The sequence below is a fragment of the Silurus aristotelis genome (genome assembly GCF_946808225.1).
Source record: "Silurus aristotelis genome assembly, chromosome: 21".
NCBI classification, from domain to species: Eukaryota; Metazoa; Chordata; class Actinopteri; order Siluriformes; family Siluridae; genus Silurus; species Silurus aristotelis.
The window spans coordinates 18468008-18534899 of record NC_139594.1 but is presented as its reverse complement, the minus strand read 5'-3'; the positions used below and the strand labels follow the sequence as shown (position 1 = coordinate 18534899).

General features: G+C 39.4%; 1 protein-coding gene across 1 annotated transcript; it reads left to right on the top strand.

The window, feature by feature from the left end:
* Positions 1-6180: 6180 nt before the first annotated feature.
* trpn1 (transient receptor potential cation channel, subfamily N, member 1) lies at positions 6181-59550 on the top strand. The gene is made up of 30 exons (XM_083523889.1): positions 6181-6662; positions 7629-7730; positions 18575-18670; positions 20317-20430; positions 22210-22314; positions 29703-29801; positions 30825-30926; positions 31101-31202; positions 32408-32506; positions 32593-32793; positions 36326-36427; positions 36653-36751; positions 40826-40954; positions 41050-41178; positions 41821-41937; positions 42466-42564; positions 45607-45819; positions 45962-46060; positions 48024-48230; positions 48679-48939; positions 48971-49045; positions 49301-49438; positions 49530-49568; positions 50005-50112; positions 50821-51018; positions 53072-53281; positions 53894-54360; positions 55203-56128; positions 57011-57148; positions 58330-59550. Exons 1-30 carry the CDS (start codon positions 6525-6527, stop codon positions 58443-58445), a joined length of 5028 nt encoding a protein of 1675 aa, XP_083380015.1. The 5' UTR covers positions 6181-6524; the 3' UTR covers positions 58446-59550.
* The last annotated feature ends 7342 nt before the right edge of the window (positions 59551-66892 follow it).

Here is a 66892-nt window from a genome sequence, read left to right as displayed (position 1 = left end):
GACTTGACTGTATTGCACTCCCCACTTATTTCCACAGTTTATTTAGCCTGATAAATATATTTTTTTGTATCACCCTGTTTTTAGCAGAAGGTAATGTTTTTGTGAGCCTTTATTTTCTACGTTGTACAGTTAGACAAAATGTAAGGTCCCTGGTGGTCTAGTGGTGAGGATGCGGCACTCTGCATTGGTTTGCTCATAAAATAGAAAGTGAAGGGATCACTTTTTGAGATGACTCGTTCTTTTGAGTCGCATTAAAGACTAGTTCAAAATGAAGAAATCATTCATGAAAGACCATCACTAGTTGAATCGGTTAATACCGATGCGAATCTGTGTGTGCTGTCTTTAAAGTTAAGTGAATGGGTTAAATAAGTTATTCGTTGGAAAAGTTAAAACATTAAATACATTAAGTTAAATTTCAGGAGTTTTAATAATTCAGTTAAGCACTCTCTTCGGTAGAAATCTTTCAGGCAAGAAAGTCAGTGCTGGATTCATGTTGCTGAATTTATTTCTGATACGCTTCTGCCTTGGAGACTATGTGCCTGTAAGTAATGTGTAAATCATTTCCAATTACTTGCATTGGTAAGGAATGTCATGTTAGAAACGCTTTTATGTTTTGTAAAACATGTGCTCTGTTAGCTAGCAGTACAGCTGTAGCTAGCTTTGTTTTTTAATTGCTTTGTGGCTTGTAGGTGAACTGTGTTTTCATACTGTAGGCTACATTGCTTGTATTCAGTAGGCTTCAGTGCTTGTTTTACACTTTGATAGGAATTTTGCAGTAACATAGTTATATGTAAGCATATATTCATGTTCTGTGTACTGATTTATATTCTTATTTTGTAATGTTTAGTTTTACAAAACAAAACAACAAGAGGAAACAGCTTCAGTAAAATACAAGAAAAGTCAAGCCTTGTGTGTTTATTGGAGGACTTTTGAATGTTCACTGGCTGTCTAGCTTTGCTCAAGAGATCGCATTGCAAGGGCAGCACACTGTGACTCTTATCATCCCTTACACGCGCACATACATACATACACCATCACCTGATCTCCAAAAACATTTTTTAAACGATATTGGCCTATTTTGTATACAAACAGTTGGAGACCCCTGCCTTGCCCAAGATTACTGTCGAATTCCAAAATAAGTGCTTCCTAAGCCTGCAGCTAATAATTTTAAAGTAGTTTCCACTCTTGTATGATAAGCTTTATATTTACTTTGCTTTTAATCATGCCATCACATCACAGAACAATAAACTTCAAATAGGAACATATTAAAAAACCATCAGAAAAACTTTGGCCGAAAGCCGACAACACGTTCAGGATTTTCTGCAGAATCAAAGGGGATTTTACAGGAAGGTCAGGCTACCAAACCTGTTCTTTTGAATTGGGTATGAAACACGAAAATAGCATTAATAGCAGAACTTTATAATAATATTATTGCACATCAGTCCTATCTGCAAAGTTCTCGTGTGTGTGCCGGTTTTCATTCCAGGAAAAAGCCACAACCCTGTTTACACTCCAACTTGTTTCCCACTTTGTCATGTTCATAGGAGAGCTCATTATGAAACAAAAGTTATACTCATATACAGAGTACATAATCGTCACATGTATGTTACAGCACTGTCAAATTCTTTCTTCACACGTCCCAGCGATGTTAGGAAGATGGGTCAGAGCTCAGGGTCAGCCATGATACAGCACAGAAGGGCCTTGCTCAAGGGCCCAAGAGTGGCAACTAAGCAAAAACCGGGCATTAAACTGCCCTTCTGATCAGTAACCCATTTACATTTATGGTATTTGGCAGATGCCCCTATCCAGAGCGACTTATATTTAAATAATTTATACAACTGAGCAGCTATGGTGTTAAGGGCCTTGCTAAAGGGCCCAGAAGTGGAAGCTTAGAGTGGCTGGAATTTGAACTCCAGCAACCTCAACCATATACAGTTGGTACAGGATACAGTGAAACAAAACCATGTAGTCTAAGAAGTTGTTATACAGTCTGGTCACAAGCGTCTGATAGCATCAGAACCTTTTTCCAGATGGCGGGAGAGTGAAGAGTGCTTATAAGAAAGGAATGTATGTGGTCCTTAACAATGCTGGTGGCTTATCCAATGCAGATACTTTCTTTCGGCTTCTCCCGTTAGCGATTTGGCACATGTTTTTACACTGGATGCCCTTCCTAACGCAACCCTCCCCATTTATCCGGGCTTGGGACCTAAGGCATGTGCAACCCTAATGGCTGGGGTTGGTTCCCTGACCAGGGATAGAACCCGGGCTGCAGCACTGAGAGCGCCGCATCCTAACCACTTGCAGATAATTTGCATAATCATCAACGTACAACCCCCAATTCCAAAAACGTTGCAAATGTAAATAATACCAGAATGCAATGATTTGTTAATCTCATAAACCCATATTTTATTCACAATAAAACAAAAATAAAAACATATCAAACAGTTAAAATGAGAATATATACCATTTAAAGGGAAAAAAAGATCATTAATGTCTGCAACAAATTACAAAAAAGTTGGTCATGTTTACTGCTGTGTAGCATCACATCACCACAAACTGAGGTGACCAGGAGAGGAATGTTGTCCCATACAGTATGTTTTTGATACAGGATTCTGGCTGCTCGACAGTTCTGGGTGTCCTTTTTTGTTGTTTTTTTTTGTTTCATGATGCGTCAAATGTTTTTAAATTGTGAAAGGTCTAGACTGCAGGCAGGTCAGTTTAGCACCCAAACTCTTCTACTACAAAGCAATGCTATTGTAACAGACTCAGTATGCAGTTAGCATTGTCTTGCTCAAATATTCAAGGCCTTTCCTAAAAAAACAAAAACAAATCGGTTTCTGGGTGCAACATTTGTTACTATAAAACCTGTATATACAGTTCATCATTGATGGAGCCTTTTCAAATGTGCAAACTGCCCATTCCACATATAATAACCTACTCCCATACCATCAGACATTGGGCTTTTTTAACTGAGCGCTGATAACAAGCCAGATGATCCATCTCCTCTTTAGTCTGAAGGGCATGATGTCCATGGTTTCAAAAAATATATTTAGATTCGTCTGACTACAGAACAATTTTCCACTTTGGCTCAGTACGTTTTGGCCAAGAGAGGATGGTGGCGTTTCTCGATCATGTTCACACATGCCTACTTCTGTGCATGATGGGGATTTAACCTGCATTCATGAATGACATGGAACATTTCTTTGAAGGTTTTCATGAACACATGCAGTTTTTTTTATATTACAGAATCATTGTTGTTTTAAATGCTGAGGGCCTGAAGATCACAGTCTTTCACAGATTCTATTAGATTTTTCCAGGAATATTTATTCCCAATCAAATGTTTCTCGAACTGTTTTATTTTAATAACACTTTTATAACACATGGGTTTGTTGCCTCATCCCAAAGTTTTTGTGACATGCTGCACCCATCAACTTAAAATTACCTTTTTTTTTAAATGGTTGGGTTTATAAGATTAAAAAATCATTGCATTCGGTTTTTTATTAATATTTTACACGGTGTCCCAACTCTCTTTTAATTGAGTTGTACTTATAGACAGTGTGAAAACATCTACTGTAGATGATAATGAATGAATGAAGTCACAGCCAGTGTGCAGTGCAGTAAATCAACAACTGTGAATGGAAAATCCTGACCTAAAAAAAATGCTCTTTTTTTGGGGGGGCCCATTTATTGTTAAATGTTTTATAAAGGAGTTCTAGACCCTCAGTGCTAACGTAAACCTGGCGAAAACCATAAAAGCAAATGTGCTGTAACTATATTTTATAAGACTTGATTTTCTGTGATTTCCCACTATTGGTGTTTGTTTCTTACAGACCAGCAGTTTGATTAAATGAGCTACTGCTTCCTGCTTCCTGTTTTTTTAAATTACATTTCAAATGGATGACGTTATTGAAATAAGAAATAACCTGTTCCATTTCCTCAGACATGAGCCTTAGAAGTGCTTCCTGTTTAGTAAGTGAATCTGACTCATACTTTTGGAATTTTGGTATCTATACGTAAACCTGCTGATTACATGCTACAAAGTTTGTAAAAAAGATTTTGTTGAAGTTTGTGAAGTCTACTGTACAATAAATGCAATTGTTTCTCATTGTTTACATTTCAGGAATTTGGCAGTCACCCTTATCCAGAGCGAGAAGTAGCCACTTTTTTATGAACTCATGAACATTGGAGACCTTTGGAGCAGAAGTCGAATGCCTTAACCACTAAGCTACCAACTCCTACAGCTAGCACCATTGTTCTATAAGTTCCACTAGAACTTTAAAAAAGAAAACTGCATGAGTTTTTCTATTTATTTATTTACTTTAACATTTTATGAATTCATAAATGAGAGGAACCATGCCAGCTTTAATTTTTATATCATGTTTGCTACAATCCAACATGTATTTTCAGGCCATGGCTCTTAGTCTTGCTTGATTTTCAGCCCTTCAATTGAAAATATTTGGGTTCCTCTGCAGTAGACTCTATGTCCGAACACTTCTTAAGTATTCCAGGAACATCCCAGCTTCTGTTTAACGTGTTTTTCCGTGTAGTGTGTAGACTCCTAGTGGTAAAACTCTATCCATTGACAACATAATTGGTATTATTTATTTTTATTAACAATGAACAAATTAACAATTTATTATTATATAATTATAGTCTATTGATTTCCAATTTTTTCGACAAAGTGCTGGTGTGGGTGCAGGTTTTTATTACAACCAAACATTGGACACACCTGATAGCCATTGAAAATGAAAATCATTTGATTCAAACAGGTAGAATTTGTTGTGGTTACAATGAAAACCCCTGGACACCCCTGATTCACTGCAATGAGAAAGTCTTTTTGTTTTATTCATTGTTGTTATGTTGCAGTCTGATACTAAAAGCATTCAGATTTTATATATACTGTATATATTTTAATAAACAAACCTGAAATATTACATGTCTGTGAATATCAAGACACTTTGCAGCAACACTTGATATCAATGAGCTCATTTGCCTCAGATTTCTCTTCATCGTTCCTGAGATGTTTCTACACCTTGACTTGAGTCTACTTGTGGAAAGGTTTCTTAATTGGACATGATCTGGAAATGCATCCAACTCTCTATAGAAGGCCACACAGCTGACAATGCATATCAGCAAAATCCAAACCATGAGGTCAAAGGAACATCTCAGATACAGGATTATTGCAAAGCACATATCTGGGGAAGGCTACAAAATGCTGTAAGAATAAGTTGAAATGCTTTCAAAAAATAAAACTTAATAGTTTTTTGTATCAATTAACAAAATTACAAGTAAATAAACAGAAGAGAAAACAGCATTAGCTCTTCTAGGCACACAATTTTTGAAGGAACTTGGCTTCAAACTGTATGTTTGTGGTCATTGTCCTTCTGCAGAATAGATTTGGGGTCAGTCAGACACCTTCCTGATGGCATTGTGCGCTCAGGAAGGTGTCTGATTGACCCTAAATCTATTCTGCAGAAACTGTGTTCAAGTGTATGTTTTGCCAGATGGTGGTGAATGATGTGTTTATAAAGCTTTTTTTTATGCACAATGGGTTTGTTGTGTTGGAACAGGTTTGGGCTGGGCCCTTTCACTTTAATAAAGTAACAGCATCAAAAGACACGAAGAACGAAAATGCCTTTTGGGGTATTCAAATACACTCATATCTAGGAACACCTATATAGTGAAGATAATATTAAGAATAACATATTTATAAAATGGCAGGGACTCATTCCCAAGGTAATATGCCACTGGTTAGTACATTTATTTTGAAACAGAAAAAGGAAATTGATTCAAATTTGCAATTGAATAGCTGATAAGGAAAAAAGCATTTCGCTTGTCATGATGGAAACTTGCTGTTACTTTTTGGATTTATTATTGTTTGAGCTGAGATAGTATACAGTATACTTTAAATCTGTTATCAATATCCCAAAGTAAAGATTATTATTTGTTTTATACTTTTATTTACATTAATGTTCTGTGTAATTGCAAATGTATAGCTTTCAGAACTACATAATATCAGGGAAAAATGTAAGGACTCTATATTTTGGTGGTATTTGTAATAAATGTAGTAAACTAATATAACACAATTTTAATGATAGTTGAGTTGAACACATTAAATTAATTAATTAATTAATTAAATAAAAGTAATAAATTGCATTTATAAACAAAAAAAAGTCAGAATAAAATAATCAGAAACAAATGCGGCGAATTAACTTTTGTAAAGGGGGGGTGGGGAACTGCACACCTAGCTGTCAATCATCTCAGATTCACCTGTTGATTGGCTATGCTCTTCAAACAAATTAATCAACATACTTTGTAGAAAAATTGAGTGTTTATTACTCCAAATAGTGCACACTTTTTATATTTGAGACTCAGCCTTAGCTCATAGAAAGCTCCTCCTCCTGGACTATCAAAGGCGGTGCATCACACAAATGATAGTACCTGGGGATAAATAGGATGTCTGCTGAGGCAACATCTGGGGAAAGTTTATTTTCAGATACTGTGCATTATTTCTTACTGCTGAAATGGAAGAAATACATGAAGATGTGTTGGTGGGAAGGACACAGCTGCTGCAGCTCATGCTCAAAGGAGACTGGACAGCACTGGAGAAAATCCTAAAGGGGATAGAGAAGGTCAAGGCTGAAGTGTCTTATGTGGATGAGGTGAGAGCTTTACAGGGTCGTTTCTGCACTGTGAACTGCAGTATATTTTAACTATTGTTTTTTATATTAACTTTATTTTGTAATATTGTGCTTGTGTGACTTTGTGCTTGCCCTGTACACTATGTAGCAAAAAGTTTGTGCATTAGATTGGAACAGCTCATTTCATATTTATTAGTCTCTATTTTTTCTTATAATAACCTCCACTCTTCTGGGAAGATGTTCCACTAGATTTTGTGGAGATTTGTGCTCATCCATCCACAAGGGTGAGGTGAGGAGGCCTCAGGTGCAGTCAGCGTTCACATTTATCCCAAAGGTGTTCAATAGTGTGGGAGCTCTAAAGCAGGAGATCCCCCACTCCAGCCCATGTAAAGTATATCTTCATGGAGCTGGCTTTGTGCACAGGGGGCATTGTCATGCTGGAACGGGTTTGGGTCTCCTAGTTCAGTTGAAGGGAAAAGTTTCATGGCACCACGTTCAGAGACGTCCTACATGATTTTGTGCCAAATTGTGGTAATAATTTTGGAAAGAATTACATATGCCTGGAAAAGGCAGGTGTTCCATCTTTTGTCCATTTGTCTATTTAAACATCCAATTTCGAAACACAGACTGATAAAGGACGAAGGATCACCAAGCATGTGTTAAATATATAAAACATATAATATATTTAATATAATAATATAATTATAGTAAATAGTAATATAATATGTAATAATATTAATATATATATATATATATATATATATATATATATATATATATATATATATATATATATATAAATTGTGAAGAAAAATTCTGTCGTTATTGTAACTTTAAAACATACATTGTATTTAATTTCTTCAAAACTTGAATTATGAAAAGAAAGGAAAAAAACATCTTATTTATTCCAAATTAAAGTGAATTGAAGTTATGAAGCATTATTAAATATAAACATTTTCTCTTTCTTTTTTTTTTTTTTTTTTTAAGGACTTTGGCCTAAGCGTTCTGATGGTTGCTGTGCAAAAAGACCGTCTATCTGTAGTAAAGAGACTGCTGGAGCTGGAAGTGAGTCCTGAAGAAAAGACTAAGGTAAGATCACTGAGCTGTTTCAGATACTCAGGCAGACACATGAGGGACATGGTTACATCCTAGCACACATGTACAGTTATACAGTAAATAATGAACTTTTGATGAAAAGGGACTCCTGTAAATAACTGTGTAAAATATCTGTTTTTGATTGAAAAATTGGCATCTAATTGTAGATTCGGAGATCTGCTAACCCCCGAAATTCTTCAAATCTATGATCATTGTAGCATTCATCCTCAATCTATCCATCTTCCTTATAATGCATTCTTTACAGCTCCAGTTGTTTTAAAAAATCCCAATTCCAAAAAATTTGAGACACCATGTAAAAATGTTTTTACTTATCGTTAATGCAATATTTTATGAATATATTAATTTAACATTATCTTTTCAAGTTTGGTAATAAAATGGGATGTTCATGATCGCATTGAGGCATTTAGTGTGTAATATATTTTTTATTTTCTGATATTTTAATTATTATAGTATTTATATAGGGCCTGTCACAAGTTTGGAATGTTTGGAGTCTTTTATGTTGGGGGGTGGGGTCTGATAACATCTTCTCTCCTGCTATCCCTGTATTCTGTTAGGGATAAAAATATCCCATTTGGACTCCACAGAACGTTTTTCTAATCTTATTTTAGGAGTACAATCTCATTTTAGGAGTATCCTCCTAGTTCCATTAGTGTAAAAACCCAGTTGGTCAGATTGTACTGTACAGTATGGAAAACATGCAAGACAATAAAAAATATATATAAATAGTAAAGTGCTATTAATTATGTATTTTATGAAAAGGTTTGACCAAAGTCCTTATTTTAAGACTAACATGGCGTTAGGACATCTAGGGGAAGTTCAGTCCATCATAAGAGCCATGATATTCTTCCTTGTGTCCTAAGAAATGGTAGGTCTATTTCGAGCATTGATAGAAGATTGGAAGGAATGTGATAAGTGCTTTAAGGAAGAAAGGGTGGTCAGTTTTTGGTAAATAGCAGTGTTTTAAATACTATTGGATTTAAGAATTCAACAGCACTGCGCTATCTCTAAAGATTTTCTTATTTTTTATCGTCCAACAGCGTAAAAGCAAAGCCAATCCGGCATGTCACTTTGATTGGGGCTCAGCTGCAGCCAATTGATTAGTAGAAAGCCACAGAAAGTAGCAAGTTGTGTGTGAATGCAGAAGAAGACGTAGCAGGAACTGTGTTCATTGTAAAGAGTAGAACTGTGTCTCCTTTTCTTTTTGTTAAAAAGAAAATAAGAGTTTTTTTGCTAGTTCAGATCATTATTAACATGTGACATAAATCAGGTTGGGTTTGTCTCGTAGCTGCTGAGTGTTTTTTTTACTGGAGCCTCAGTCTAGTAAACTATTGGATCCTGTCTTAAACTCTGCCAGCAGATTTTAAAGATTCCTTGATGACTAAAATAATCATGTGGGAACTTGGATGTAATTTACACCCTTTTTCTGGTGTGGTGATGAAATGTAGTGCCCATGCCCTGTCTGGGACGCTCTGAAGCAGACAGTCATGTCATTTTAGGGACTAAGAAAGATTAGAATTTCAAACTAATAGGAATTAGGATGCCATGTGTGGCCATGCCAGCAAGTTCTTTGGCTTTTCTGGCATGCCAGAGCCCACAAGATGAGAAAATCAGAGTGGGATTCCTTTACTGTTAAAGCATAGACAGATTACTTTTTCATTTAAAAAATGCAGTGAGACAATATCGACTGAAGTTCTGAAAATGGTCATGCTGGAGGAGAACAGAGCGCAAATGCCCAAGCAAGTGTTTAAAAGGTATGATTACTTATAATGTGTAATGTTATAATTGGTGTGCAACAGGCTTTCATTCCAGTCGAAGCAATGGCAGACACAAGATATTCAATTGAAGACCAGTCTGTGCATCTGGGGATAGTTCCACATGATCCATGAAATTACTGTGCAACTCAAGAACTTTCTTACTCTTGCCATCTTATTGAGCTTTATCTTGCCACGGTTGCCACTGGCTGCTCATTACTGATTTCTTACTGTTAGCTGCTTTAACTCAATGTGCATTGTTAAAAGTGCTATAGAAAAAAAAAAAACTGAAACAAATTGAATATAGTGGTTGACAACGCTGACTTTACAGCTTTCATGAAACAGGCAGATGGTAGTGAGTGAGTGGTGGGTCTTAATTCAGTCCTTGTATATCAAATCAAATCAAATCAAATCAAATTTTATTCATCACATACACATACATACAGGGTACGACATGTAGTGAAATGTTTTGTACGATGGTCCGGCATGAGGGAATAGGATGGGGGAAAGAAACGGAGGCAGATAAATAACTATAAGGTATGAGAAAAACTATTAAAATAAAATAAAATAAATAAATAAAATAAAGTAAAAGAATATAGGTATAAAGATATATAGATATATAGATATATATATATAAAAGGATAATGTATGAGCAGATATACATATAAACAGTAACAATGTGTAGTGAAAAATGTAAACAAAATAAAAATAAAAATGTAAACAATATGTAAACAATAGGCAATCTATGTCCATAAAGTGTCCGTGTGCGGTATGGTGTGGTGTAAAGAGGAGGGTCTATGGAGGGTCTTAAGAATAATTGTCTGAATGGATCAGTGTCAGTGTGCAGGAGACGTGGGTTTAGAGTTCCTGGCAGTAGAGCTTGTAAGTCAGCCATTGGCTGGGTATTGCAGCAGATCAGGGTCTTCCTCTGATTCTGAGTTACATTTTAATGGAAAGTGTAACATTAGTTTGTGCTCAATGATGCTGTCCAGTGACCATTATTGCAGCAGTAGTGTGAGAAACATGCATTTACTGGTACTGTAATTATAACCTTTAAATTAGATTAGACAGTGGATAGTAATGAATAACTTTTACTTACGTTACCGTAATTGAGTACTTATTTTTTTTGTCGTACTTCTTATTAAAAGTAGTTTTCAAAATCTGTCATTTGACTCTTACTTAAGTACGTTTTGTTCAAAGTATTGTACTTAACTACATTTTAAATCATATGTGTAAAAAGGTAAATAAATAAAAAATAATTTAAGGAGGGAAAAAGAAATCGTGCCCCGGATATTACTGCACTAATTGGTTAATAGGCAAAAAATAAACGTTAAAATTACAAGAACGAAAGATGGAGACAGACAAGAATTCTTATAAAACAAATCCCCTACCAATCACACACTTAAATGCAGTGTCCAATCAAAGCGTTTTTGATTTGTCAATGTGGAAAACATTTGAGTTGTTCAATGCATTCTGTCTGAATTCTGAAACTGCATTCACAATTATCATAAATAACATCATAACAGGAGATTTTGTTGTTGTTGTTGTTGTTGTTGTTGTTGTTGTTGTTGTTGTTGTTGTTGTTGCAAAACTGCATAACTCACATTAGACTCAAGTCTTTGACTTTTTTTTTTATCATTTATTTAATTAGTAAAGGTGTTCCTTCAATTAAAAACAACTAGTTTGAGATTTATATCCCCTTGTGCTTTTTTGAACCACACAAGAAAATAAAATTAGTACATTTTATTCTGAGTTAATCCTTTGTCCTTTACTAATAAAAAAAAACACTAGAATTGTTGAAATGCTGCTAAATGAGTGATACCCATGTGTACTGCATGGTAGTATTCACAGTAGGGAAAATTCATAAGGTAAACATTTGAAGTCTAGCCAAGCTTTTTCAGTTGCCATTTATCGTTTAGATAAAACAATTAGACTTGGCTCACCAAATTAGGAAGTGGGAATAAAAGGGAAATCCCAAAGGTTGCAAGTTCCAAGATTTCATTATACAAGAAATACTTTGCCATTTTACATATTTCATTTACATAGAATTTTGCTATTTTACTTATATGCTTCCATAAGTTAGTTCTGGCTTATAATACATGTACTGTATTGTTAAATAAAACATCAAGGCTTCTATATGGGATGAAGAATTCAGTTGGCTTGAATTGCATCCTAACTATAAAACTATTTGGTTTACATTCATTCATTCATTTTCTCCCGCTTATCCGTAATTCGGGTCGCGGGGGCAGCAGTCTAAGCAGGCATACCCCGCCTTCGACTGCTGCCCAATCCTCACAGCACCGTCCCTTACGGTCCCTCCTGCAGGTGGTGAGCCCACAGGAAGGCGGCCCCACGTCATTCTGACGTCACGGACCTTGATATTTCCCCTGTAAGGGACCCCCGGAGCATAGAGGGTTAAGGGCCTTGCTCAAGGGCCCAAGAGTGGCAGCCTGGCGATACCGGGGCTCGAACCCCAGACCTTCCCAAGTTCTTCTGTAAAGCTGCTTTGAGACAATGTCTGTTGTGAAAAGCGCTATACAAATAAACTTGACTTGACTTGACTTCCGATCGGCAACTCAGCGCCTTAACCGCTGGAGCCACCACTCCCCTCTATTTGGTTTAAATCTAGCAAATTTTTTAAAATGTTGAAAAGTTTTAAATGCATGCATACAGTAGGGCATATCCTACACCAACCATAGGCCTAGCACATTCTACACCTTTAACACACAAAATGGCTAGGGCTATTATTTCTTCTTTCTTTCTGTAATGCTAATGTTACTGGAACTTGTTTTGGGTTTGCAAGAAAGGTTCATAGTCTCTACTGTCAGCTCTGATAAGAACAACCTGTCTGTTTATTATATGATAAAAAACCATTACTCAAAAAGTTTATTTTAGGTATAAATGTGCTTAAATAATCACTTTTATTTTATGATAACAGTTTTAATAGGATAAATTAAGTACAAAGCAGCTGCAGAAAGGACTTAAATAAGGACATTGTTAATAAGGACTGAAATGTAGGCACTTTGTAACCCACCTATATGCAGTGTTTTGTTGTTTTTAATTTGATATGATGTATTTACTTTATTGTACCTTTATCTGGGTTTATCCTATGGCTCATTCTTAAGCTTAGCATAATAGATCTAAATGAATAAGTAAGTGTTAATGTGCTAGAATTTCCATTATGCGTGAAATTGGGTATCTCCAGCCACGTTTTTTGGTGCTATTATGATTTGGGTTAGATATACTAAAGCCTACATATCCTGTTGGGTATGGTCACTTCTTGGACAATTTCACCTCCAATTATAGAATGTAGAGGTTTACTGAGTGGTTTGACATGAATGAAAATTATGTCAATCAAATGCTATTGGTTTCACACTCACCAGATCTCAGAACAAATGAACACACACACACACACACACACACACACACACACACACACACACATATATATATATATATATATATATATATATATATATATATATATATATATATATATATATATATATATATATATATATATACAGTACAGACCAAAAGTTTGGACACACCTTCTCATTCAAAGACTTTTCTTTATTTTCATGACTATGAAAATTGTAGAGTCACACTGAAGGCATCAAGGGGTATTTGACCAAGAAGGAGAGTTATGGGGTGCTGTGCCAGATGACCTGGCCTCCACAGTCACCCAAACTGAACCCAATCGAGATGATTTAGGGGTGAGCTGGACAAAGTGAGTGAAGGCAAAAGGGCCAACAAGTGCCAAGCAACTCTTGGGGAACTCCTTCAAGACTGTTGGAAGACCATTTCAGGTGACTACCTCTTGAAGCTCATCAAGAGAATGCCAAGAGTGTGCAAAGCAGTAATCAAAGCAAAAGGTGGCTACTTTGAAGAACCTAGAATATGACATTTTTCCGTTGTTTCACACTTTTTTGTTATGTATATAATTCCATATATAATTCCACGTGTTAATTCATAGTTTTGATGCCTTCAGTGTCATGAAAATAAAGAAAACTCTTCGAATGAGAAGGTGTGTCCAAACTTTTGGTCTGTACTGTATATATACAGTGAGGAAAATAAGTATTTGAACACCCTGCTATTTTGCAAGTTCTCCCAATTAGAAATCATGGAGGGGTCTGAAATTGTCATCGTAGGTGCATGTCCACTGTGAGAGACATCATCTAAAAAAAAAAATCCAGAAATCACAATGTATGATTTTTTAACTATTTATTTGTATGATACAGCTGCAAATAAGTATTTGAACACCTGTCTATCAGCTAGAATTCTGACCCTCAAAGACCTGTTAGTCTGCCTTTAAAATGTCCACCTCCACTACTTTTATTATCCTAAATTAGATGCACCTGTTTGAGGTTGTTAGCTGCATAAAGACACCTGTCCACCCCATACAATCAGTAAGACTCCAACTACTAACATGGCCAAGACCAAAGAGCTGTCCAAAGACACTAGAGACAAAATTGTACACCTCCACAAGGCTGGAAAGGGCTACGGGGAAATTGCCAAGCAGCTTGGTGAAAAAAGGTCCACTGTTGGAGCAATCATTAGAAAATGGAAGAAGCTAAACATGACTGTCAATCTCCCTCGGACTGGGGCTCCATGCAAGATCTCACCTCGTGGGCTCTCAATGATCCTAAGGAAGGTGAGAAATCATCCCAGAACTACACGGGAGGAGCTGGTCAATGACCTGAAAAGAGCTGGGACCACCGTTTCCAAGGTTACTGTTGGTAATACACTAAGACGTCATAGTTTGAAATCATGCATGGCACGGAAGGTTCCCCTGCTTAAACCAGCACATGTCCAGGCATGTCTTAAGTTGGCCAATGACCATTTGGATGATCTAGAGGAGTCATGGGAGAAAGTCATGTGGTCAGATGAGACCAAAATAGAACTTTTCGGTCATAATTCCACTAAACGTGTTTGGAGGAAGAAGAATGATGAGTACCATCCCAAGAACACCATCCCTACTGTGAAGCATGGGGGTGGTAGCATCATGCTTTGGGGTGTTTTTCTGCACATGGGACAGGGCGACTGCACTGTATTAAGGAGAGGATGACCGGGGTCATGTATTGCGAGATTTGGGGGAACAACCTCCTTCCCTCAGTTAGAGCATTGAAGATGGGTCGAGGCTGGGTCTTCCAACATGACAATGACCCGAAGCACACAGCCAGGATAACCAAGGAGTGGCTCTGTAAGAAGCATATCAAGGTTCTGGCGTGGCCTGGCCAGTCTCCTGACCTAAACCCAATAGAGAATCTTTGGAGGGAGCTCAAACTCCGTGTTTCTCAGTGACAGGCCAGAAACCTGACTGATCTAGAGAAGATCTGTGTGAAGGAGTGGGCCAAAATCCCTCCTGCAGTGTGTGCAAACCTGGTGAAAAACTACAGGAAACGTTTGACCTCTGTAATTGCAAACAAAGGCTACTGTACCAAATATTAACATTGACTTTCTCAGGTGTTCAAATACTTATTTGCAGCTGTATCTTACAAATAAATAGTTATAAAATCATATATTGTGATTTCTGGATTTTTTTTTTTAGATTATGTCTCTCACAGTGGACATTCACCTACGATGACAATTTCAGACCCCTCCATGATTTCTAAGTGGGAGAACCTGCAAAATAGCAGGGTGTTCAAATACTTATTTTCCTCACTGTATATATATATATATATATATATATATATATATATATATATATATATATATATATATATATATATATATATATATATATATATATATATATATATGCATGGAATTTCTTGAAGCTGTTCTGGAGGGTTGTGGCCGCCCAACACCCTACTAAACACTTTTCCTTTTGTTCGTTATCTATTTGTAGTTTACACATATTTTAAGACTACATCTAGAGCAAGGTACAGTTATACACCACTTGTCCAGCACATCCCTGTAAATAAAGAAGAATAATGGGACTGAGATCAAGGGAGGTTTTGAGATTTTTTTTTTAGGTATTTGGTACATGTTAATGTAGCATCCACATCTATCAATATTTCCCAGCTGAACTTTGTCCAGAGTATCACAATGCCCCTTCCCAGTGCATCATAGTTTTATCTCATCCCCAAGTAAGCTGGACAAACTGTGTCCACAACACGTAAAAGTCAAAAGTAGCTCATTTCAACATTGGAAGTCTTAGAAAATAATTTATTTAATTATTTGTCCTTTACTAATAAAAAAAACCCACTAGAATTGTTGAAATGCTGCTAAATGAGTGATACCCATGTGTACTGCATGGTAGTATTTACAGTAGGGAAAATTCATAAGGTAAACATTTGAAGTCTAGCCAAGCTTTTTCTAAGAAAGATCTGAGCTCAGGAGGTCAGTTGCCATTTATCATTTAGAGGAAACAATTAGACTTGGCTCATCAAATTAGGAAGAACTGTCTGGTGGTCTTCAGATAAATAAATAAGAATAAAAGGGAAATCCCAAAGGTTGCAAGTTCCAAGATTCCATCATATCACTCGCAATACTACAGCTTTTGCCAGTATTAGTATTCTGACCGCATTTGACATGTTTTTACACATATCAAATTATTTTGGGTAATGCATTTTTTATTTCATTTTGCAACTTAAAATGCATTAAAATTAGTATGTAATTTACATATTAAAACTACTGTTGGAAATAGCAAATGCAAATGATAGAATTTCATTTTCCTTTTGAACCAAACTTTGCACATATAGCAATAGAAACATTTATTCTCAAATGTAATTAAATAAAAAATAAATAAAGGAATATTTAGCCATTTCATATGTTGCATTTAAATTGAATTTTGCTATTTTACCTATATGCTTCCATAAGTTAATTCTGGCTTATAATACATGTTGTTGGAAAAAACATCATGGGTTCTATATGGGATGGAGAATTCAGTTGGTTGGAATTGCATCCTTTAAAACTATTTGGTTTAAATCTAGCAAATGCATTTTAAATGCATGCATACAGTAGGGCATATCCTACACCAACCGTATGACTAGCACATTCTACACCTTTAACACCAAAATGGCTAGGGCTATTATTTCTTATTTCTTTCCATAATGCTAATGTTACTGGAACTTGTTTTTGGTTTGAAAAGGTGCACAGTCTCTACTGTCAGCTCTCATAATAAAACCTGTCTGTTTATTATATGATGAAAACCCTTGCTCAAAAAGTTTATTTTAGGTATAAATGTGCTTACATAATCGCTTTTATTTTATGATAACAGATTTAATAGGATAAATCAAGTACAAAGCAGCTACAGAAAGGACTTCTGTAAGATGTAATCAGAGACAACTGAAATGTACGCACTTTGTAACCCACCCTGTGTGCAGTGTTTTGTTGTTTTTCATTTGATATGATGTACCACCACATCCCTGTAAATAAAGATGCTCAATTGGACTATGATCTGGGGAGGTTTTGAGATTTTTTTAAGTAGGTGGTACATGTCAATGTAGCATCCAGATCTATCCAGGGTTCCAAATTTCCCAGCAGAACTTCATCCAGAGTATCACACTGCCCCTTCCCACTCATACAGTGCATCATAGTGCTATCTCATCCCCAGGTAAGCTAGACAAACTGTGTCCACAAGACATAAAAGAAATTTTTTTTTCACAGAACAGACCATCTTCTACCATTGCTCCATGGTCCAGTTAGGAAATTTCTATCAGAGCCAGTATTTTTTACAATTGGTAATATCCAATTCCATCTTTCCAAGTTTATTTCTAAAGCACTTTTTACCATAAACATTGGCCAAAATGTAAGAATTATAGTACAAATATTTTAATGTAAGTGAATTATATTTATTCTATTTATCCCCGTTGATTACGCCTGGGGTTGCTGTGGCAAAAAAAAATTGTCCCTTACGGCATGAAGAATAAACCTTGAGAGGAACCTTGAGGAAGACTAAAAAGGGAATCTATACTCATCTGGGTGACACCAAGAGTGTGATTATAAATCATCAAAGATTACAAACACCAGAGAGTGAGAAAAATCATGAGCCCCAGAGTGTGAGATTATGAGTAATGTCCTTTCTACAGTGTTATAGAGTCAGGTAAAATGGTCATAAATCAGCTCAACATCATATTTTATATATATTCATACACCAACTCCTCCATGCCAGAGCCGTTAAATGTTTTTGTGTGTGTGTGTGTGTGTATTAATTAGTCCACTGTTCAATGTACTACAGTAGATGTTCTGTGGAATTAGATCTGACAGGCAACTCTTTACTCCCCACGAACATCAATGATCCTTGGGATCCCTGATCCTATCATCAGTACACTGATTGTTCTTCCATGGAATCACTTCTGGTCAGTATGGACTACTGCATATCAGCATAAAGCAACCCCCACAAGACCTGCTGTTTGGAAAATGCTCTAGACAAGCCATCTACATTTACATTTACATTTACATTTACATTTGCGGCATTTAGCAGACGCCATGCAAAAGTGAATAAGTGAGCATATACACCACATTCTCTTAAAGCTGAAACACTACGAGCAGCATCTAGACATTACAAATGGTCAGAGTCTATCAGATCATTATACCTGCCAATTTTTTCACATTTCCAACATATCAACTTTAAAAACTGACTTTGAGAACTTTGAGAATTTTGCTGGCATTGCATGTGTTATAATCAGTGTTATTTTCTTCACCTGTGGGTTTAATGCTATGACTGATCCATATACATCTCTGTATCACACTGTTGCCTGTTTGGCTTGTGCTATAAGCCCTTAATATACATTATACTTCAAAATATGTTTAATTAAATTGGCAATGAACAGTAATAATAATTGAGAATTTTCATATATATTTAAACCAAAAAAAAAGTAATTGAAGTATATTTGAGATTTTGCATTTCTAGATTTCTAGACTTATTTAAATGTAAGTCAATGTTGGGATAACTGCTTCTTATGAAAGGTCAGGGTTTTTTCTCATGTATTATTGCTCAAATGGATACGATTAAAAAATTACACTGTTATTAAAGCTAAAAAGAAATACTTTAATTAATTAATAAATGAATAAATGAATAAAATTTGCACATTGACGATGTGGGTTTGTGTTTTACAGGATGGCCAGACTGCACTGCACATTGCTGCTGCCCATGCCAGCGATGACATTGTGAATCTCCTGTCCCAAAAGACTAAAACAACCAGTCCAGGGGGGGTGAGATTTACCCTTCCTTTTGCTCCTTTATCTGCTTGTTCTGTGTTTTCTCATTTTTGTTTATTTAATAGAATAGAATGGGTGCTTCCTTTGTGTACATCAGTTCCAAGTAAAAGTCATAATATAAATTACTTTAGAATGAATTTTCTTCTCAGTTGCTTTGGAGCATTTCTCGAATCATTTAGTACAAACAACACAACACAATGGATTTATTTCGAAACCTGTACTTTTTTATCAAAATCCTGTTTTAGAGAACGAGTTGATGATTGGTTGATCTGATGCCGTACACTCGCCTTCTTTAGTGACATTCAAGATTCATCTGCACAATTCATTAATTCTACACATTTACAAAAAAAAACGTTGAATAGAAATTTAAGCTTGACAGATGATGATACCTGGTTTACCCATTTTGCATTCAATGAACTAATGGCGGGGTGTTTTGGGGGTTAAGACTATTCAGGTAAGAACCAGTATAATATTTTGATCAACATAAAAAAACAATTGATAATGTAGGAAACAGCAGAAAACTGTACACAATCAATTACAGGCGAGTGAGCGGCATCGGAGCAACCGATGATTAACTGGTTCTTTAAAATAGGTCAAAGGTGAATCTCATAAACCCTCAATTGCAAACAGTGCAAAACACAGAGAAGTAATTTCTGAAAATGGATGAACACCTAGGAAATAAACAAACACTACTACAGTAGAGTAAAAGTGTAAACCCTGTCTGATTTATTGCAATCATTTGTGCTGTTGAAGTTCGCCCTTCTATCATTGTAACCAAAACCGTAGTTTGCATCAGGAAACACTGAAATTGTGCGCCGCCATACTGACAACATGCCTGAACATTTTGACGATCTTGTCTTAAAACAATGACAAAAGGAGTTTTGATGGCAATGAGATGTTCATTGATGGGCCAGTCGGGCCTTTTCAATAGTAGGATGCTAAGCGGAACTTCATAGCTGATGGTCATGATTATGATGAGGATGATGATAGCATGCTCTCCATAGGGAATCTGGTACATTACAGAGGCATTCATAAGAAAAGCAGGCACTAAAGAGCTTCCCTATTTATTATAGTTGTGTATTTTAAGTAAAGTGGATAATGACTGAGTACTCTGGCCTTCATTATAATCAATTAAGTTGTTTAGCAACTTAAGGGATATTTTGCCTTTTTTCCTACTTTTTCCCTGATGAGATATTAAGTTGAATTCCTTAGTACTGCAGATATCTGATGGCTTGATGAGATATCAGTAGGCATGGCCACCCGATACACGTAAGCAGATCTCGAATTTAAACAATGCGATTTGTTTGCAAAATGTGAAAAAGGATCAAAAACATCAAGTGTGCTGGACTACCATGCCAGATCCAATCAAAACTCATATCCTGGATTGAGTGTGTGGGAGTTTGTCCTGAAATACACCTAGAGAGAATAACAGTCCCTTGTAGTTATATTGAATACAAACCTCCTGGACTTCCTACAGTTCTTTATCTTTACGTATGTTATTCCAGCATTTCTACACCATATTCGCTTAAACTAAAAAAGAATAGGAAATGTGTGTCTTTATAAAAATGGAGAATGTAAAACATGTGAAGGTCAAAAAAGGTTATTAGTCCTGTTCAGCTGTTTATTTTTAATGGCTTTAGCCCAAGGCTTGGCTGCCACTGCATTATGCTGCCTCTCGGTCTGGTGATTCTATCGATGTCGTGCGTACTCTGCTCAAACTCTCCAACCAAGAAAACCGTCTTACCCCGGACAAGGTAAATTCCTTATTATTACACAGTATCTATAGTGTCTCTACAGCTCTTTTCTCTTCAATGGATCTAAATAGAATCAAAAAAGAAATTTAATTTCACTACTAATAATTATTTATTTTACCTTACCTTTTATTACCTTACAGTACCTTACCTAGCCTTATTTTTTCTTACCTTAAATTACCTCATCTTTCATTATTTTACTTTACATGACCTTACCTTACCTTACATTATCTTACCTTAACTTACCTCACCTTACCTAACCTTTCATTAATTTACCTTACCTTTCATTACGTTACCTTACATTATATTGCCTTACAGTTCATTACCTTAACATACCTTACCCTACCTTTCTTACCTTACATTACCTTACCTTAACTTACATTATCTTACCTTAACTTACCTTACCTTACCTTACCTATCAATACATTACCTTAACTTATTTTTCTTACCTTACCTTGTTTTCTTTATTTTACCTTGCATTATCTTACCTTACATTACCTGACTTTCTTTATCTTACCTTGCATTATCTTACCTTACATTAACTGACTTTCTTTATCTTACCTTGCATTACCTTATCTTTCATTATCTTACCTTACCTTTCATGACCCTACCTTACATTACCTTACCTTACCTTTCATTGCGTTACTCTACATTATCTTGCCTTACCGTTTATTATCTTACCTTACCTTGCATTATCTTACATTACCTTTCATTACCTAACATTACCTTTCCTTAACCTACTTTACCTTTCAGTACCTTACCTTAACTTTAATTACCTTTCCTTACCCTACCACTTTACCCTACCTAACCTTACCTCACCAGTTATATTTATTGCGTCAAAAATGTTTTATATCTAGAAACAATTTTTAATACTGACCCCTTGGCTGCAGTGGCTAACACATGCGTGAAGTGTGAAGATGGATAACCACTGCCAGACAATCATGGGCAATTGTACATGGACGTATTGTTAGTGGAAACAGATGACACAAGTTTTGTGGGTGTTTTTTTTTGGTTTAGATGCAATGAATAAATTGATTATATAAAACATACAAATTGTATCTCTCAAACCTAACAATACATTTTGTTCAATTGCCTGTGATTGTAAGCCATTCGCTAGCGGACAGTGGACATTTTCAACTCTGTATGGGAAGCCAATAGTCACATTGGAGTGACATAAGCTCCACTGTTTGATTGTGAAGCTATCAATTTAGATCTAGGAGACCAATATGATAGCCAAGCCCGTCACTGATTTACATAAAACTTACATAAAACTAATTTGGAAACACGGGATAAACAGTGAAAAACTGAATATTCTTTCAAAACAATTTAATATGCACAGAAACTATGATTTTGGAAGTGATTCGACTAACTTTCACAATAGTTTTGTGCTTCAGTGAGTTTTTAAACTTTTTATTTTTAATTCAATACTTTTAGTGGAAAATGTCTTACAGTTTCATACATGTAGTAGCAGTTATTAAACTTTAACACCTGTTATCTGTAGCCATTACATTATGAGGTGGTAGCTTAGCAGTTAAGGCATTGGACTTTGGATCAGAAGGTTATGAGTTCAAATCCACAAGGAAGCTGCCACTCCTGGGCCCTAAACAAGACCCTAAACCCTATAGCTGATCAGTTATATATAAGTTATAGGTTATATATAAGTTGCTATGAATAAGGGTGTCTGACAAATGTTATAAATGTAATTTTGGAATAGCTTTGTATTTTTTTTATATAAAATAAAACATTATACTATTTTCTTTTCTCTTCTTTTTCTGCCTCCAGGAGGGCTGCATTCCACTTTTGCTGGCCATCAAAGCCAAGAATGTTGGAATTGTTAGGGAACTCCTGTCAGACCTTACGGAACCACAAGTGCAAGCTAAAATAAAAGTAAGAGCATCTCTGTATCTTTTAGGTCTCGAGTATTTATAGAAGACTGCATACACCACCATGGAAATTTCAACACATAAAACAGATTCATTTACAATTTGATCTATTCAAGAACCCTATTGATACTGACCAGGATGTTAGCTTTCAATAACAACAGAAAGCTTATAAATTAATATTATATATAAATTATGAAAGTCAGTAGGAGTAAGACAGAGTACATGTGTGTGATTGAGAGGGAAGGCAGTGGAGTGATGTGGTTGCAGGGAGAAGAGGTGGAGAAGGTGGAGGAGTTCAGGTACCATGGGTCAACTGGGCAGAGTATTGGAGAGTGTGTTAGAGAAGTGAAGAAAAGTGTGCAGGCAGGGTGGAATGGGTGGAGAAGAGAAAAATCTGTTTTCTCACACACACACACACACACATATATATATATATATATATATATATATATATATATATATATATATATATATATATATATATATATATATATATATATATATATATTTATTTATTTATATATATACACAGGGGCGCCGTTAGGGGGGGTGCAGAGTATGCCAGGTATATGGGCCCAAGAGAACGCTAGGGGGCACAATCATCAATTAAACATTTTAAAATTACATACATATATTTTAAATAATAACACTGTGGTGAAATAAAATTAATTCCCTGTAAATAAAATTAAACTTAAAATAGGATGAAAATGTTTATTTATTTTTTGACTTTGAGAGAGTGTTTACTCATGAATAAAATTTTACGCATGAGGTTTGTCTATAGACTGCATAAGTTAAAATGTGTTTAGAAGCTCGTTGTGGTATTTAGTCAGTTGATATGTTAAATTTCTCTTCCTTTATACATCTGTCTTTTTTAAAATGTTTTATTAAAAAATGAAAATCATTTATATTCATTTATATTCATTATATCATTTATATTGTAACATATTATGCAATAGCAAATTATTACATTTCTTTAACAATACAAATTATTAAATTATTAATAATATAACATTGTGTATATATATATATATATATATATATATATATATATATATATATATATATATATATATATATATATATATATATATATATACGGGGGCCCAAAATTCTATCTTGCATACCCCCCTTAAAACTGTTAATTGCGCCCCTGTATATATATATATATATATATATATATATATATATATATATATATATATATATATATATATATATATATATATATATATATATATATATACACACTCGATTTAATCAATCGAATAAAAAAGTGCATTGCAATAATTAGGTTTATTGTCTTTTATTTTTATATTTTATTTTTATTTAAACCAGCAGGTATATATATATATATATATATATATATATATATATATATATATATATATATATATATATATATATACACACACACACAGTGGAACCCGGTTATCTCGCCCTCGGTTAACTCGACAACCCTATTAAGTCGACGTTTTTGAAGTGGAACCGCCAAATTCTCGCTTTTTCTAAGCACTTTTTATCGGTTATGTCGATGTCGCCGAACCCTGATATCCCGAGCACAAGGGGGGAAAAATTTGCCATTTAACGTCGGTTATCTCGGTGCAGCCGCAGAAGAACTCGCGGAAGTGGCGGAAAAATCAACCCTTACAGGTGCTACAGGTGTTGTATTGTATACTGGTGAATCTCTTCTGTAAGTTAGTGCACATATGCCTTTTGTTGTTAAATGTTATGCGATGAACGGGAGGCGAAGGTAGAAGCGCGGCGCTGAACAGCACACGGGAGAACGTGGGATTAGCAGCAAAAGCATAGAATGAACACCGGCAGGATCGGGGGGGAATCCGCGATGCGCTTTGGGAAGAAAAGCGCAGCCGTTGAGAGAGTGCCGGTGGGAAAACACGTACCGGCATACGCATGCGCGATAACAACGACCGCCGTGAACCAACATATACCAACAATAACGGACAGTGAGAGTGTGGAAGTTTAAATAGGAGCTGGTGATGATGATAAACAATAGGTTACTTTCGTAACCCCGGTTCTCTGAAACATCGAGTGGAGAGATCCACCTATGGGAAGGGCATCCGTACCTGACCTCTCCAGAAGCATCCAATTGCACCAAGTCTGGCTTGACAGGCAGGAGCGCGTGCCAATGGCAGGTAAGGCAACGCCCCTTACCCGAGTGCATAAGGCACCTGCACGCGCTACCTCTCCTCAGTGAGCATATTCGCTTCTCGTGCAGCAAGCGGGGCAAAATTGGTGGATCTCTCCACCTGATGTTTCAGAGAACCGGGGTTACGAAAGTAACCTATTGTTTTCTTTCATCATCTCGTGTTCAAGATCCACCTATGGGAGATATAGACAACTCCCCGGTTGCCCAATACACTCATAGCGAGGCCCTGTAAACCAGAGGACGGCCAAATGGGTGGTGCACGGCACGTCACAAAGCATAATAATTAACATAACTAGGCCGGGCAGACGGGGTTGAAAGGAGTGCAGGCCTAGTAGCATGAGGCTACGAAAAGCCCACACTTAAGACTGCATGAGCTACCGGGGTTCGGGTAACATCAAGCCGGTAGTACCTAACAAAGGTGTGGGAGAGGACCAGCTCGCAGCGGCACAAATGTCCTGCAAGGGAACTCCCCTGAACAGAGCCCAAGAAGTCGCCACGCCTCTAGTGGAGTGCGCTCTAAGGCCACCTGGGGGCTGCATGCCCCTAGATTCATACGCTAAGGAGATGGCCTCTACCAGCCAGCGAGAGAGACGTTGCTTAGAGATGGGATTCCCTGTGTTCGGCGGGGCCCAAGAGATAAAGAGCTGGTCGCTCTTTCGAAAAGAGTTTGTCCTGTCCATGTAAACCTATAGGGCACGCACAGGGCACAAAACATTCAGCCTCTGGTCCTCCGCAGAGGAAAAAGGAGGAGGATGAAAGGCAGAGAGCTCAATCACCTCACCAGAGAAAGCTGGGAAGCATTTAGGCATGAAGGCCAGGTTAGGCCTAAGCAAAACCTTATCTCCATTGAACGAGAATTTGGTGCACGAGGAATGAACCGAGAGCGCATGCAAATCACTGACACGTTTGGCGGAAGCCAAAGCCAGAAGCAGAGCCGTCTTGAAGGACAGAAGCCTGAGGGAGATATCCCCCAGGGGCTTAAAAGGTTGTCGGGCCAGCACCCCCAGCACCATGGATAGATCCCAATCTGGGACTACACTTTTGGTGATCGGGATGGAGCGGCGCGTGCCCTTCATGAATCTACGGATAAGGGGGTGCTGACCCACAGTAGTGTCGCCGAACCCGATGTGACACGCAGCGATAGCCGCTAAATAGACCTTAATCGTCAAAAAAGTTCTGCCACGATCGATAAGGTCCTGCAAAAAACCCAGAATGTCAGAAACTGAGCACAGATATGAGACGAGCTGGTGTTTCTCGCACCACTCCTCAAACACACGCCACTTGCAATCATAGAGAGAACGTGTGGAAGAGGCCCTGGCGTTCTGAATCGTGGCGATAACACGTGGGGAAAGCCCCAAAGTGTTTAAATTCGCCCTCTCACGGGCCAGGCCCAGAGAGCCACCCTGTCTGGGTGAGGATGATAGATTTCCCTGTTCGCTTGGGCCAGGAGGTCTGTGCGTAAGGGGAGGGGCCAAGGCTCTGCATATAAAAGAGGAATTATCTCCGCAAGCCAAGGTGCCTTGGGCCACCTGGGAGCTATGAGGATCAGAGACAAACCCTGCACCGCGACCCTGGCCAAGGTCGGGGTTATCAGGCAGAGAGGAGGGAAAGCGTAGAGCAGCGCGCTGGGCCACGGGTGAGCCAGCGCGTCTACGGCGAGGGGTGCGTCCTCGTCCCGAAGCGAGAAGAACATAGGACAGTGGGCGTTTTCGCGCGAGGCGAAGAGATCGACGGTAGCCTGGCCGAACCTCTCCCATAGCAACCTCACTATCTGAGGGTGGAGCCGCCATTCTCCGTAGAGTGGGTTTCCTCTCGACAGAAGGTCTGCGCCCCTGTTCAAAATGCCCGGGACGTGAGTCGCCCGTAACGACAGAAAATGCCGTGTGCTCCAAACCAGCAACCTGTGAGCTAGAGCATGAAGCTTGGAGGAGCGGATGCCGCCTTGACGGTTGATATGTGCCACAGCTGTCGTATTGTCGCAGCGCACCAGCACATGATGAACTTGGAGGGAAGAACAAGTGTCCGGAGGGCTGGTCGCCCATGAACGCGGAACGAAAACGCCCTGTGGCCAAGCATCAGGTCGGCCGTCTTCGTTTAGGACCCGAAGGGGCGGGGTTGGGGGGTTTCCTCGCCGCGGCTGCAGCGAAGGACATCTTACCCCAGAGCTTAGCAGGCGGGGGAGGTGGCCCGCTCTGCTGAGCCGGTGGTTTCCCGCGAGGTCTGTAATTTCTGCCAGTGTAGTGGGGATGGCGTCCCGCAGCAGAAGTGTTGGATGGCCGCACAGATGGTGTCTGATGCTGCGCCTGCTTCATAGGAAGACACAATTTAAACGTCTCGTCCTCCTTCTTTTTATCATCGCATCGTTGTTGCATCAGGGCCACAGCCGGGGCAAAAAGAGCTTTGCCGGGTTCAATCGGCGCTCCTGCGATGCGACGTTTCTCACTATCAGGGAGAACGGAAAGATTGAGCCACAGTGCACGTTCTCCGACCACCGATAAAGCCATAGAACTCCCGCTCGCTTGGACAGCCTGACGGGCATTACGGAGAACAAGGTCATTGACCGAGACGACCTCCTTCCAGAGATAGGCCGATGGTGACCCTTTCTCCAGTTGTTGACCCAAATCGATCAGAAGTTCGGCCTGATACGCGGCCAACAGCGAGGAGACATTAAGAGCTCGTATAGCGAGAGCTGAGGCTTTGTACGATGCCTGATGAATCGATGCGGAGAAGCGATCCATTTTACCCGGGAGGACGGGCTTGGGTGGGGCGAGCAGCCCGCCCTGAGATGGGTTGAGGTGTCTGGCGATGGAAGGCTCGATAACCGGGGGATTGCCCATGCCAAGACTCGCCATATCCTTAACTTCCAACCCAGCAAGACCGTGTTCCAGGTCGAGCGGATCTCCCCAGCAATATCTCATGTGTTTAGCACATGCAGGGAGGACGGGAAGCAGCTGCTTTCTCGGGCCGGAAGGAGGTCCCAGAAGCTTGCCGTCATATGCGTCCCTCTCCTGATCCGAAGCATTCAGGAGAGCCGGCCATTCGATGCCGAGCCGCGTGGCAGCGCGTTCACAAAGCTCCAGCAAAACCGATTGAGATGGGGCGGGGGGAGCCTGAGGGGCCATGGAGGACGGGATGGCGTCCTCGTCATCCGAGCCGTCGAGAAGGTCCGCCTCGATCTCATCCCCGGAACCTGTCGGTCCTTCGGGGAGACGGTTGTCGACCGGTAGTAAATCCTCGAACGGGGAAGGACACAAGTCGGCCCAGTCAGAGAAAATCGCACCGCGGGAGGCCCCCGGGTGCGCAGCGGCGTCGCCTTTTTCCCCCTCCGAGTCGGAGAGCTCAAAATCGACACATTGCGAAGCGGCCGTTTTGAGTCTGTGACGCAGGAGCTTTTTTGGGAGCGCCAGGCAATGGCTACAGTTCTCCGGGAGGTCAATAGCTTCTTGCGCATGCTTGAGACCCATGCAGACAACACAGAAGGGATGGGAATCCCTCGCGGCGATGAGTGCGCCGCACGCGGTCGGGCAGGCCCGCGATAGGTTGTCCACCGGAGTAGCCGGTGCCGCTTTAGAAAGCGCCATGAAGAAAAAGAAAAAAAAAAAAAGGAATGCAAGCGTGGGCGGCTCGCGAAGCTAACCTGGCTGAGGACGGGCACGTCCAGCGGAGGCTGATCAGACGATATGTCCTCCTGAAGACGAAAAAAAAGTGCAGTCCAGAAAACCAGGAAGCTATGAGGAAAAAATTGCAGAAGTCGCGAGAAGCGAATGTTAACTGAGGAGAGGTCGCGCGTGCAGGTGCCTTATGCACTCGGGTAAGGGGCGTTGCCTTACCTGCCATTGGCACGCGCTCCTGTCTGTCAAGCCAGACTTGGTGCAATTGGATGCTCCTGCAGAGGTCAGGTACGGATGCCCTTCCCATAGGTGGATCTCGAACACGAGATGATGAAAGAGAACGAGCACCATATGTGCGCGATTGAAGCCGGGAGCTTCAGAGAAAGCGGCCGAGAAAACACCTGCCACGCTGAAGGGGGCTGAAGGGGCGTGGCAGGTGGATACCTGACAGATAAACATGTACTGTATGTATTTTTATAACATGCCTTCATCAAACAAATCGCGGCAACGCTGTTGTGTAAAAAAAAACCTTCAAAAACACGTTACCTTCAAAAACATGCACATTCTCATTTATTAACGCACATCATGTACATAAAGAAATTTCAAGCACGTTAATATACTGCCGCCATTTTAATTTTCGTTTATCTCGATCATCGGTTACCTCAATGCTTTTTGGCGACCCCCTAGGACATCGACATAACCGGGTTCCAGTGTATATAGCTTCTACAAGTTAGGCTACAAATTCAGAGCCAGATACCAATAACCTCTCTACATTCACCTCCATGTGCATGTTTTATTCACATTCCCAATGGATTAAATACATTTCATTAGTATTAACATTCCATTTATTAACTTTTCTAAGAAATGTTAGGAAAGCAGAGAAGAATGTTTGTGAACTCCAACTCATAAATATGTGTCTGCATTTTATAGCATGATTCATTATTTCAGAGGTGTGAAGTTGTTTTCGGAAATCTTTTTTTTTTTCCCTGATTGGCAGATAGATCAGGCTGGACATAAGTCTCAGGGCACAAATTATCTAATTATCTAAAAATCTAACACTGCTAAAGTACTTATCAAACATGTTTGCAATTATAGTTGACCTCAGTATAATATAGTAATGCTTTCAGATAAATGCTCAGTTTACCAGACCGTATTATGGAATTAGCGCGGGGTAAAGTGACATCACGCTTGGCTTTGATTTTATAGCCTCATATTAAGCGAGTGCTGAAGTTATTTTTCCTATGTGGAAAATCATCACATTTCTTTGGTTTTGGGATTTTTTTTTACATATTGAATACAAAAATTATGAAATGCACTTCACTGTAATGAGGCAATGTTTTAGTGTCTCCGTTTATGCTGTATCAGTGGTGCAATGAGTGGCTTTGCTGCTTCACAGTTCCAGGTTTGATCCTGAGCTGGTGCTAAAGAACGTACACAGAAACACCCCAGAGAGGCCTCATGATTGTACAGGATGAAATGTAGTCTCATAAGTCATGTACTGTGTAAATCACTGGTCAGTATGTACTATGATGCCTATGTTGCATAATGTAAAATAACATTTCATGTAACTGTGAACTAAAAGAAGATGAAAGATGGATTGTGTTCTTTTCTCAGGAAAATGGAGATATGGCATTGCACATCTGTTGTCGAATGAAGGATGTTGAAATGGCCAAGGTGCTGGTGGATTTCAATGCAAACCTTGATTCCCAAAATGTAAGAAAACACTACTTCTGTGCAAAGGAATCATTAGACCAATAAAGTCCAGCAGTCAGTAAAAAAAAGAAAAAAAAAAAAGAAATATAATAATAATAACTATATAGATAGATAGATAGATAGATAGATAGATAGATAGATAGATAGATAGATAGATAGATAGATAGATAGATAGATAGATAGATAGATAGATAAATAGATAGAACTTTAAATATAAACTCTAGTAGGTACTCTATATATTATGTGAAACATAAACATTATGTGTTAATCTGAAACAAAGTTCCTCAATAGCCATACCATATTTTTACCCTTTGTTAAAGCCCTACTATTTTTATATGGATGGATCTACCTTTGGAATTTTAGACCTGTCCAAAACCATCAAATTAATCATTTTGACAGCCTGAACCGGTCGTGTTTCTGAAATTTTCTTTTGTTTTGAAAAGACCTGTAGAAAAAATCTGAGGTAATAATGATCACATATACAGTAAATTGTGGGAAAAGAGATTTTATGCTTTTTCTTCAGTATGGAGAACTCTAGGAAGTTTTTATTTTTTTATTTTATCTTCTGCCAAAACCAAACCGAACACCAAGTTAAAATATTGCAATGTGACTGAATGCGAAATGATTGAATATATACACACATTAAAATATATTACAACATGCTATTCTTGTTGAGGAACATTGTTGAGGAATATTGGGTTTTTTTTCCAGATAGTATTTTTTGCTTACATCTGTGTAAAATACTGCAAATTGTTAGACAATTACTATGTAGCCGAGTACAAAAAAATACTTCTCGAGTTACAATGCTGACCCAGTTCTCATAATGTGTGTCTTATTCATTTCGGAATATGGCCCAAACTATATAAATAAGTATGGTCTACTTTGTACCCAACATATTTTCAGAATGGAAACGCCAATGGAGAATCGAATTTAAATTGATTTCAGGAGAATGTATGACTTATACTGTAGTGAAACAATGCCAAATGATTAAACGAGCAGCCCGGATTTGTTTTCTTCTTACAGGATGACGGGCAGACTCCTCTACACATCGCAACCTTGGAAGGTGATCAGGCAATGGTGAAGTATTTCTACTACAGGATAGCAAATCCCAACATTACAGACAAGGTGAAACCAAATGATATATATTTCTCAGATACTACAATATATTTAGGCTTATGCTTCTGCTTCCGGATAATATAGGGGCAAAGTGAATATACACATTATCTGTCATTAACTTAAAAATTTCCTTAGGCATCTATTGTAGATTATATATTTTTAAGTTGTCTTTTACCATACCAGCTGGACAGAAATCCGCTACACATCGCTGCTGAACGAGGCTTTACCAAGGTGGTTGAAATCCTCACAGATCATTTTAAGTCCAACGTGTTGGAAAGAACTAAGGTAACTTTTACAATGCACCTTACACACTCACTATAACATTTATTTAAAAAATACAAAAACATCTGGATCTGTATTGCAAAACGTTTATGGCATCAAGTCAAGGTGACCCATGAGTTCCTGTTTGCATGCTATAAAAACCTCAGGGGCCGTCTACTCTCTCGCAAAGGTACTGTGATACAGTGTTTAAACTGTTACCGGGCTCCCACCTTTTGGAATTTACAGTTAAAAATTACCTACCTAAATGAATATGGTAACAGTTTCTGACAACAGTATGCAAACAAACAAAGGAATGATCATCCATATTACATTCTTTAAGTGGACTAAAAGTGCTTTACAGCATGTTGTCCAGTCGACCCTTACCTTCCGAAATAAACCAAGACTTGCAGCAGTGGATGCATCTGTGACTCATTTTTTACAATCAAACAGGTATGTAGTGCCTTTTTGCTGATGTGCACTGTCTACACAAATTCAGCAAAAACATCCAAAATTAAAAAAAAGAAAAAAAAAAATTGTGATAGTAAACAACTTTCCTATCATGTCCACACTAATATGTTTTAATTAGAAATTTCTTGCTCCGTTTTGGCCTTCTATCCAAACTGAGACAGCATTGGCAGTCAATAAAATCGTAGCTTTTGTGGATACAAAATTTTAAAACAGCGTTTTTGTGTCACAGTGTTGACTGTGAAAAGGAAGGCTTTAAAAAATAATGACATAATAATAATAATTATTTTTCATTGCTGCAACATTTTTAAAAACCAGAAAACAAATAAACCGCAGGCGGAAATGACACAGGTTACGATTTGTGCATGCGCAGTACAGGGACTTGAGTGTATTTTAGACATTTCAGCGTGGATGAGCAACTGTTGGGAGAGATTGAAAACAAAAGTGTGGATGTTGAGGGTTTTTAGATAAAAATGTTTTATAATTTATCCAGATTAGTGTAGACATAGCCTGACCAGCAAGAAACAAAAAACTAAGAGAAGAAGTGGAATCGGTAGCTCAGTGGTTACTTCATTTGGTTGCTTAGCTCGTAACTCTGAGACCATCTGTATATGTAACCAGTAAAATCCCCCTTTAATAAAATACATTTTAATCATTCATACATACAATGGTTTATCATTATTTACAAATGTAGCTATGACTTTTAAACTGATTAAAAGTGTCATAATAGTTTTGGTTGACCTTTCTGATTGATCACTGTGCAGGACGGGAGCACGTTACTGCATATCGCTACTCGGTGTGGCCATCCAGACACAGCGCTGACCCTCTTAAATAAAGGAATACCTTTACACATACAGAACAAGGTATTACAGCTTCATAGATTTGTAATCTTATAAATTGCAGATTGCAGATCAGCACTGATCTGCTGTTCTTGTTAAATAATTGGCAGGCAGGTGCAGTGTGTTTACACGAGGCTGCAAAGTACGGTCATGTAGCTGTAGTGTGGGCTCTACTGCTGAAGGGGGTGCACGTGGACACCACCACTAAAGATGGCCTGACAGCGCTCCACATTGCTGCAGAGAACTGCCATCCTCATGTGGTGGAGATACTACAAGGCTTCGGTGCACAGGTGCAGCTCAGAGGAGGGAAGGTAATGGGGCTTCTATTACTAAAGCAATTTGTGCAATAAAGGCGGCCATTAGTATCCGTCTTTTTTGTCAGTCTGCTGCACATTTACCCTAAAAGACCCTATTTACCCTTATAAACCCTAATAAGTCTATAGTCCCTGTTGGACCATGTGATTGTCTAATAAATTCTCAGGTCAGATTGTTTGCAATGCTTTAGGAGGGGGGCTGATTTTTCACTTTTAGAGAACTTTTAAAAATGAACATTGTCCCAAAGCTGCTTTCGAGAGATAAAGCATTATAAATTCCAAATGTGCAACTTTACCGGAGTAGCTGGAGCAAGTTAATTCGGAAAACAGGATAGCGGAGAGAAGCGAAACAAGTAAGAGACAATCCATGGTACGCCAAATGGCAGAGAGGCCTACAAATTCTGAAACGATACCGAGTTGTAAAGGAGTAGTCGGAGGTGCGCTTCGGAAAAAGTGCAGCCGCTGCAGGATAGAGGAATCCGAACAGGAAGGAACGCATAGGGTTATGCATACACATACAAACAATACCGGACAGTGAGTGAGTGTGAGTGCGGGGTATATGTAGGTGCCGGGGATTCCTGACAAAGGGGAAGGGCACCTGATGCCCCAAACCCACATATGCCTGGAGGGCCAGGGCACTCAGAGGCGGGCCTCGCTATCCGTCCAGGGTCAAAGGGGACCAGGTTAGAAGACAGGGGTGGAGCGATGCCCACTGCGGAGGTCTGAAGCAGAGTGACGCCCACCATGGAGGACTGAGCAGAGCTACGTCCACCATGAAGGTCTGGAGCAGAGCGATGTCCACCACGGAGACCTGGGACGGAGCGATGTCCACGGCAAAGTCCAGAGGCCGAGCTGTGCCTTTGACAGAGTCCTGAAGAAGAGCCACACCTTCAGCTGAGTCCCGAGGCAGAGCGATGTCCTCAGCGGGGAACAGAGGCCAAACGATGCCCTCTACAGTGAACGGGAGCAGAACAACGCCCTTGGTGGAGTCCAGAGTCCAGAGCGATGCCCTCTTCTTAGGCGCGATGTCACCTTCAGAGGAGCTCAGGGGCGAGACGGCGCCTTCAGGGAAACCTGGAGGCGAGACGTCGCCTTGAGTGGAGCTCGGTTGCATGACGTCGCCTTGAGAGGGACTCGGAGGAACTTGGAGGCAAGACGTCGCCGTCGGAGGAGCTCAGAGGCAAGACGTCACCAGAGGAGGAGCTTGGAGGTGGGACATCACCTTCAGAGGAGCTCGAGAGTGGGACGTCATCTTTGGAGAAGCTTGGGAGCGAGACGTCGCCAGAGGAGCTTGGGGCTGTGGTGCTGCCCTCAGAGGAGTCTGGGACCACAACATCACTGTCAAATGGCTCTGGGAGTGACCTGTCGCTGTCAGAGGGACCTTGGGCAGCGATGGAGCCCACAGGGTCTTTAAACACTGCTTCACCCTCGGAGAGACCTAGCAGTGCAAAGGTGCCTCCTCAAAGGCCTGGGATAGTGTCTTCACCCTCAGAGGACCTTGGGACCGCCACGCCATCTTCGCAGGAATTTGGTGGCGTAACGTCACCTCCAGCGTGACTTGCGGGCGAGACTTTGCCTTTAAAGGAACTTGGTGACAAAACGTAGCCTTGAGAGGGACTCTGCAGCGATGCGTCGGCATCGGAGGAGCTCGAAGGCGAGACGCCGCCATCAGGGGAGCTCAGAGGCGAGAAGTCGCTGTCGGGGGAGCACGGAGGCGAGACGTCACCGCCGGAGGAGCTCAGGGCTGTCACGCCATCTTCAAAGGCACCTGGTGCCGACAAGTCGCCTTCAGATGAGCTCGGGGGTGAGACTTCGCCGTCGGAGGAGCTCAGGGGCAAGACGTCGCCTTCTGAGGAGTTTGGAGGTGAGACTGGCCTTCCGGAGGAGTTTGGCGACAACGTTTTGTCTGTGTCACTGTCCGGTGGCAGTATGACCTCCTTCTCGCGGTCTGGTGACGGTACAACGTCCCTTCACGGCCAGGCGGCGGTACCATGTCCCTTTCACGGCCAGGTGGCGGTAAGATGTCCTCTTCGCGGCCAGGCGGCGGTATGACATCCTCTTCGCAACCAGGCAGCGGTACAACGTCCCTTTCGCGGCCAGGTGGCGGTGCGACGTCCGGGCGTGGCAGGTGGATTCCTGACAATAACATTGTTCCTAATAAGTTTATTGCTAATAAACGAGCTAGTGGTGAATGTGGCAAAGAAAAGCTACTTTATATCTGTGATCCCTCCAAATCTGCTCCTTTACCTAAGAACCCCTAATGACCAAAGGCTTGACTGAATAAATATATTTTCAGCCTTCGACTTGAACACTGAGACTGTGTCTGAGTCCCAAACAAACATGTTCCATAACTGTGGGGTCTATAAGAGAAAGATCTGCCCCTGCTGTATTTTCACTATTTGAGGTACCAAAAATAGCCTGCACCTTTTGATCTAAGTAGGCAGAACATAATGAAACAAACGTTTACTCAGATCCCGAGAGACCGTTGAGTGCTTTTTACTTCAGTAGTAGTATTCTGTAATCAATGTGAGATGTAATTGTAAGCAGTCTAGACTGATTAAAACAGGGGTGATGTGGTCATATTTTTTATATCTAGTAAGGACTCTTGCTGCTGCATTCTGAAGTAACTGAAGCTTTTTTATGCACTTATTTCAACACCCAGACAGTAAAATGTTACAGTAGTCTAATCTAGATGTAACAAAAGCATGAACTAGTTGTTCTGCATCATTATATTTCTTATTTTAGCAATATGTCTAAGGTAAAAGAAGGCAAACCTGGTGATGTTTTTCACATGAGTCTCAAAGAAAAGACTAGAGTCAATAATCACACTGCTTTACACAAGCTGAGACAGAAATACCCATGTAATCTGTTTACTTTAATCTGCATGTGGTCTTAGTTAAAGTACTTCTATTTTATCAAAGTTAAGCAAAAGGAAGTTATCAAGCATCCACTGTCTAATGTTCTTTACACCCTCCCTAACATTTTTAATCTTATCTCTCTCATCTGGCAACGAATTTATGATTTGTCCATCCCAGAAATTTACCAAATCAGTGGTGGACACAAACCATGGAGTTGAGTTAATGTAGAGACACTTAATTCGATCGCTTATTTCTGCACTTAAAAAGTATTTTTAGCCTATTTTAACAAACAAATACACCGCAAATTACCATAATGTAAACATAATTAAGTTAATTGGTTGATTGCAAGTTAGTTTATGTGAAAAGACTTTGAAATGTTACTCTTAGAACAGAAATCTATTAATGGAATGATAATAATGAGTCAAATACTGAATAATATCTATTAATTGTATCATGAGCACAAAACATTTCTTTCAAATACTTTAAAAAAGTACAGGTAACATTATTACACTGATCTTAAGCCAACTAGCCACCTCACCTAAAAAACTGCCTCTTTACAGTAATGTTGGCACTTCAGTTCCAAACATTGTACAATAAATATGTAATAATGATTTCTATAATAATTAATAACAATAACTTTTAATTAAGATGCTTCTCTCATGTCTTTGCAGGCCCTGGAGTCGCCTCTGCATATAGCAGCCAGGGTGAAAGATGGAGAGAAGGTGGCTAAGATGTTGTTGAAGAGTGGAGCAGAGGTCAACACAGAGCTGGAGGTCTAAAAAGCATGACACAGCAGTACTCTATAGTCCTTTATGGGCCATATTTTCTATACAGCTCCTTATACACCTGAGACAGTTGAATTCTTTCAAAATGTTCGATCTAAGATGGATCTGAGAAACTACCTTGCTTGTCTTGGAGGTTTTTAAAGCATGGTGGTTTCACCTCTGGCCAACAGTGCACTGTATCTGTATTTCCACAAAGTGTTTTGTTGTTGGTAGAATGGAGAGACAGCGATGCATGTTGCGGCACGTCATGGAAATCTGCAGGTGATGAAATCTTTAGTAGAAGAGGGAGCTGACCTCACCTGGAAATCCAAGGTATGCAAATGTTACTTATGTATTGTCAACAACATGCATAATTACTTATTTACAGAATGTATAAAATTACTTATTTACAAAATATGCAATATATCTTCACAATGTTCAATACTACTGATAATATTATTTATTTACTTTTGCTACTCTTTAAAAAGTACAGTGAAACCCGGTTATCTCGCCCTCGGTTACCTCGACAACCCTATTAAGTCGACGTTTTTGAAGTGGAACCGCCAAATTCTCGCTTTTTCTAGGCATTTTTTATCGGTTATGTCAACTTTTTTTAATGTCGCCGAACCCTGATATCTCGAGCACAAGGGTGAAAAAATTTGCCATTTAACGTCGGTTATCTCGGTGCAGCCTCAGAAGAACTTGCGGAAGTGGCTGAAAAATCAAACCTTACAGCTGCTCCAGGTGTTGTATTGTATACTGGTGAATCTCTGCTGTTAGTGCACATATGCCTTTTGTTGTTAAATGTTATGCGATGAATAAGAGGCGAAAGCCGCGCTTGGCGGATGAGCAAAAGCATAGAATGAACACCAGCAGGATCGGGGGGGAATCCGCGGTGCGCTTTGGGAAAAAAAGAGCAGCCGGTGAGAGAGTGCCGGTGGGAAGACACGTACCGGGATACGCATGAGCGATAACAACGACCGCCGTGAACCAACATATACCAACAATAACGGACAGTGAGAGTGTGGAAGTTTAAATAGAAGCTGGTGATGATGCTAAACGAGCACCATAGGTGCGCGATTGAAACCGGGAGCTTCAGAGAAAGCGGCCGAGAAAACACCTGACACGCTGAAGGGGGCCGAAGGGGGCGTGGCAGGTGGATTCCTGACAGATAAACATGTACTGTATATATTTTTATAGCATGACTTCATCAAACAAATCGCGGCAACGCTGTTTACACAACCCTTCAAAAACACGTGCATGCACATTCTCATTTATTAACGCACATCATGTACATAAAGACATTTCAAGCACGTTAATATACTGCCGCCATTTTGATTTTCGTTTATCTCGATCATCGGTTATCTCGATGCTTTTTGGCGACCCCCTAGGACATCGACATAACCGGGTTCCACTGTATATATAAATATATATATATAAATATATATATATATATATATATATATATATATATATATATATATATATATATATATATATATATATATATATATTTTAATTAGAAAGTAAATTTTTTATTCTACTTTGTGTAAATGATGTGTAAACCTTTTGTGACTAAAGCTGACTCTGAAAAACGCAAAAGAATATTCATGTACTGCAGCTTACCTGTGCAAAGCAAAAAACTTGAAACTTGAAACACGTTAGCACCATATTGATAGCAGATGCATGACCTGTTTTTTAATGTTCATTTATTTGTATCAGTTTTAACAGCGGACATTTTCACAAAGCAGCTTTCTAATATATCGAATGAGTATATTCATTTTAAAATAATAATAAGTTTCTCTCTAATGGGTTATTATAATCACCCCTGAGATGATATACTGTGGAAAAAAGAAACATTAAAAAGAACTGGAGTCAAACGGGAAAATCATCTGGGTAACACCTGAATAGTGAAATTATAAATGAATATCTGTTATTACTGTGTGCTAGTGTACAGTATATGGTCAAAATTGGTTAAAACGCAGATTATTATTAGCTCATTGTCATGGAGGGGAGGGGCAATAAATGCAAAGAGGGATAAGAACGTCTCTAGGTTACGACCGTAACCATAGTTCCCCGAGGGAACGAGGCGCTGCGTCGAAATGCTATGGGAACGCCCCTGCGTGACCACGCTCTGAACCACGTGTGAAATCTAGCCAATAGGCAAGCCGTGACGTCATAGACAGGCCACGTCGCGTAAACCAGGAAGCTACAAGATGGCTGTGCGGTGGTAGCGACATTAGCTTCTGCAAAGAGAGAAGGTAAGCGCCGCAGGGATGCAGGGAGTGTGGCAAGGAGACGCAGCGTCTCGTTCCCTCGGGGAACTATGGTTACGGTCGTAACCTAGAGACGTTCCCCTTCAGGAACTCGAGCTGCGTCGAAACGCTATGGGAACGAGTGTCCAATCACGCCACACTGACCAGACCCTGCCGAAAGAGTGAGGGCGTCGGCACCAGCACGCAGAACAGAGGAGCCCGGGGTGGCTCTGAGGTCAAGGCCATAAAACCAGACAAAGGACAGCCGGGTGGACCAACCTGCAGCGTCACAGACGTCCCGAAGTGACACTCCAGTGGATCCGGCCGCAGAGGCCGCCACACTCCGGCGGAGTGAGCCCTGACCGTGATCGGAGCGGGGACCAGGACTCGCAGCCAAACAACTGCACCCACCACCTCCAAGGACTTGTCCTGTGGATAAGCACCCAGTGCTTGCACTGGACACAGCCGGGTTTCATAACCCCTGGCCGGGGGCTATAAACAGAGGAGGGCAGAATGCCTGTAACACGACACATCGTGTGGGAGCACCCAGCGTGTAAGTAACACCCTGGCCATGCTAGGGGGCAACTCCAGGCGGGACGAGGCAACTGCCAAGACCCAGACAGGCACCCTGAGTCGCGTCCCGGGCCACAGCCTCCGGGCGCCGCGGAGGAAACGTGTCACTAATGGGACCTACCCAGTGAACACGGAAACCCTCAGGGTCGAAGGGGTTAACCCTGCGGCAAACTGTACCTGCAAAAACACCAGAACTGAACCGACCGGGCAGTTAACTGGGTCCAAGTCATTGTGCTCACACTGTGACGCGAACAGTCGCCACCGTGCGGCGTACGAACTCCTCGTGGAGGGAGCTCTGGAGAGGAGAAGGGCCTTTACTACCTCGGTAGAGAGAACAGCCGCTATGAACTGTGCCCCCTTAGGGGCCACAGCCTTCACAACCACGGGCGTGGGTGAACCAGGGTTCCGCCCGCCATCGAGGTGCCACCAGGAGGAGAAGACTTTCTCCCGGCGAACTCATACCAGAACTCCCGAGAGCAGCGCGACTGGGGGGAAAGGCGTACAGGCATAGCCTCGGCCAAGACTGTCCCATGGCAGCCACTGTCTCGACAGGGCGTCTGCTCAGACATCCAACCGTCCCGGGACATAAACGGCTCTAAATGAGAGGAGTTTGTCCCACAAGGACCACAAGAGGACCCCCTGCGCCAGCTGTTTGCAGGGGCGAGACCGGAGGCCCCCTGGTAGATGTACGAGACCACCGCAGTATTGTCCGAGCGGACCAACACATAGTGATCTCTAAGGACTGGGAGGAAGTGTTGTAACCCCAACAACACTGCCAGCATCTCCCGGCAACCTATGTGCCACAAGAGACGTGGGCCGCTCCACAGACCCCGGGCGGAGTGGCCACTCATGACCGCCCCCCCCCCCACCCACCCCGTGTGGGAAGCGTCCGTCGTTAGCATTACGCGACGACAAGGAGTCCCTAAAACGGGGCCTTGGGACAGAACGTAGGGTCCTACCATGCAACCAAGGCTCAAAGGGCACACCGTGAGACCTTGATGGTACGATACAGACTCCCTCAGGGGGAACCTGAGAACCCTCCTGCCCTGGAGCCACCACTGGAGGGGCCACATGCGGAGAAGGCCGAGTGGAAAAACGCTGGACACTGCCGACAAGAGACCCAGCAGCCTCTGGAACTGCCTCACAGTGACTGGCTGGCCTGCTCCTACCCTCCTGACTGCAGTGAGGATGACTACAAACCAGGCGGGAGACCGTGCCCGTAACCCGGCCGAGTCCCACACCACGCCGAGAAAGCGGTTCTCCGCGCTGGGGAAAAGTACACTTTTTACCCGGCGTTTCAGTCTGAACGATCCAGGCAAGTATTGGCACATTCTTATTTGAACATGAACTATTCATTTTTGTGGTTGGTATCCTCTAAAAGAGAGATGATGTCCCTCTAAACATTTTTGTTTTGGATGTTCATGGCACCAGATTGCAGGTTGCATCAAATTGCAAAATGAAATAATGTGACTAATTCTCTTTCCTTACTTTGGGAAATGTAACCAGTTGATAGTCTGGGGAAGTATTCATGTATGAGTCTTTTATTAGAAGATGTATCTGTGCTTGCATATTTATTTAGGCAGAAGAGACTCCGCTCCATGTGGCGGTACGCCACTGTCATGCTCACATGGTGGAGGCAATCTTAAACTTCTTGACCACGGAGAAGAGTCGAGAGGAGGCGGAGCTCTGTGTTCTCCAAAGGAACCAGGTCATAACCAAATTGTGCAAATGAGTCTATGTGTTTATTTGTATAGTATACAGAGAATATACAAGTACAGCATTGTGTATGTTTTATCCTTCCAGAAGGATGAAACCACCCTGCACCTGGCAGCTGAAATACAGAGGGACATTGTGCACAGAGATGACGAGGATGTCCTTATTATCCGGACTCTGATGGAGTATAATGCTGATGTTACAGCATCTACCAAACAGGTGATTAATGAAACCCTGCTGCAATCTTATATCTTATAGTTGATATGCATGTTCTAGTTTTTGAATATCCACATTCCACATTTAGTCCCCGATATCTGAAATAATAACCTCCCTTCTTCTGGGAAGATGTTCCACTAGATTTTATGGAGATTTAGAGTACATTATTAAATTATATTATTGTGGTAGAAATAGATTACAGCATCCAAAAACATCCAATACAATTTTTGGTCTCCAAATTTGTGGTAACCATCCAAATATGGTCATATGTGGTTCTAAATTGTTACTACAAATTTGGAGACCAAAATGTTTTGCATGTTTTTGGATGGTGTAATATCCTGTTCATTTCACAGCACACCTCATCAATGATGGAACTGTAATGAATGGACATTCGTGATAAGGATGAGGTTCCCATTTGAGTCTGGTTCCTCAAAGTTTGCATTTACAGGGAGTTTTTCTGTGCCGTAGCTGCCACTGGGGTTCTAAACTTACAGTTATAAGGAACAAACTTATAGTCACTGAACGTATAAAACTTTAAAATCTTTTTTTACCTTTAATACAATTTAACCATGGTTTAATGTGCTCTACAAATAAAAATGAATTGAATTCAGGTCTCCTAAGGGTTTTCTTTGTGCTCTGCTGTAGACTGAAGAAACCCCAATCCATTACTGTGCCAGAGTTGGCAACACTGCAGTGCTACAGGAGATGCTCCATAATGTGCCCAGCCACTGCCTACAGTCAGCCATTAACATGTTGGATAAGGTAATCACACTCCAGCAACACAGTAAACTATCAGGCTAAAAGGAGCTTATGTTATACACTTATACACTAACCAGGCATAACGTAATGACTAGCGAGTTGGTCCCCCATTTTCTGGAAATTAACAGTCCTGACCTGTGAAGTATTAACAGCATTAACTTCTTTAGCAATTTGAGCTGCAGCTGTTGATTTGAGCTTGTCTGTTGAAGCACCTTTGAGAGATACTGACCACTGCAGACCAGGAACAGCCCACAAGAGCTGCAGTTTTGGAGATGCTCCAACCCAGACGTCTAGACACAATTTGGCCCTCGTCAAACTCAAATCCTTATACTCGCCATATAAATACGTATATATATATATATATATATATATATATATATATATATATATATATATATATATATATATATATATATATATGTTGTGGACATGTTCTGGAGTCATCAGGAGCAATACTCCTTTCTTCTATTTAAGAAGTTTCTGTGTCACCACTTTTTTTTGTGTACGTGTCTTTGTGTTTGTGAATAACAGACTGGCAGAACTGCATTGTTGTTGGCAGCTGAGCAGGGACACACAACAATAGTGGAGCTGCTGCTGAAAAAACACGCCAGAGTGGACATGTTTGATAAGGTGGGCAAATAAAGTGACTTATTTTGTTTAATATAAAATCGATCCATTGTTGAAATGCTGAAATGGAGACAGGCTTTTCTCTAGTTACATTTTTGAGCGTAAACTAACTTTAAAATGCTATAGACAGAGCCTGTTAAAAGTGCGGAAACCCCTAATTTTGTGATTTTTAAAAGTGCATGTTCCTTTTGTTTTCATGCAACAAAATAGGTCATTTAATGGTATGTTAAATAAATCTTTAAATGTCCAGATGTTCTACTTTATTTTCATTGAGAAATCCTCCCTTCCGGCGCCCCTTCAGCGATTCCTTCACGGTTACAGAAGCTGAAGCCGGCTTCTCTCCAGGTGCTTTATACTCCCTGGTCATGGCGTCAGCCCACCAGTGACAGCCTGTCTTCTATTTTGACTGATTAGACTCATTTCTCAGAGCATGGACAACGCAGTAGAGTTCCCAAAGTGTTCCGACACAGCTCGAGTTCCTGAAAGGGAACAGCTTTACATACTCTCAGCTTCTTGAGAGTTTGTTTCTCCAAATATTTAGCTGAAATACTTTATCATGCCTCTTGTAAAAGTTGCCAAAGAGGTTCTTCACTAGTTGCAGATTTCTTTGCGATCCAGATCATCCCAGAGCAGTTGAATAGGATTTAGGTGTGGCGACTGGGACTAGATATCACTCCAGACCACTGTTTACTCTCTAAATAACGATTACAGAGCTATATGGTGAAGTCGGTTCCAATGAGTCGCAGTCCAGATGGAATTGCATGATGTAATGGTGAAGTATGCAATGGGAGCCATGTTGGTTCCTTTCACTTTCTGGAATAAGTCCTCAACCTTCCCTACTCCAAAACAACCTCAAATCATTAAGCTTCTACCTGCATGTGTGACTGTGGGGGTGAGGCAGTCTGATCACCTCCTCTCTCCTGTTTCCATATTACACAATTTCTTCTGTTGGGGACAAAAATGTCCAACTCTTAGACTCATCTTTTCACAGAACTTTCTTCCAGTCACTCACTGTCCAAGTCTTGTGTTTTATTGCATAGAAACAAAAGGAACTTGCAAAGTTTTGCATGTAAATATTTCTTTCAGTTATACATAAAAAGTGTTTAATAGGAGTTTTTTTGCATGTGTAATGGTTCTAGGTTACCATGGGTGCTCCTCTTTTAAATAAATAAATAAATAAATAGCAAAGATATGGGCAGTGAATATGTATGGTGCTGCTGTATGAATAAATAATATAGTAAATAACTATATGTTTTATATATTTTACATTTTATTTATATATATATATATATATATATATATATATATATATATATATATATATATATATATATGTATATATATATATATATATATATATATATATATATACGTATATATATATATATATATATATACGTATATATATATATATATATATATATGTATATGTATGTGTATGTGTATGTATATAGCAGCTCAGTTGTTGTGAAATAAACTGTATAGTAAGTCGCTTTGGATAAAATGTAAATGTAAATGAACCCTTCATTCCATAGGAGTTTTGATCTTTTCAATTTTTAAAGAAATTTGACCTTTATTTTTTATGCAGACAAAAAAACGTCGTTTTGCGTGTTGAATTGTTGACTTCTGATCAGAAGGCTACAGTGCATCAGGATAGTTTTCACAGTGCTTCATTTTTTCCACATTTTGGTTTCCAAAATACCCTTACTCCAAAATGGATTTAATTCATTATTTTCTTCAAAATTCTACAAACAAATCCCCAAAATGACAACGTAAAAGGAGTTTGTTTAAAATCTTTGCAAATGTATTAAAAAGAAAAAAGAAAAGAAAATCACGTACATAAGTATCCACAGCTTTTGCCATGACACTCAAAATTGAGTTTAGGTGCATCCTGTTTTCACTCATCATCCTTGAGATGTTTCTACAACTTGATTGGAGTCCACCTGTGGTAAATTCAGTTGATTGGACATGATGTGGACAGACACACACCTGTCTATATGAGGTTGCACAGTTAACAGTGGATGTCAGAGCACAAAACAAGCCATGAAATTTAAGGAATAGTCTGTAGACCACAGAAATAGGATTCTATCGAGGCACAGACCTGGGAAAGTGAACAAAAAAGTTTCTGCAGCATTGAAGGTCCAAATAAGCAAAATGGCCTCCATCATTCATAAATGGAAGAAGTATAGAACCACCACTCTTCCTAGAGTGGCCAGACGGAAGCCACATATCAGCACATAGAATTATGGTGGTGGCAGTATCGTGCTGTGGGAATGTTTTTCAGCAGCAGGAACTAGAAGACTGATTAGGATAGAGGGACTTGAACCTGATTGAATATCTCTGGAGATATCTGAAAATGGCTGTGCACCGACATCGCCATTCCAGCCCGATGGAGCTTGAGAGGTTCTCCAAAAAAGAATGGGAGAAACTGCCCAAAAATAGGTGCCAAGATTGTAGCATCAAATTTAAAAACACTCAAAGCTAAAATTAGTGCCAAAGGTGCTTCAGCAAAGTATTGAGTAAAGGCTGTGAATACTTATGTACATGTGACTTTGTTTAGTTTTTTATCATTCATTCATTTTCTCCCGCTTATCCGTAATTCGGGTCGCGGGGGCAGCAGTCTAAGCAGGCCCCCGCCTTCGACTGCTGCCCAATCCTCACAGCACCGTCCCTTACGGTCCCTCCTGCAGGTGGTGAGCCCACGGGAAGGCGGCCCCACGTCACTCCGACGTCACGGACCTTGGTATTTCCCTCGTAAGGGACCCCCGGAGCATAGAGGGTTAAGGGCCTTGCTCAAGGGCCCAAGAGCGGCAGCTTGTTTAGTTTTTTTATTTTTAATAAATTTGCAAAGATCTTAAACAAGCTTCTCTCACGTTGTCATTATGGGGTATTGTTTGTAAAATTTTAAGGAAAATATGAATTTAATCCATTTTGGAATAAAGCTGTGCTGATAAATCCCAGCACAACCAAGCTCAAATCCCAGCACAACCAAGCATCAAAGGGCATCTGCCACATGACATAATTGTGAATGAATTCCGCATACAGGAAGGAAAGTCCGCTCTCCACCTGGCTGCTGAGCAGGGCCATGAGTACACCGCTGACGTTCTGCTCTCTAACAAAGCCATTGTGAATGCTAAAACCAAACTGGGCCTGACTCCACTGCACCTGAGCGCCCAGACTGGCTCATGTTCTCTTGTTCAACTACTCGCAGGGCCAAAAACTCACCAGGCTCCCCACCTCATTCATGCCCTTACTTTGGTAAGAGGTTATTTATTTGTTTATCTGTATATACATTGCACCCTCAAAAGGCTTGCGATATTATGTTTTTACTTGATAATTTAATTTATTGCTTGCTATTGTCGAATTAACCGGTTATTTGCTTGTAAACTTGCTGTTGCAGAGTAAACAGACTCCTTTGCACTTGGCTGCCATCAGTGGACGATTAGACGTCTGCAAGCATTTGTTAAACCTCGAAGCTAGAGTTACAGACAAAGATATTGTGAGTAATATCTGTCTGCCATTGTGTTCAGCCAAATTAGAAAATTGTAACAATACTAATAAGTCAAACTGTTTCTATAACATTTCTTATATACATTTTTACCACACAATTTTATTCAATGTCTTTGGATTCTGTAGCAAGAAATTTTCCCTTCACTTGAACTGGGAGACCCAAACCTGTTCTAACATGACAATGACCCTGTTCACAATGCCAGCTTCTTGAACATATGATATACATGGGTTGCAGTGGAAGATCCAGCAAACTGACAGAACCCCAGACCTCCTCACCTCACCTACATCAGTACCCAACTTCACTAACACCCTTGTGGCTGAATTAATCTCTACGAGCACACTCCAAAATCTATTGGAACATCTTCCCAGAAGAGTTAAGCTTATTATAACAGCAAATTTGGAACGGGATGTTCAAAATACACAAACCGGGTCTCTGCAAACTTTTGTCCATATAGTGTATTTCACACAACTTAAATGTTCAATTGAAAAGCCTGAAAAACAGGACAGATATTTTTTACTCATTTATTTTGGAAATTAAACTGTTGAATAATATAAAAAAAAAATTGTCAATTAATACATTTTCATTTAAAATGAGTGAACTAGCATTGGGATTTTAATAGAGAATCCAAAGCACTTTAGTAAGTTGTAGCTATGAATATAAAAATATGCAGTTAAAACTCAGTGGCATATAGCATTCGAGGTATAAATGTCATGTACATAAGTATATAAGTCTATACAGCCTTTGCTTAATACTTTTCTTGATGAACCTTTTTGAGTATGATGCTACTAGCTTGAAACACCTATAATATTCTTGGGCAGTTTCTTCTTTCTTCTTTGCAGTTTCTTCTTTCTTCTTCTTCTTTCTTCTTTGCAGAACTTCTCAAGCTCCATCTGGTTTAATGGGGAGTATCGGTGAACAGACATTTTCAGATCTCTCCAAAGATATTCAATCAGGTCCAAATTTAAGCTCTGGCTGGGCCACTTAATGACATTGTGGTCCTGTAGCCAATCCTTTGTTATATTGGCTTTGTGCTTAGAACCGTTGTCCCTTTGGAAGCTGAACAAGCTGCATTTATCTTTCTCTGTTACTCTTTTAGAGTAACAATCGGGTTCTTGGTCACCTCCCTGATTAAGGCCCTTCTTCCGAGTTTTGCCGGGGGACTGCTCTAGGAAAAGTCCTGGCGGTTCCAAAATGTTTCGCTTTAAAGATGATGTGCTCATTTGGACCGTCAATGCTGCAGAAATTTTTCTGTACCCTTCCCCAGATGTGCCTAGATATAATCCTGTCTTTGAGGTCTACAGACACTTTCTTGGACTTCACGGGTTGGTTTGTGCTCTGACATGCACTGTTAACTGTGGGAAATCATATAGACAGGTGTGTGTCTTTCCAAATCATGTCCGATCAACTGAATTGACCACAGGTGGACTCTAATCAAGTTGTAGAAACATCTGAAGGGTGTGCACTGGAAACAAAATGCATCTAAACAAAATTTTGAGTGTTGTGGCAAAGGCTGTGAATACTTATGTATGTGTGATTTTTATTTTGTAATAAATTTTGCAAATATTTTAAACAAACTTCTTTAAAGTTACCATTTTGGGGTTTTGTTTGTAGAATTTTAAAGGAAATAATGAACTGAATCCATTTTAAAATAAGGCTGTAGCATAACAAAATGTGGAAAAAGTGAAGCTCTGTGAAAACTTTCCAGATGCACTATATAAAGAGAAAAGCAGTGGGCCTAAAACAGATCCTTGTGGAACACTAAACTTTTGTGTGGAAAATTTTTACACTTACATCAACAAACTGATAACGATCAGTCGAATAAGACCTACGCCAGGAGTGAGATGTTCCTTTTATTCCAACAACATTTTCTAGTCTATCAAGGATATTATAACCAATGGTGTCAAAAACTTCACTAATGTTTAAGTGTTTGTGTGTATGTGTTTTTTCTCAGCATGGACAAACCCCTCTTTACCTCGCTGCAGAGAATGACCACTCTGATGTAGTAAAGTTGTTTTTGAAGCACAGCTCTCAATTATCCACACTACTCAACACGGAGGGGGCCAAATGCATCAACATTGCCGCAGCTAAGGGCAATGTGGCCGTCATACGAGAGCTGCTCAGGTTCCAAAAGAGTGGTCTCGACATACTGCAGAACAAGGTCAGAATATAGGGGCGATAGTGCAGTGGTAATTTTCAACAAAAGACAACCGTTATTTCAGATTTGGTGAAGAATTGAATCATAGAAGGATAAATATTTACATCTTCCATTATATTATTCACATTCTCCCGTACTCACGCACAATGCACAAGGAGGAGATCCATCCATCCATCCATCCATCCATCCATATTTATCTATCTATCTATCTATCTATCTATCTATCTATCTATCTATCTATCTATCTATCTATCTATCTATCTATCTATCTATCTAATATTTATTTTATGGATTCTTATGGAATTCGTTCCAAGTGGACTCTCTACGACTGTTAAATAAGAAGAATGTAAAAAACAATATATATATATATTTATATAATAGTAGTATACTATAGAACCATGTATGGTACTAAAATGTATTATAATGTAATACTGAATGTGCATCTTAACAGGTTGATTGCAGAGGCTCAGGTCCTCTGCACTTGGCTGCTGCAGGAGGACACATTGAAGTCGTTAAGCTTCTCTTGGACGCAGGGGCTTCAGCTACAGAGGAGGACTCTGTGAGAGCGCTAAATCTTCACACTTCAACACAGCATATTGACACAACCCAAATATTTGAACAACACTTTAGCGCAGCCCAAACACATATAACAGATCTAACTAAATGTCAAAGTGGCTCATGCAGTGCTACAATAGATCATTGCTTTTATAAAACCTCGGTATATTGATGTTTGATTGCAGAAGATTGCTCTTCATCTGGCTGCTCAGAATGGACACATACATATCCTGGAGGTCCTGAAATCAAAGGTGTCTTTACAGGTGCCTGACAAAAAAGTGTGTGTATGTGTGTGTGTGTGTGTGTGTGTGTATGTGTGTGGAGAGAGAGTGAAGTCAAATGTTTATGGTGTAGAAGTTTTCATTTTTGGAAAAGATGTTTCATTCTGATATATCATATACCTATTGTATTTAAAATATTGATTTAAATATTTTTCCTCTGTCTGTGTGTGTGTTTGTGTGTGTGTGTGTGTGTGTGTGTGTGTGTGTGTGTGTGTGTGTTTGTGTGTGTGTGTGTAGACAAGACGTACAGCACTACATGTAGCAGCCCGTTTCGGACAAGTGGACTTTGTGAGGGAAATTCTGACCCAAGAGCCGGACACAATCAACAGCGAGACGTGCAGCAGAGACACTTTGGCTGATGTGTCAGACATCCCAGTCTGTACAAACATCCTGCATACACCTAAACACACATTTCTGAATGAAATTTCTGAATAAATCACGTACATTTCTGTTTGCTATGGAGCAGGTAACAGCTGCAGCAGATGAAGAGGAAAAGGAAGACTTTGTAAGTTAGAAATGCATGCACACCACAGTGAATTGAGATTCTATGCAAAGATGAAAAAAAGAGATAAAAAAATGTCTCTCTTTTTTAAAGCATACTACGACCTATAACAAACCTATAACCAAACAACCTATAATATCTAGAAATACCTATCATTCTCAGCGACCTACTGTACATAACATCTATGCTGAGCTGAATTTGCAGGTGGTGTCCTTACAGCACATAACTCGAGTTATTGTTGATAATATTGAATCCGAATTAGGCTTTCAAGGCCAGAATATATACAGTATTATATTCCCATCCTTGTTTATTGGTAGCAAATGGACATCAGAAAATTGACCATATATAGAGAACTTGTTTTTTTGTTTTCCCTTTATGTGTGTGTGTGTGTGTGTGTGTGTGTGTGTGTGTGTGTGTGTGTGTGTGTGTGTGTGTGTAGTTTGGGTACACACCTCTGCACTTTGCAGCTCAGTGGGGACACGAGAACGTGGTGCGCTTGTTGCTGAACTCACCTGGAGTCCTGGATGAAGCAAAAACAAACCCTGAAGTAAAACTTATAACATATATCATTAGTTTATATATATATATATATATATATATATCACTGAAAACCTAAATATAATTAATTTTTTTTAAGCAACAAAATAGGAAAACGTTCCTTTTATTTGCACTTTGATTGTATTTTCCTTTATTGTGTGCATTTATTTTTATATCTTTCTTATCATTCGTTTATAGATTAATAAGTAAATGAATACATTAATTTTCTGTAATTTTTATGCAGTATAATAACTTTAGAGAGCTCGAGAGGAAGGATAAAGAGGCAGGCAACAGGTTTCAACCTGGCTTTATTTGCTACTTTTCCCTTTCTGCTTTTATTTTGCAGTTCATATACACACACACACACAAACACACACATCTCTCCCTTTAATCAAGCTTCTCACTAAAACACCTATTATGCACAGATGTTTGATCCTTACCCCTCACTTCCTCTAATTCTGCCTTTTTGTTTTTCAGACAATAAGGGAGAGATGTGTGTGTGTGTGTGTGTGTGTGTGTGTGTGTGTGTGTGTGTGTGTGTGTGTGTGTGTGTGTGTGTGTGTGTGTGTGTATGAACTGCAAAAAACTGCAAAAAGGATTAATTTCTTTTCTACATTATATGTGTAGTATAGGAAATTAAATAAAAGTTTCATTAATAAATTACTTTAAAAAAAGTAAAAAACATGACCAACAGTAAGTCTGTGCATGTGTGTTCCAGTGTTTTACCCCACTGCACCTGGCAGCTCAGAGTGGGCACACAGATATTGTCAGGCTGCTGCTAAGCAGATCCAGATCTCTGCTTCATCAGCAGGACCAACTGGACCGCACTTGCCTTCACCTGGCATCTGCTCAGGGGCACGTGGCAACAGTGAGAGTCCTGCTGTGCCACGGTGCCAACATCAACCACCCAGACAAGGTGAGACACGAACATGAAGGTGCGGTTATGTGTGTGTGTGTGTGTGTGTATGTATATACAGTACAGACCAAAAGTTTGGACACACCTTCTCATTCAAAGAGTTTTCTTTATTTGCATGACTATGAAAATTGTAGATTCACACTGAAGGCATCAAAACTATGAATGAACACATGTGGAATTATATATGGAATTATATACTTAACAAAAAAGTGTGAAACAACTGAAAAATATCATATTGTAGGTTCTTCAAAGTAGCCACCTTTTGCTTTGATCACTGCTTTGCACACTCTTGGCATTCTCTTGATGAGCTTCAAGAGGTAGTCACCTGAAATGGTCTTCCAACAGTCTTGAAGGAGTTCCCTGAGAGATGCTTGGCACTTGTTGGCCCTTTTGCCTTCACTCTGCGGTCCAGCTCACCCCTAAAACATCTCGATTGGGTTCAGTTTGGGTGACTGTGGAGGCCAGGTCATCTGGCACAGCACCCCATCACTCTCCTTCTTGGTCAAATAGCCCTTGATGCCTTCAGTGTGACTCTACAATTTTCATAGTCATGAAAATAAAGAAGACTCTTTGAATGAGAAGGTGTGTCCAAACATTTGGTCTGTACTGTATATGTACTGTACTGTATACTTTTAGTTTTAAAACTCCTAGCTGGTGCTGTTCTGCTGACCACATCTGCGATTTTATCCCAGACAGCAAGTTAGAATAAAGAGCAAACATGAAATTCTGAGTGAAACTGGGTAAATCTGCCACAGAGACGTTTGACATGACATACGTAGACTGTAGTTAATGTCAACAGTCTGCTACATTGTCTCAGGACTACAGTTTGCATCTGATCATCATCACTGTACACCGCAACATCGTATATCTATAATAAATGAACATTCGGTGCAACCCAGATGAGGATGGGTTTCCTCTTGAGTCTGGTTCCTCTCAAGGTTTCTTCCTTATGCCATCTCGGGGAGTTTTTCCTTGCCTCAGTCGCCACCGGCTCACTCATCAGGGACAAACTTACACTTATAAAGAACATATTCACTTTTAATCACCACATTATCTGTGTAAAGCTGCTTTGAGACAATGTTCATTGTTAAAAGCGCAATACAAATAAAAATTAATCAAATTGACATACTGTGATGCTGCGACGAGGCGTTCGAGGTGTTTCAAGTCGCACGTGCTTTAAGAGCGAAAGAACATGACTGGAGGAAGACTAGAGATTAGAATGAAGATCAGCTCAAAGGTAGCTGTTTTGTCAACGTTGCGGAGATCTAGAGCAAATGGCAGAAGGTCACTTTGAAAAGAAGACTCCTAGGACACGTTCCAGAAGTGGCAGGAACGCTGGAGGCGCTGTATTGCTGTGTGAGAAAGTTTTGAATGTGATTGTGTGTAAACTTAGATAAATAAACAGAGCCAGTCTCCAAATTTTTTGATACCACCACGTGCATATATATGTATATAATATATTTATTTATATGTGTTCATTTTCTTAAAATCATAGACACATGATGAGCGATGGATTAGTGTAATGGTTTTGATTTTAGAGTGACTTGAAAAAAGTGGTGTTTTTCATTCATATAAGTCCTTTTTGCTCAAATCTGCTGAAATTCGTATTGCAAAACGATTTGGTGACCAAGCAGGATGTGCATAAAGATCTATGAAGCAACTCAAGAACTATGAGGATGGATTTGGACTGTAACTTAATCAACAGTGTATTACAGTAATTAAGGACCACAGTTTGCAGTTAGTTCTGCCTCAACAATGATGGAAATGCAGTGAATGGACATCGATGATTATGGTTTCAGTTTTGAACCTGGTTCCTCTCAAGGTTTCTTCCTCATGCAGACTCAGGGAGTTTTTCCTCTACACAGTCATCACTAGCTCACTGGCTCACTCATTAGGGATAAACTTACAATAATAAGGAGCAAACTTACTGGCACTAAACTTATACATTCCTTTATAACATATTTATGTCTGTAAAGCTGCTTCGAAACAAGGTCCAGTGTTGCTCTACAAATAAAAATAAACTGATTTGAATTCACCTGTGCTTTTATCTCAGTCCAAAAGGACTGCCCTGCATTATGCAGCAAAATATGGTTGGCTGGAGCTGGTGCAACTCCTGATCGAGAGAGGCGCCTTGATGGATGTTGAGTGTGTCAAAGGCCACACACCGCTGCAGTACGCCGCCAAGGAGAACCGTTTAACCACCGTCAGCTTCCTGCTCAGGCAGCCAGACAACAACAATGTAAACCTGCTGGAGAAGAGTGACGTAAGCATTACATTGCCACACCCTCTACAGTCTCTGTATTCTTACTCTGTGCCATTGAGAATTCAATTTCTGAGATTCAGAAGCTTGAAAACAAGCTTTTGTGCAGACCTTACATTCTTCCTTGAATATTTTTGACTGTGATTAAGTAGAATGAACACAAGGGGGCAGTATTTTACAGTTCATATCTTATACGTACTGTGCATTCGTCATTTTTTAATAACTTACATGGAGCAGTAATTTATAATATACACAATCTCTGAGTGTTTCATATTGTCTTTTAGAGAGAGGTTGTGGACAAACCATGGACACATTTTCATACAGAATTAAATATTATTGACATAATCTACCTTTTTTTTTTTACCAATTTGCGTCTGAATAACTGAATGTGGCTCAAAAGTGCCTGGATGTGATTAGCATACATTTTTAACATAAAATAAAGCCAAAAATAATATTTACATGCCTATGACTGAACACAACAATGATAGAACTGTAGTTAATGGACATATTTTTCCACCCAGATGATGGGTTTTCTCTTTAGGTTTCTTCATCATGCCATTTCAGGAAACTTTTTTTTTGTTGATTTGTGTTGTGTTGTGTTTTCATGCTTTGCAGTTTGTGATTGATCTGATGCTATGTGGAAGGTTAAACTCGAACCTATCCTTGGATGAGATGGTGCTGTATTCAGAAGCTCCTCTGAGTACAGCTGTGCGTCTCTCCCATGCTCTAAGCTTGGCCTCTTTAGAGGATAAGGTGTACTTCAAAAACCTGCGTGCTGCTGCATCCCACTGTGAGACCATGGCCTCCGACCTCCTAAATCTTGTCTCCATCACTCCGCTCGGGAATGATTTTGGGGTGGTGCTCATGGCCGTTGACCAGGGATACAGCATCTTGGACCGTCTGATAGAAGCGAAGCAGAAAAACATCATGTCGAATCTAGGAGTGCAGAAATACCTGACAGATGTGTTGTACGGCAAACCGAAGTGTGAAAATCTGAACTTTAAAAAGATCTTGCTGCTCTTCTTCTGTATGCTGATTTGTCCTTTTTTGTGGCTGGCCCTCTCACTTCCACTCAAGCACAGGTAATCATGCATGGTCAACTTAAACATAAGAATATATTTTCACAAAGCTAAAGCTGGGAGATTTTTATTTTAATTTTTTTTATTAATCCGAATTTTATTAATTTTTTTTTTCTTAAATCGAGGTATTTTTATAAAAACGTTGATGCATGCATTCAATCAGATACATTGCCATTCCAAAAATGGCAGAATAATTCAGATAATTTTGTCCGACCACATGATGGCGCGCCTGAATAACTGCTCAAGTGCGAGAGCATTCTACACGATGTTATATGTATAACTGTTATCACAAAGTTGGAGACACACAATTGTTTTGGGTGTCTTTGGATGCAGTAATGAAATATTCTCTTTTCTTGAACTAGGAGACCCAAACCATAACTATTCTCCTGTGCACAAAGCCGGCTCCATTAAGATATACTTTACATGGAGTTGAAGATCTGCTGCTATAGAGCTCCAACCCTTTTGAGCAACACCTTTTAGATTTTGTGGAGATTTGTACTCATTCAGACACAAGAGCGTTAGTCAGCGTTCACATTCATCCCAACAGTGTTCAATAGCGTTGGAGCTCTATAGCAGGAGATCTTCCTCTTTAACCTATGTAAAGCAGATCTTCATGGATCTTTATTGTCATGCTGGAAACTCGTTTAAATTTTCAGTTTGGAAAAGAACCAAATATGGATGGGAAATTCAGGTGTCCCAATACCAGTTGTCCATATAGTGTAGGTCTTAAAATGTAAAATTGTGAATCGGTCAAATATTCAGAAAAATCACCCAGAGCTCCCCTATGCTGTAATTGAGTAATTTTGAGGAGAAATATTTGCACTAAATTCTATGTTTCTTTTCAGATACAACGACATTCCTATTGTGAAATTGGCTAGTCATCTGGTGTCCCAAATCTTTCTCTTGATGCTCTTCATCTGTACTATTGTCCACCCATTTGGGAGCCCGACCTTAGAGTCCCAACTGATCCCAGGATGGTCTGAGTGTCTTTTGTTGATCTGGTTGGGTGGCATGCTGCTATCTGAATATGAGCAAAAAGCTAAGCGTGTCGGTTGGGCCTGGATACGGATGTTCATCTTGTTCTTCTCAGTAGTCGCTCTCCTTTGCCACATGTTGGCTGTTGCCTTCCAGTCAAAGCCTAAATATTTAATCGATTTCCTGTTTGCCCGCAATGTTCTACTGACGGTTGCGATGAAACTGGCATTTATACAGCTCTTGGAGTTCCTGATGATCCACCACCTGTTTGGGCCTTGGGCCATCATTATTAAAAACATGATGAGGGACCTGTGCCGCTTTGTCATCATCCTGCTGCTCTTTCACACAGCCTTCTCGTTGAGCTTTACTGCTATCTGCCAGCCTCTGAGCCCAAAAACTAGCTCCCAAAACAATTATTCAATGAACACGACGGATAGAAATGTCAGTGCCTCAGTGGTGAATGCTCTGAATTTCACCGGTTTGCTCTTTTTCGCTCTCTTCGGTTTAACTGAACGAAATGTCATACCGTGTTCAGAGTTTTCTCCTGCCAAAAAATCTGGTTTGACTGACCTTGCCTTTGGAATCTACCTGGTGGTGACAGTGGTCGTGCTGCTCAACCTGCTTATCGCCATGTTGAGCAACACCTACCAGTGCATCCAGGATCAGTCGGATACGGAATGGAAGTTCGGTCGTGCTATCCTCATCAGAGATATGAGCTGCAAGTCGGAGAATCCCTCTCCGTTCAATCTGCTCACCTTCATCTACTCCATTGCCAAGTCTGCTTACAAACGTGTGGGTAAGAGTCATCCTTAGATACAGAGTTACCGAAGATTGCGCTTATTTTATTTACTTATTGTTTTTAAGAATAACACATCATTGTTGATCTGTTCAGTTGGTGTAGCCCAGAGGTGGAAAGAGTAATAAAATATTCCCCTCAAGTTAAAGAACTGTTAATTTAATACAATTTTACTTATGTAAAGTTACCAGTTACTATGGTGTTTTAGTGGCACCTAATAAAAAAATACGAGAACAAAATCATAGCAATACGAGAATATATATATATATATATTTCTTTTTTAATTGCAGGGGTGGTGTGGGGAATTCTAGTGTAGTTCAAAAATCTCAAATAAGTTGTGATGTTTTTAATTTTAGGAACACCTTGAATGAAAGAACAATAACAAAATAAATTCAATTCAATTAATACAAAAATGAAAATAAAAAAACACTATAGTTCATGACTTTGAGTCTAATGTGATTTACGCCCTTTCGCAAGCAAAAAAACAAAACAAAACCAAAAAACTCCTGTTGTGTCGTTTATAATAATGAAAGAAATTGCAAATGCAGATCCCGTATTTGGACAGTGAGGGCACACATTGACAAACTCTGATGCTTTATCAAACCCTGATTTTTTTATTTTTTTTCCCCTTGCATTATTTTTATTTTTGGATTTTTTACTTAGTAGCGAATATGATTTCAAAAGTAGTCAAGGACAATACTTCAGACAAAAAAAAAAAAAGTAAAAGTACAATTACAATTACAGACTTCTTTAAAAACTAGAAGTAACTACAATAACTACTCAATTACAGTAAATGTACTGTAGTTCATTACTTTCCACCTCTGGAGCAGCAATGACTATGATGAAAAGATGTTGAATATAATGCATGCATGTACTCTACAGGGAATCTGTGTTCAGGGAACAGGCAGAATTTTAAAAGGGACGAGGAGGCAGGAGAAGGTTGCACTGAAACCCACTTACCAGACACAATGGCTCAAAATTCTATTCCTGGGATCTTGGGAAACCAAAGCTCCAATCAGGGTGAGTATCCCCTATTTATATACGTAACCTTTTTATCTCCCAAGCTCTAGTTTTTTTGCCCTTAGTGTAAGTGTGTGATTGTGTGATTGTGTGTGTGTGTGTGTGTGTGTGTGTGTGTGTGTGTGTGTGTGTGTGTGTGTGTGTGTGTGTGTGTGCATGCTGCTCTATGATAATCTGGAATCTTATCCAGGGTGTATTCCTATTTGGTGGCCCAGCTAGGCTCTGAATCCAAAACAGAATGGGTTGCGGTGTTTTTATCCACAAAGAGTTAGTGTAGGTCTTGGCAGTGGTGGACAAAGTACATTTTTAATGAACTCAGTTTATGTGAAAAGACTCTAATGTTAATCTCAGCGCACTGATCTACTAATAGAATGATATTGTGGGCTCAAACACTGATTGATATTTAATAAAATTTTCAGGAGCCCAAAACCTTCTTTTAAACTACTTTATAAAAATTGCTGAATGTATGTTGGTGATCAGTAGATACACCAATCGCCGATCAAAACAAGTTTAAAACGGAACGTGCGCTCGACCCCGATTGGTGACTCGCTGTGTGCTTGCCAGTTAAGATTTTATCCTCATAAATAGAAAATAACAATTTCGCAAAATGTAGTTGAGTAAAAAGTAAAATATTTGACTTTAAAATGTAGTAAAGTTAAAATAAAAGTCACCAAATAAAAATACTTAAGTAACAAATAACATTTCCTTCATTGCCGTCCACCACTGGTTGTTCCCCAATTTCCAATCCGGTGACACGTAAACAAACCATAAACCATATCAACAAAATACAATAGTTTTATAATGTTAGCTGATATGTAATGTGTGCTGCAAAATGCGAGCATTTTTAATGACCGTTTCTGTCCAGTCTGCTCGTTTTATATTCTGCGTTTAATCACAGCTCTCAGGTAGAATTTCAGCCTGTACAACAAAAAAATTGTGGCACCCAACAACACAACGCAATGACATTTACGTTCCTGGTGTAGCCGACTCTGTGCTGGTTTGGATTGGCCACCTCAAGTTTTCCTTTTGTTTTGCCTCCAGCTAGCGCCATGACATGATCGTGATGTCGGCACAAAAAAGGGTCTATATTTACATCATCATTGTCAGTTTGGGCGCTGCTTTAATTATGTATAACGTTTATTTACTAACTGTTGGTCTATACATTGTGATGCCCCAAATAGGAGAACCGGTGCAAATAAAGGACATAGTTGTGTGGAAATCGGTGGTTCAACGTTTTCAAGCTCTGCGTGGTCAAAAGGACAGAACGGCACCAGAGACAGACAACATGCTTCATTAGTAACAAACTCACATTGCTCATTAGAATCATACTGTTATTCATGTTTGAAACCATAACCACATTTATACCTGTTTAACATGATATTTTCACAGATAAATGCTAATCCACTGAAAAATATATATCCTGTGATTCATTTAAATGTTTGTTTACGATGGTTTTATTTGCTCTTATCGCGAATACCCGGAGATTGTATTTCTGATCGGAATTGCTGTATTTGCTATGGTATTAAGATGAAGTACACTGGATAAAATACTGAATACAGCTCATGTCAAAAGTTTGGAAAAGTGTTTTATTGACTTGTGCATGCTCCTTTTGTTTCCATGCAACAAATAACGGAGACAAGATTACGGAGAAAACAGGAAGGATGTGATCAGACTGCCTCACAAACCCCCCATTCGAAATTGGAGGTGGAAGCTTAATTGTTTGGGGTTGTTTTAGAGCAGGGAAAACTTTTTAAAAACTTATTCTGGGAAGTGAAAGGAATTCTGAGGCAATATTTCTCCCATTGTATACTTTACTATTACACCGATTTCACCGTACAACAAGACGACCTGAGTTCTGTAAGCGTTATTTAGAGCGCAAACAGTCATCTGGCGTGATTTCTATAATCGAGCGGCCTGCCCAGTCACCACACCTGAATCCTATTGAGATGCCCTGGGATTAACTGAATTGCAAGAAATCTCCTAGTGAAAAACATCTTTGGCGGGAGACACGGCAAAGTATTCCAGCTGAACGTTTAGAGAAACTAACTGTCCGGATGCCGAGAGTGTGCAAAGCTGTTCTTTAGGAATAAAGAGAATAAAGTGGAATATCTTGACATTTATATATTTGTTTGGTCAAAGTAATTCTTATTGTTACATGTCTGAGTTTGTTGCATAGAAACAAAATGAGCATGCATGTGTCTCTCAGAAACCATACAAGTGTTTGATTTGAACAATGTTTGCTTCAGTTTGTCTCAATTTATTCTTTGGTATCGTTAAAGCTAAAATCTATTTTTACCCAATTCTTATTAGGATTCCAGAAAGAATATGTCTGTCAGAATTTGTCATATAATGCTTTTTTTTAAACACTTTTTCTCAATAAACAATTTCACTGTATCTTAAAATATGTCGCACTTTTAATTTTCAACTCTTCCTGTCCCGTTCCTCTGTTATGTCTTTTAAACCCGGTTAAGCGAAACGGATTGAGACTAAACAGGTATCTGTGAGTGTCCTAAATCCTGCCTTAAGGTATAAGATTTCCTGCAGTCTCGTCCATGCTGTCAGGACCGCTCCACAAGATGTGCTTTCTGATGAAAGCAGAATAAAAACACAGTGTTCTCAGTTTCTTCGGTGATTAATGGCACTAATGTTAAAACATTTCATAAGTTACAGGTTCAGGCGCTCTGGAGAATATAACTCTGGACAGGGAGGTGAGCGTTGGTGTAAACAATGATGATAAGACTGCATTTTTCACTTTTATGAGAGAGGGTTTACCTCCCTATTTCTTTCCGAAATCATTTTAATTTGTATATTACAATATGCACGTTTAAACGAGGCCGTTTTTCATCAGATTGCATTGTGAATATCTCAAACTTACTTCTTCCAGCATTTAAACAACAATCATTGCCTACATCAGTCTGCATGTAAACCCATTTTATACATTTAGTCAAGTGCTCTGTCACATTCAACTGCTTTCCTGCATAAAGTTAATACTGAACAGATTCCTGGAACATGAACTATATATCCAAGTTGAGAGGAGTTTTATCATTTACCTTTTAGCTGACATCCTGACCCCCAGAGAATGTACACAAAAAACATGACACAATCCAAGAGAGTGGACACCCTTCCAAATTGTCAGAGCTTCAGCACTTCAGTGCTCACAAAAAACCTTCAGCACAATTACTTCACCACCTTTTACTCCACTGCTCATGGGTGTGTCATACAGACTCTTGGGTTCAACGCACTGGAACGGGTCATCGTCAGTTCTGGGAGGTGGAGGTGGAGGTGGTCGTGTATGCATTTGATACAACATTCTAGTACCTTTGTATTCATTTAAAATGATGTCTGGAATTTGACAGATTTCTAGTGACAGTACATTTTACATTTACATTTATAGCATTTGGCAGATGCTTTTATCCCAAGCGATTACAACTGAGCAGTTGAGGGTTAAGGGCCGTGATCAAGAGCCAAGTTTGGTGGTCCTGGCATTTAAACTTGTAACCTTCCAATCCAGAGTTCAATACATTAACCAGTGAGCCTCCTTTCACAATACAAGTGGTATTGTAGCACTTGTGGTGAAATCTGGTATGTCCTATCATAGTCTTATTTAAATTGTTTATGTTTGTCTAATTAGACTTTTAGAAACCTATTTGAAGATGGTGGATGTCTTCGAAAAAAAATAAAATAAAAATCCATGAGCTAAACACACTGTTCTCATTGGTTAAGGCTCTGGGTCTTTCACTAATCTACCTAGCGGCTCAATTTCAAGAATTAGTAGGTTGTATAGTATACAGTACCTGTTGGGAAAATCTATGTGTAGACACTGAACCAGGTGTCCTTCCTTTACATTCAGAACAGCTATCAAGAACAGCAGAACAAATTCCAAAAAAAACTTTTATAAATAGTTCTCTTCTCATGAATCCCCAGCGAAATGAGGCAGATTAAATTTCAAAACCTCAGGTCCCACCCCAATACTCACCACATTACATATTTCCTGTCACTGTAATATATTACAGTTTTTCTCAGTTGCTTTGGAGCGTTTCTCGAATCAGTCTTAATATTTGCAAACCAGTAAGTGCATTTCTCAAAACAATCTGTACAAACAGCACAACACAATGGATTCCTTGCAAAAGCCTTGCAAAAATTAATCTTGAATGTCACTAATAAAGGCAGGTGTACGGAATCAGATCAACCAATGATCAACCGGTTCTCTAAAATAATTCAAAGGTGAATCTCGTGAAACATTTTTCTGAAAACGAGCCTGGAATCAACCAGGAAATGAGTCAAGTCAAGTCAAGTCAAATTTATTTGTATAGCGCTTTTCACAACAGACATTGTCTCAAAGCAGCTTTACAGAAAACAACAGTGAAGGTGAATGGTGTGTGTTTGTCCCTGATGAGCAAGCCGTGGCAACAGTGGCAAGGAAAAACTCCCTTAGATGATATGAGGAAGAAACCTTGAGAGGAACCAGACTCAAAGGGGAACCCATCCTCATATGGGTGACATCAAGAGTTTGATCATAAATCTTTCAACAATACAGAACAATTTGTGATCATCATAGATCCAGCATCAGCTTCTCCATGCCAGGGCCTTTAAACACTCGGCATCTACTTCTCCATGATCATTCATAGGTCCATAATCTTCACGAGGTGGGACGTGACTGGAGCTGGCCAAACCTCAGGATGCCTCGGGATGGGGAGAGAAAGAGAAGCAGTGGAGAGAAATTAGCGTAGCTGCTGTTCATGATATTAACAGCACAAGTTGATAATGTGCATGTGATCAGATGTTCTGGAGCACAAGGTTGTGATGTGATGTGTGTGATGTGTGTTATGTGTAGGCTTTGCTAAAAAGATATGTTTTTAATCTACACTTAAACTGGGAGAGTGTGTCTGAACCCCGAACACTGTCAGGAAGACTATTCCAGAGTTTAGGAGCTAAATGTGAAAATGCTCTACCGCCTTTAGTGGACTTTGCTATTCTAGGAACTACTAGAAGCCCAGAGTTTTGAGATCTCAGGGAGCGTGACGGATTGTAGCGTGTTAAAAGACTGAAGAGATACATGGGAGCCAAACCATTTAGTGCTTTATAAGTGAGTAGCAGTAGTTTGTAGTCTATTCGAAACTTAATAGGAAGCCAATGTAGGGACGATAAGATTGGGGTTATATGATCATATTTTCATGACCTAGTAAGAACTCTTGCTGCCGCATTCTGAACTAACTGAAACTTGTTTATTAATGATGCAGGACATCCACCTAGTAATGCATTACAGTAGTCTATTCTAGAGGTCATAAACGCATGGACGAGCTTCTCTGCATCAGATATAGATAACATATTTCTTAGCTTAGAAATATTTCTAAGGTGAAAGAAGGCTGTTTTTGTAACTTGATTGATGTGATTTTTAAAAGATAAGTTGCTGTCTAAAATAACTCCCAGGTCTTTTACCGTTGAACTAGTAGTTACAGAACAACCGTCTAAATGCAGGCTGAGATGCTGGAGCTTCTGTGTACTATTTTTTGGGCCGATGAGCAAAATCTCAGTTTTATCAGAATTTAAAAGTAGAAAGTTATGGGTCATCCAATCTCTTATTTCTTCAACACACTCAGTTATGCGAGCTAATTGAGCTGTATCGCCTGGTTTGGATGAAATATATAGCTGGGTATCATCAGCATAACAATGAAAGCTAATTCCATGCCTTCTAATAATATTTCCTAACGGAAGCATGTATATTGTGAAAAGCAGGGGTCCTAGAACTGACCCTTGTGGCACGCCATAATTTACTAGCATTATCCTGGATAGCTCTCCATTTAAATCTACGAAATGGTAACGTTCGGACAGGTAGGATTTAAACCAGCTTAATGCCTGTCCCTGAATACCGATGTAATTCTGTAAGCGATCGAGGAGAAGATCATGATCTATAGTGGCGAACGCAGCACTAAGATCTAGTAAAACTAATAGGGAGATGTTGCCTTGGTCTGAAGCTAATAACAGGTCATTAGTGATTTTAACTAGAGCAGTTTCTGTGCTATACACTAGTACAATACAGTAAAAGTGTAAATCCTATTCTGTCTCTTGCAATCGATATCTACAGTAATGTGTACATTTGTGCTGTTAAAGTTGAGAGACGGCGTACAGAAAATAAATTCAGCCTTGTGTATTTTCAGTCATTGGAATCCAAACCGTAACTTTCATCAGGTAACCATGAAACTCTGCGCCGTCATACTGACAACATGCCTGAACATTTTGAAGATCTTATTTGTGAAGAATGACAAAAGGACTTCTACAGAAGATATTCATTGACACAAATTCTTCCTTTTACAGTTTCTCTCAGCTGCTTTGGAGCGTTTCTCGAATCATCCTTAATATTTGCAAACCACTAAGTGCATTTCTCAAAACAATGTGTACAAACAGCACAATGCAGTGGATTTCTTGCAAAAGCCTGAACTTTTTCAAAATCCTCAGTTCATCTCTTAAAAGTAAGTATTTGTGTCAATGAACATCTCATTCCAATTAGAATGAAAAGTCCGATTATCATTGTTCACAATCAAGATCATCAGAATGTTTATTCATGTTATCAGTGTGATGCTGCACAGTTTCAGTATTTTTTAATATAAAATATGGTTTGGATCACAGAGACTGAAAATGCACAACATTTGACTCCCTTCTGTTTGGCATCTATGAATTTCAGCAGCACAAATTTATTGATTTGATTGCATATTAGATTTATATTGATTGTAAAAGATCGGACAGGATTCACACTTTTACTGTACAAGTGTTCGTTTGTTCCTTAGTTGTTCATCCATTTTCAGAATGTATAACTTTTCTCTGTCTGTATTTACTCTCCAGCTGAAGGGTTACAAGATTCACCTTTGACCTGTTAAAGAGAACAAGTTGATTATTGGTTGATCTGTCATTCACTCGCCTTCATTAGTGACATTCAAGATTCATCTGCACAATTCATCAATTCAACACATTTACAAATAAAAGTTTAATATAAATTTTAGATGACGGATGATGAGAACTGGTTTAACCATTTTGCATTCAATGACTAACACAATTAACTGGTGCTGAGATGTTTTGGGGGTCAAAACCATTAAGGTGAAACCAGTATAATATATTTTAATCAACATGAACATAAACAACTAATAATGTAGGAAACAGCAGACACTCGTACACAATCCATTAAATTAATGTACAAAAGCATTCGCTATTTGATCAAAGCAAAAATAAATGTTTTTATCATGAGCACAATTAACGACATGTTGTGGATTTTCATTTGAGAATTTCATTTCTGATCTGAGAAATGCTGCAAAGCAACTGAGAAAAACTGTAAAAGATGAACTAAGGGTTTTAAGAAAAGTTACAGTCTATGACAAGAAATCCAATGTGTGGTGTTGTTTGTTTAAATTGTTTTCAAATATACATTTACTGATTTGCAGATATTAAGAATGATTTGAGAAAAGCTCCAAAGCAACTGAGAAAAACAGTAAATAATTGTTTGGGAATGTACTTGAGAGTGTCTATAGAATACACCTCTATACCTGGATTATGTAAATAATTATGAATGCTTTCAAGTTTTTCTTTTGGTTCTAATGAACATGATCTCTGGAAGAGTAGAGTAGGATGACTAAGCGTATCCTATCCATGTATGTACACCTGAAATCCCTCGATGTAAATGGCAACTATGATTGTCCAGGAAAGTAAATGTTATAATAAAAATTTTTTTATAGGGAACTTAAAAGGCCAGAGCTAAAAAATAGTAACCCTCTGGGCTCTATCACAATGACACATGTTTAGAACATGAGGGCTGAAAGGTCCAGTCCGGCACGAGTCATATTTACAGTCATAGCAACAACACTGAAAGTGGTAGAATTACTGTGTGTTTGACAAACCCTGTCAGTTTTACGCAAGGCATTCGTTTACTTGCAGTGGCGTGAACTGCGCCTACAGCAGCCGAACTTATTGAGTGTTGAGGTAAAAAAAAAAAAAAAAAAAAAGCCCTTAAAAATTTCACAAGGACTTGCAAAGATAAAGACATACAGGATGGCAGACCACCCTGATCCTGTTTGGGACGATCAGTCTCTCGCTGTCTGAATGTGTCGTGCCGGAGCCGTGAAACACGATCTTTCTAAAAACAACAGACCCAGCGCTTAAGCCCTGTAGCAAAACACAAGAAGGAGAGAATTATGCCGGATAATTTCTCCACCTCAACAGTGTCCTCAGCACTGCATCTGGGAGGGTGAAAGCAGAGATTTATAGAAGCAGCAAGCTTATAATTAATAACGCCTTTTGTGTTACTTTGGACTTTGTATTTGCTAAGGGGTAACTTTGGTATGAATTTGTCTTTCCTAATGGAGGCCTGAGAGAGGTCATTTGAGGATTAAGCAGTTAATGCGTCGGATTCTGGACAATAAACTTAGACTGGATGGCCTTTTTGAAAACCCCTTTGAAGAATATAAAATGTATATTTTATGCTGCAAGCCGTAGCAACCACGGCCTGTTTGCTCTACACTCAAGCCCTAATTCCTTAAAATCTCAAGTATGTAAAAACTCATACAAACTTGATGACAGATAACAAAAGTTAATTTCACCAAAGCAAACTGAGATTTCTGGTCCAATTTTGAATCAACTGTATGAATTTTATTTAAATGAATATTAATTTGTAGAGTGCTTTTAACAATGGACATTGTCTCAAAGCAGCTTCACAGACATAAGGAGGTTGCACCGACCAGGCATAGCATTCTGAGCGGTGAAGCGAATAACACTGATTATCTCTTCATCACAGCACCTGTTAGTGTGTGGAATATAATGAGCAGCAGATGAACATTTTGTGCTGGAAGTTGGTCTGTTAGAAGCAGGAAAAATGGACAAGAGTAAGCATTTAACAAACATTAAATTGTGACGAGTTGGGTTTTAAATGTATGTTTTTTTAAGTCTTGCCATTAGCCCATTTTAGGTCTTTCCTGGGGTTTGGATTGGTCTGTGGTCATATCAGTGGCTTTTCAATGGCTGCAGAAGTTACAGCTTTAGATTGAGCTTGGCAGTTTGGTTTCAATGGCCCTGAAATGGCCACTGGTAAGCAGGTCATATTCAGCAGGTTTAACAATTATGAAACTGTAATGAATGGACATTCCATGATGAGGATTGGTTCCCTTTTGAGTCTGGTACCTCTTAAGGGTTCAGGTTCACCACTGACCCTGAACCACCACTGTACAAGAAAAGTGACCCTATTGACACTAGTCAGAGCATCTATAAAACTGTAAAAACTAAAAATCTAAAAACTTCTTGTGGGATGTTCCCAGTCTGTTGTGGTCAGTATCTATCAAAAGTGGTCCAAGGAAGGAACAGTGGTGAACCTGAACCCTTAAGAGGTACCAGACTCAAAAGGGAACCCATCCTCATCATGGAAGTTTCATCATTGTTGAGCCTGCTAAGTATGACCTGCTCACCAGTGGCCAATTCAGTGCCATTGAAACCAAATTGCCAAGCTCAATTTCAAGATGTGACTTCTGCAGACATTAAAATGCCACTGATATGACCACAGACCAATCCAAAACCCAGGTAAGACCTAAAATGGGCTAATGGCAAGACTTAAAAAACAACTTTAAATTAATTTAAAACTTTACCTATAATGAGGTAAACAGAATTATTCTCTATTTAAAATGATTCTTTATTTACACAGATCTATTATTAATGAATCGTCAGAGTATACTTTTTCTTATTGCACAGCCTGCTATAGAAACCATGATG

Coding starts and splice junctions, on each gene's coding strand:
- trpn1 (XM_083523889.1), top strand. CDS start 6,525: ATGGAAGAAATACATGAAGATGTGTTGGTGGGAAGGACACAGCTGCTG. Junction 29,802..30,824: donor CAAACCTTGATTCCCAAAAT/GTAAGAAAACAC, acceptor TTCTTCTTACAG/GATGACGGGCAGACTCCTCT. Junction 49,439..49,529: donor CTGATGTGTCAGACATCCCA/GTCTGTACAAAC, acceptor GCTATGGAGCAG/GTAACAGCTGCAGCAGATGA.